At 45.3% G+C, this 70,430-nt stretch overlaps 2 protein-coding genes across 4 annotated transcripts; both read left to right on the forward strand.

Annotated features, from left to right (window-relative positions):
* Positions 1 to 21,512: 21,512 nt before the first annotated feature.
* On the forward strand, positions 21,513 to 50,298 carry LOC111141207 (voltage dependent anion channel 1). Of its 3 annotated transcripts, none has more exons than XM_022493612.1 (9): positions 21,513 to 21,572; positions 32,916 to 32,988; positions 33,515 to 33,564; positions 34,827 to 34,979; positions 35,071 to 35,123; positions 41,415 to 41,642; positions 45,611 to 45,761; positions 48,340 to 48,397; positions 49,355 to 50,298. In XM_022493612.1, the coding sequence occupies exons 2-9, from the start codon at positions 32,922 to 32,924 to the stop codon at positions 49,444 to 49,446; spliced, it is 852 nt and encodes a 283-aa protein (XP_022349320.1). In that variant the 5' UTR covers positions 21,513 to 21,572; positions 32,916 to 32,921; the 3' UTR covers positions 49,447 to 50,298. The 3 variants fall into 3 exon arrangements, with proteins under 3 accessions (XP_022349320.1, XP_022349322.1, XP_022349321.1); XM_022493614.1 differs by lacking the exon at positions 21,513 to 21,572 and adding an exon at positions 24,375 to 24,451 and having other exon boundaries at positions 45,611 to 45,702; positions 48,368 to 48,397; XM_022493613.1 differs by lacking the exon at positions 21,513 to 21,572 and adding an exon at positions 27,815 to 27,917.
* Positions 50,299 to 54,851: 4,553 nt separating this feature from the next.
* Positions 54,852 to 69,496, forward strand: LOC111141269 (chromosome unknown C5orf15 homolog). The gene is made up of 3 exons (XM_022493719.1): positions 54,852 to 55,067; positions 66,287 to 66,813; positions 67,999 to 69,496. The coding sequence occupies exons 1-3, from the start codon at positions 54,929 to 54,931 to the stop codon at positions 68,128 to 68,130; spliced, it is 798 nt and encodes a 265-aa protein (XP_022349427.1). The 5' UTR covers positions 54,852 to 54,928; the 3' UTR covers positions 68,131 to 69,496.
* The last annotated feature ends 934 nt before the right edge of the window (positions 69,497 to 70,430 follow it).

Consider the following 70,430-nt stretch of genomic DNA (forward strand, 5'->3'; position numbering starts at 1 on the left):
CTTCAGACCTTCAGATCTGTAAGATGATAAATTTGTGTTGTTTTGAATCACTACGTTTGTGGTAATTAGTTGCAGCAGCCACAGGAAATGAATAGACTGGGCTTTGGCTGTCCCCTCTGTAAACAAGTGGGGTGACTGGTCAGATGGGCCATGCACACTCTCCTTTTTCCATTGGCAGTGCAAGTCCCAGCCGAGGGCCTGGGGTTGTTTTGACTGATTTTTGGTCTTTGGGAATCTTGAACGTAGCTGTTCTTTATTCTCGGTGGAAGGAGCTGTTGCTTTGTATCTTGGGACCCGGCGCGGGGCAGTAGGGTAGGGGGTGGTGGTTGGGAGTTAGTCTGTAACCGGGGAGGCCCTAGTACAGCTCTGCAGAGCAGGTCTTGTTGGGGGTTGCTGGATCCTTGCATTGGGCCTTATCTTGAGACGAGCCCCCAAAAGGCCAAAACTGCCCTCTAGCTCCCCTGCAGAATTTGAGCCTCCCTTCCCCCGAATGGCTGGGGTTGAGGGTGCCTCTATGAGAGCTCTGAGTTCCATGGGGTCCCATTGTCTTCTGTGTTCCCAGCACCAGCACAGTGACTCACACAGAGCAGGTGCTCGAGAAACGTGTATTGAATGAATGAATGATTCAGCGACACACACAGCTCTGTGCATCGCACAGTCATTTCTCTACCTACACGCATAGCTAGACGTGACGCTTGTTACAAGCACTCACACAAACACACACTCAGGAATGCACACACAGATGCACAGAGATGTGCACACACGTGGTGCTGAGCCCCATTCCAAAGGAAGACAGGACACTGTCCCCTGGAGGGAGCTGAAATGCCCCTCGATTAGCAGGTCCTTGGAAGTTTTAATCAATCCATGGTCACTGGAGGCTTTCCTCTGGGGCTCAGAGCTCAGGAGGACCCAGACAGGAAGGATGGGGCAGATCCCCCACTGATAGAAGGTGGCTAGCCAGATGTTGGCTGCCGTTGGTGGGTACACACACCTGCGTACAGTGGGAGCTAGGGACGAAGAGGGGATGGGGGCTCTGCACAGATGTCTGAGTTTGCCTCCCTGCATGGGGAGATGAACCCCTGAAGTTTAGGTCCTGAATCACAACCCACCCAGATCCTGGAGGGGGCCCAACTTGGGGGCAGTTATCATGGACTAGAGGAAATGCAAGCTAAAAATCTCACTGATAAAGATATGGGGGAAGGAGGCAGGTAGTGAGCAGAAAAGATCCCTGGTCTGGGGTGGAATGGCTTGGTCTGAGTCTCAGTCTGTTGCTTACCAGCTGGGTGACCTTGGGCTCGTGTTTGGTGTTAACCTCATCATCTCTGAAGTGGACTAATGTCAGGGCTAGAAAGGTCAGGTGAGGGAATGAGAGCCAGGTGCTCAGCTCATTGCCAAGGAAGTAAAAAAATGGTAGTCCGAGAAAACAGAGGCACTCAACCCCTCCTAGATCGGCATAACCAGGGAGGAGGTGAGTCAGTCCCATGGTCTGGAATCCTGCTCTGAGTGGGCTGGCTCTGGGAGACGTATGGCCCATGCTAACCTGGAGAGGCTTGCTGTGTGACCTGGAGTAAATAGCTTTGCCTCTCTGAACCCCAGCTTCCTGGAGAATTGTGAAGCTCAAATGAGACTGTGCATCTGAAACTCTCAGGAGAAGTGAGGAATCCTTCCTCCATGGGGAGCATCTTTGGTCATCTGGGACATGAGAAAATGATGATACCGCTCTGCCAGGTCAACTGGCTCACCGTCCACCCTGAGTCTCTGACCCCTGTGCCCTAGCCACCTCACACAGGCTCAGAGATGTACCAAGGCTCTTGACTGGATCTGGCCACACCAGCTGGGCCTCTGTGGGTCTGCCTTCTGGTGCCCCTGTTCCCTCATCTGAACTCAGAAAATGGCCCCAGCAGAGTTTCTCCCCAAGCATGTCTCTTAGGGCCTACATACCCCGGGTGCTGAGAGTGGGGGAGCCCCAGATGCCTGGAGCATCCTGCTGTCTGCCTTACAGTGTGCTTTCTGCTGGAAATGGAGGCCTGAGGGAGGCCAGCTTCATCGGGAAGCACAAGTCCAAGGCGATGAGGCAGGGTCTGGCCATTCCCCCCTTGTAGCCCCGAGTGCTGAGTGGGCCCCCACTGTTTCACCTGTTGGGCCAGGAATTCCTACGGGGCAGGGCACGCTATACTCTATCTGGTCCTGAGCACTCAGCACGGACTTGTGGGCTGAAGGAAAGCTAGGGTGGGGGTAGGCAGGGGCTGTGAGGTTCATAGTCCCTGGGCTTGGTTTTCATTGCCATGAACCATCTCCTCACCTCTCTCTGTGCTAACAGGGCTGGTCCCTGGCCAAGTCCACGCCACCCAGGCTGGGTATGGGGTGGCTGTGGCCTTCAGCCCACTTGGGTGGCTATCTGAGCCCAGGTCATGAGCGCTGGGTCATTGGGCGGCCTTTTTTCCGAGCCTGCCACACCCTCTTTGACTCATTCTGAGACAGCATTGCCATAAGGGTTTCTGGCCTCTGAATTCACCTTGGTTGGTTTCTTCTCGGGCCGCTCAGAGCAGTTTTGTTTTTAAGTACAAACCCACAAAGCTGCTTTCCCCTTTCTCTGATCCCCCAAAACAAACAAAGGATGTTGGTCTCATTTTGGTTTGTTTTGAAGCTGAGAGGAAAGTGAGGGAAATGGGTCGCATCAGGAGCTCCGAGGGTGGCCAGGTCGGTCAGGGAATGTGAGAGTGACTGGGGAGGGCTGGCCAATGGCGAGGGTGATGTCTTACTCGCTCGAAGGGAAGGCTGGCTAGCACCCCTGGGTGGGCTCTGCTCCCATGGAGTTCCCCTATCACCAGGAATGCTGGCAGCTGGGGACTTTTCAGGGGGCCAGGAGAAGAACCCCACACTGAAGGGAGGGGGCCTGGGTCAGAGTCCCGGCTCTGAGATCCCTCACTGTGTGACAGTGAGGAAGGCCTGCCCCTCTCTGAACTTCAGCTTCTTCCCTGGTAAATTGAGGCATCAGGCCCTGTCCCACAGTGTTCCACTCTGTGTCTGTCACTTTAGCTGATGGGGAGCAGGGGAGGCACCACTGATTGGGAGATACTCATGACCTTGACTTCCAGGGTCCCCCCTGAGTAGCTAATCCGAGACCTATTGGAAAGCACTTGACATCTGCTGTGACCTCAGCCATTAGAGCTGGTCTCCCCCAGCCCAAGCTCCCCTCCTCCATCTTCCCTCTGGTCTGATAGAGGCCCTGGTCCTCTCCGGGGTCTGTGATCCATAGATGTGCCCTCACTGGGTCTGTGACCCCTCCAGTAAGGTTTGCAGTTTCCTGAAATGGAAAAGATTAGTCTAAGGGATTTTCAAACCCCCATGCAGAGAGGTCTCTTTCCTGATACTCCCCAAGGAAAGAAGTCACCTGAGCAAGATGAGCTCCATCCTGCCTGAAGCCTGTGGGTGGCCAGCGATGTTCAGAAGGAGATCCTGTGCTGGTCATGTCCATAAACCACCAAAGAAAGATGTTGGCAGTATTTCCCTTTCAGTGGGGCCCATGGCAGTGAGTTGAAAATTGAGCACATTTGTTCCAGAATAAGCTAACTAGATCCTAAATGTTTTAGGTTTCTTTATTAAAATCTATCTGTTTGGACTGTTTTAATGTTTGGTGTTTTTAATCTTTCTAGGGAAAGCTAAAGATGGGCTTTTTGGGGGAAAAAACATGTACAAAGAATTCTACATCAGATCTAAAGGGGTTCATACCCCTCCATGCTGAGCTTTTAGGAAGTTGAGGTAATTCAGGGAGAAATGACTTGCCCAGTGCCCCATTTCTCATTTGAGGTAACTGGGTTTTTTTTTTTTTTTTTTTTTAAAGATTTTGTTTATTTATTTGTCAGAGAGAGAGAGAGCAAGCACAGGCAGACAGAGTGGCAGGCAGAGGCAGAGGAAGAAGCAGGCTCCCTGCCGAGCAAGGAGCCCGATGCGGGACTCGATCCCAGGACGCTGGGATCATGACCTGAGCCGAAAAGGCAGCTGCTTAACCAACTGAGCCACCCAGGTGTCCCGGTAACTGGGTTTTTAAAAGAAATTTATTTATTTATTTATTTATTTGAGAGAGAGAGAGCATAAGCAGGAGGGGCAGAGGGAGAGGGAGAGAATCCCAAGCAGACTCCCCCATGAGTGAAGAGCCGGATGTGGGGCTTGATCTCATGACCCTGAGATCACGACTTGAACAAAAAAAAACCAAGAGTCAGATGTTCAACCAACTGTGCCACCCAAGCGCCCCAAGGGCTAATTGGATTTTTCTCCAAAGAGCATTTTGGAGAGATGTGGAACCAGTTGCTTTTAAAGTGTGTGGTGATGGTTGGAAGTCTCTGTTGGTCAAAAGGGGAGGTAACTTTCTTGTGGACCCTGAGGAAGGAGGCCTTGGACTCCTGGACCCCGAGAGGGACCTATTTTGGTGTTCCTGGAGCTCTTTTACCTAAAAGGGAGGTACCGACACCCTCCCACTTTTTTTTTTTCCTAGTAATTTCTACAGCCAATGTGGGACTCGAGTTCACAACTCCAAGATCAAGATTTGGGTGCTCTACCAACTAAACCAGCCAGGCACCCCACCCGCTGGTTTTCTTAGTCCACCCAATCACAGGTGTGTGGGAATTTGTTCTGTATATGTTGGGGTACCGTATTTGAACTCCTTGCGGTCCCACCAAAGCTCCACCAGCAACAGCTTAGAAATCTAGCAGAAACACTTCTGGGTCGACATCCCACACTCTTAAGGTGAATAAGACCTCAAGTGGCCAAAGGATAGCGTGGACACCTCTAGTTCTGAGGTCTCAGCCTCCCTCAAGGCTCTCACGTTTTGGGAATGGGGCTCTAGCCGGGCACACTTCTTTGGCCCTCTTCTAGCGCCACCTCGTGGCTTGTTCTCTCATAGCAACCGGTTCTCCAGCAGCCCCTGAAGGCTGCAGGGGGAAATCACCAGAAGGTTTGCACAACACTCCCATGGAGGGTAGAGGGACAAGAGGCATCCCAGACCAATTAAATCGTCATCTCTGGGGGCGGGGCCGGCATCCCTGTTTTTTAGAGCTCTCCAGATGATACCAAAGTCAAGCCAGGGTTAGGAATCCCAGCAAAGGTGGGTGGGGTAGGGGAAAATTCCAGAGGTTTTCTGAAGAGCGTGCTTCACTCCTTCATGTGGGCTGGCTCCAGTTCTCTGAAAATTCAGAGGCATGCAGAGGAGTGAGTTATGATCACCACAGTGGAGAATGTTGCGAATAAAGAACAGGGTCTGTGATCTGGCCTTGACATTAGTGTGTGTGGATATTTCATTGGAGTCCCCAGGTTTTCTGTGAGCATTTGCTCATTTTGTGCCTTATCTCAGGGAAAATATTCAAAAATCAACATGGACACACTTTGCATTACCTGGAGGTCTATTAACTTGACTCTGTCTCCCCAGGTTTTGGTATTCAAGGTCGATTTGGAACTTACTATCAATAAGATAACAAACAGAACTACTTTAGTACTAGTATTACTAGTCGTTGTTCAGTTGTTATGGGCTAATTAGCAAAGGGAAAAGGACTTAATTGGAGCTGAATGTGTTTAAACCAGATGAAAGCTCGGAGAATATTCCAGAACATTCTACAAATGAAGTTTTTTTTTTTAAGATTTTATTTATTTATTTGACAGAGATCTCAAGTAGGCAGAGAGGCAGGCAGAGAGAGAGGAGGAAGCAGGCTCCCTGCTGAGCAGAGAGCCCGATGCGGGGCTTGATCCCAGGACCCTGGGATCAAGACCTGAGCTGAAGGCAGAGGCTTTAACCCACTGAGCCACTCAGGCGCCCCCCCAATGAAGGTTTTAAAGTAGTGCAAACCAAGAAAAGTCTTGGGAGAATCGAGATATCTTCTCAAAAGTCCTTTTATACTTTCAGAATGATGCTGTAAGTTATTTTGAACTCATGAGCATCTGCCCCATGTTGTCCTATGCATATTCACTTTGTGAGCGGTGTTCGGGATGGAGGAGAGGAGTCACTAGCATTTGGACAAGAAATGAAGTCTCTACTCCTGACCATGGCAGGCAAAACCCTGTAGACTCTGCCTCTACCTTTCTTCCCATCTCTTTCCTCGCTACTCCATCCTCACTGGCTTCACTCTAGCCACACTCAACTTTTTTTTTTTTTTTTAAGATTTTATTGATTTATTAGAGAGAGAGAGAGAGAGATCACAAGTAGGCAGAGAGGCAGGCAGAGTGAGAGGGGGGAAGCAGGCTCCCTGCTGAGCAGAGAGCCCGATGTGGGGCTCCATGGCGGGGCTCGATCCCAGGACCCCGAGACCACGACCCGAGCCAAAGGCAGATGCTCAACCCACTGAGCCACCCAGGAGCCCCCACACTCAACTTTTTGCTGCTTTTCAAGCATGTCAGACTTGTTCCCACCTCAGGGCTTTTGCACTTACTGTTTGCTTTGCTCAGACCACTCTCGTCCCAGATATTTACATGGTGAGCTCTCTGAGTTCTTTCAGGTCTCAGCTCTGGTCTTTCCTGACCATTCTAAGTCAGTGAGGACCCTCACCTAATTCTCCCCATTTTGTGTTCTCCATCGTAATCTTCACTATATGAAATATATCATTTATGTGTTCGTTTCCTTTTTATTGTTCTGAACCCCATGCATTGTAACTTCCTGAGGGTAGAGACCATATCTAGCCTACAATGCCTCCAAACTGGCAAAACCCCCAATCACATAGATGTGATTTTTTTTTTTTAAGGTAAGCTCTGTGCCCATCATGGGGCTTGAACTCATGACCCCCAAGATCCAGAGTCCCATGCTTTACCGATTGGGCCCGCCAGGCGTCCCTGTCAAGTGGTGATTTTTTGTTTCCATTATTAACTTATTTTTTGGGATTCTAATGTAAGGAAGAGTTGTCCCTTCACCCCCATGTATTTATTTCATATTCATTTTTGTCTATATGGATTCATGGACATTTATTTTATTCTGTGGGTTATAATCCATTAATATCGTTATTTATTTTGTTGGTCAAATTGTCAGTTGGGAGCTATTTCAGGTGGGCTCCAGTGACACCTATCTCCCGCTCTTTTTTTTTTTTTAAAGGAAAGTTGTCATTTCTGGAACTATAAATCTTGTACTTTCTCTGCCTCAGCCCTGGGCCCTGCCATTTTTTCAAGGAGTCCTGACTGATCTATTGGAGCATAGTGTGTAGAAACCAAGGTCTGGGTCCTCTGGGGACTCACTGTTACTGGAGTGTCATTACTTCTAGGTCCTTTCCATGGACAGAGCTAGGAAATATTCATCCATGTAGACTCGTACACCCACATCTCAAGCTTGCTCTTTCTTTATTTTCTTTTAAGATTTTATATATTTATCTGAGACAGAGAGGGAGAGAGAAATAGCATGAGTGGTGGGGAGGGGCATAGGGAGAGGGAGAAGCACACTCCCTGCTGAGCAGGGAGCCTGAGCAGGACTCCATCCGAGGACCCTTGGATCATGACCTGAGCTGAAGGCAGATGCTTAACCAACTGAGCCACCCAGGTGCCCCTGAACTTAATTATTGATCAGCATTCACTAAGTGCTCAAATTTAAGTGACTGGCTAGGTCATTCTTTTGTTCCAACACACATTTTATTTATTTTATTTATTTATTTTTTAAGATTTTATTTATTTATTTGACAGAGAGAGAGATCACAAGTAGACGGAGAGGCAGGCAGAGAGAGAGAGAGAGAGAGGGAAGCAGGCTCCCTGCTGAGCAGAGAGCCCGATGCGGGACTCGATCCCAGGACCCTGAGATCATGACCTGAGCCGAAGGCAGCGGCTTAACCCACTGAGCCACCCAGGCGCCCCCCAACACACATTTTAAATTCCAGGTATGACATTGCCGAACCTTCTTCATGTCACTATGATTTTTGCTTCCTTTTTCCATGAAGGGAAAATTCTTAAAAAAAAAAAAGATTTTATTTATTTGAGAAAGAGACAGAGAGAGGGAAGCAGGAGCAGAGGGAGAGGAATGAGCAGACTTCCTGCTGAGCATGGAGCCTGACCCCGGGCTCCATCTCATGACTCATGAGATCAAAGGACCGGAGCTGAAACCAAGAGTCTGACATTTCACTGCCTGAGTCACCCAGGTGCCCCCCACAGATCTCTTTCGCATTTTTCCTTCTTTCACTTTATATCTCTTGGGAATCGATTTGCATTGGGCTCCTTATTTTTCTTTCCAGCCGCAAGCCACTCCATTATGTAGTCCTATACCTTATTTTATTCAACCACTCTCCTGTGCAGGGACACGTAAGTGGTTTCCAGGATTATGCAATTACATACAATTCTGCGCTGACTCGCCTTGTGAAGGCCTATTTTGTACTGTTGGAGGTGTGTCTACAGAGTAAATTCCTGGAAGTGGGATGCTCCTCCAAGACGTGAGGACAGAATCTGTTTCCTTGCCTTTTCCAATGTCTGGAGCTGCATTCCTTGGCTTTGGACCTCCTCTTCTGTCCACAAAGCCGGAAAGCAGCATTTTATTTCTGCTGCTGAGTGGCCACTGTAAACCACATGGTTCCTCCATAAAGAACCCCTCTCTGGCTCTGTTATAAGGACACCCACAATGGGGTTCAGGATCCATCTGGATAATCCAGGATAATCAATCTCAAGATCCGTAATTGAATCCCTGTGGCTGTATAAAAGGAATCTGTAAAAGGCACAGATGGCGTGGAGGGATTGAGACCTCGATATCTTTGGGGACACTGCAGCTCACTGCAGGTAATGCAGGCTTTTTTGAACTAAGCGACTTTAATCCCTACAGATTTACTTCGAGTCTTCATTTTTGTTATAAAATCTGTACAAGGCAGGGTTAAGAACTGGATGTCTTTTGGGTTCCTCACCGTTGAAAATCCTATGTCTGGCTTTAATTCTCTCTCTTTCTCTTTCTCTCTCTCTCTCTTTTTTTTTCAGCCTGCAAACAGTTGGTCCTAAAGCTGAGTTTGTCACACACAGGGTAGCTCTGTAGGGTGAGGTGTTTGTAGTCTGTCTCAGGGGTGACAAGTGATGATAATGGAAGTGGTGACTGGAGCAACTTCTTCCTTTCTTCTCCTCTTTTTTAAAAAGTTTTATGTATGGGGGCGCCTGAGTGGCTCAGTGGATTAAAGCCTCTGCCTTTGGCTCAGGTCATGGTCCCAGGGTCCTGGGATCGAGCCCCGCATCGGGCTCTCTGCTCGGCAGGGAGCTTGCTTCCTCCTCTCTCTCTCTCTACCTGCCTCTCTGCCTACTTGTGATCTCTATCTGTCAAATAAAATAAAATCTTAAAAAAAAAAAAAAGTTTTATGTATGTATGTATGTATGTATGTATGTAAGTAATCTCGACGCCCAACATGGGGCTCGAACTCAGGACCCTTAGATCAAGAGTTTCATGCTCCACCTACTGAACCAGCCAGGTGGCCCTGGAGCATTTTCTGTTGGGTCCCTTGGGATCCCTGGGAAAGAGGCCTTCTTCCAGCAAATCTGGAACTCATTCGAGATTCCAGCACAAATGAAGAGTGGAGGGGAAAACTCTTTTACCCTGAGACCCTCTGGTCTGAGCTTTTTTTTTTTTTTAAAGATTTTATTTATTTACTTGACAGACAGAGATCAAAAGTAGGCAGAGAGGCAGGCAGAGAGAGAGAGAAGGAAGCAGGCTCCCTGCCAAGCAGAGAGCCTGATGTGGGACTCAATCCCAGGACCCTGGGATCATGACCTGAGCCGAAGGCAGAGGCTTGAACCACTGAGCCACCCAGGCACCCCTGGTCTGAGCTTTCTTATGATGAGAGCTGCTAAATAGAATCTCATGCAGCAGTGAATTTCCTGTCAATAGTTCTTTTTTTTTTCCTAAGGATTTTATTTACTCGTTTGATGGAAAGAGAGATCACAGTAGGCAGAGAGAGAGGAAGAAGCAGGCTCCCCGCTGAGCAGGGAGCCCGATGAGCAGGGAGCCCGATGCAGGGCTCGATCCCAGGACCCTGAGATCATGACCTGAACCGAAGGCAGAGGCTTAACCCACTGAGTCACCCAGCTACCCCTCCTGTCAATAGTTCTGAACGGATGCTAAAGGACCAGAAGATAATGCTGGGGGATCTGGACATTATTTAGGACCTTACCGTCCTTCAGGGTAGGCACTAGCCACATGTGCTGTTTGATGCTTTATGCTTATTTTGTATGTAAATTAAAAAAAAACTTTTTATTTTAAAATAACTATAGATTTACAGGAAGCTACAAAAACAGTAGAGAGGTCTCCTGTACCCTTGCCCCAGCTTCCCTCAATGGTTGCATTTTTTTATGACTGTAGCACAATATCAAAATGAGGAAATTCACATTGGTACAATGTGTGAATTGTCTCGTCATTTTCTCACACGTGTGGATTTGTGTAACCACCGCCATAATCAAGATACAGAACCATTTCATCACCACAAAGCTCTCCTACATGCCACCCCTGTGGAGTCACCTACTACTCTCCCCTGCCACCACGCTTGGTCCCTGGTAACTGCTTCTGTTTTCCATTTCCATAATGTTATCATTTTGAGAATGTTACATTCATGGAAGCATACACATGTGCTATTTTAGGTTTAATTCCTTAAAATTAAATCAAATTTAAAATTCAGTTCCTCAGGGGCACCTGGCTGGCTCAGTGGGTTAAGCCTCTGCCTTCGGCTCAGGTCATGATCTCAGGGTCCTGGGATTGAATCCCGCATTAGGCTCTCTGCTCAGCAGGGAGCCTGCTTCCTCTTCTCTCTCTCTCTGCCTGCCTCTCTACCTACTTGTGATCTCTCTGCCAAATAAATAAATAAATAAAACTTTAAAAAAATAAAATTCAGTTCCTCAGTCATGTCAGTCACATGTCTAATGCTTAGTAGCCACAGGTAGATAGTGGCCATCAGTGGACAAGCACAGATATATGACTGTCCCATCACTGCAGAAAGTTCTATTGGAGGACACCTGGGTGGCTCAGTTGGTTGCGCATCAGCCCTCGGCTTGGGTCATGGTCCTGGGGTCCTGGGATTGAGTCCCCCCTCAGGCTCCCTGCTCAGCGGGGAGTCTGCTTCTCTCTCTCCTCCCTGCTCTTGCTCTCTCTCACTATCTCTGTCTCTCTCTCAAATAAATGGCATCTTTGAAAAGAAAAAAATAAAAGTTCTATTAGAAAGTGCTGCTTTGGGGTGCCTGGGTGGCTCAGTGGGTTAAAGCCTCTGCCTTCGGCTCAGGTCATGATCCCAGGGTCCTGGAATCGAGCCCCGCATCGGGCTCTCTGCTTGGCAGGGAGCCTGCTTCTTCCTCTCTCTCTCTGCCTGCCTCTCTGCCTACTTGTGATCTCTGTCTGTCAAATAAATAAATAAATAAAATCTTAAAAAAGAAAAAAAAAGAAAGTGCTGCTTTACAGAATAAGACCAGATCCATGGTTCACAAATACTGATTCATAGACCAAACCACGAGATAGACTCCTGAGTATATTACTTAACTACTACTGTATAATAAATGATCCCCAAACATAGTGGCTTAAAACAATCAATTTTTATGATGTCGTACACTTTCGGGAAGTCAGGGCTCAGGAGTGGTTCAGCTGTGTTGTTAGGCTCAGGGTCTCTCCTGAAGTAGCTGCAAAATGTTGACTATGGCTATGGTCATTTGAAGGCTGGGCCGGGCTGGTGGACCCGGGTCCCAGGTGGCTCCTTCAGGAGGCTGGCAAATTCGTGCCAACTTTTAGGGTGTTCACTTGTCTCCACTTGCACAGGACTAGCAGAAGAGGTTTCCTGAATTGTGGGACTTTGAGTGTGCACCCTGGGACTATCCTAGACACACAGGAACAGCTGTTGCTGGGAGGTCTCCATGGCTCCCAATGTGGGGCTCTCACAGGGCTGCTGTAGCATCCTTATGACATGGCCGTCAGCTTCTCTCAGGGAGAATAACTCCAGAGAGAGCAAGGTAGAAGCTCCAGTGTCTTTTCAGAAGTCACATGACATCACTCCTGCTGCATTTTGTCATTAGAAGCAAGTCATCCAAAACTCTGGTCTATATTCAAGGAGAGGGGAACTAGGAGCCACCTTTATGAAGGGAGGATTGGGAAAGGATTAGTGGACTCCCTATAAATCCTCCACACTGGCCTATGGGATCCTGAGGGGATAAATGGGCAGGGCCTAGGAATCCATAGTTTATTCCCTGATGACCCTGATGTGCTGTCACAGACTTGCCTGGCCTCAAGGACCCTTACCCCCAAGATGGTGGTCATCTCACCTACTTCAGTAGACACAGGAGGCAAGTGAAAGAAGAGTGACTCCAAGCCAATGGAATTGGTGAGCTGAGCATGATTCCTGAAGATTTATTCAATTATATGGATGTCCATTACTGTGGTGTACATGAACAACTGGGGAACCATTTAGAAAATTCTCCATGTAACATTGAGCCTGTTACAAATGATCATCACCAAACCATATAATAAAACCGGGGAAAGATAGGATGCAATATACGTATATATCTCGAGTGTATATCACACACTTGAAGGATGGTTGAAAGGCTGTAGCAAGACATGGAAAAGGTCTGGGAATGCATTTGTTATACAAAAAAGAACAGAGTTGCAGTTATGTAGGTGGGTGGTGAGAGGACTGGGAATACTTCAAAGAAATGCATATTACTGTTGGTTTTCTTGTCTCTTCGATAAAAGAGGGCCATTCTTTCTGCAGACCTTAGCTCAGCTGTCACCTTTTCAGAGACCTTTCAGACTTCTTGGTTAAAGCTGGTCTTCTCTGTATTATTTGGTATTTTAGTGCCTTGTTTGTGCCCATATAGCACTTGTCACATTTGCAAATGTCTCTCTCTGCAGCCTGTGGGTTCCCTTAAGAGAGGAAGGGACTGTGTCTGTGTTTGTAAGCACAGTGCCTTGGACATGCTTGTTGCCCAGGAATTGTTAATTGAGGTATGAATGAGGTGAGGTCTGAAGGAAGGAGGAGGAAGATGCTGCAGGTGCAGGAGGGAGAGTTTGTGGCTGGTTGAGGGAGGGGAGGCTTGGATCAGCCTAGAGCAGTGGGCCCTGATGTTTAAAAGTCCTAGAGATGTCTAAGAGTCTAAGACTGCATGGGCCAATGCTTGAGAATCTGATTAAATCAGTGTTTGTCAACCTTGGCATAGTTTATGTTTTGGGTTAGATACTTCTTTGTTGGGGGGGGGCTGTCCTGTGTAAGATGTTTAGCGGCCTCCCTGTCCCTTGGAGGTCAATACCACGTCCTCCCCTGTTGTGACAATTAAAAATACCAGATGTTGCCAAATGCCCCCTCGGACTGCCCACGGAGTTGGGTCAGAAAACCAGTCCAGCACCCTAGTGAGTCTGAAATTTTTGCATGCAGATGAACTGGGGATGTAAAAGAGGGACACCGAGGCCTGTCTCACATAGGAACTGCTCTCTTGAGAACGTGTTCTTCAGACCGGCTGGGCGACAGGTATGGTGTGTGCTGCCACCTGTTGGTGGATGGTTGGGAGTGCACCCATGACAATCCAGACCGTGGGGACAATGAGGCCACTTGCCTGGCAGGAGGGCCGGCAGCATGGCTGGCCATGAAGGGCTTCTCCTTAAGGATGGGCCAGGGAAACCCCAAATAAGGCCAGCCAGGGTGTGCAGCAACCAGGGGAGCCAGGGGGAACAGGACATTTTCCTATCAATTTGGTCAAGTGCTTAATGATGTGTGTGTTAAAAAACGTATTTATTTCTCTCTTCCTTTTCCTGCAGACACTATGATCCTTCCTCCTTAGAAATCCTCTGATTTGGGCTTGGTCCTCAAGGGTTTGTATCAGGACAGGGACCCTTTGACATGGGGTCATGCCCACAGCTTCTTGTTCCTCAGCCATTCCCCTTGGCCAGACTGCTGGTGATCCCAGAGGCAGCCCCCTCTCACAGGCTACCCTTGTGGAGGTAAAGGGGGGTGGGGGAGTGAGGACTGACAGGGGAGAGGGCAGGAGGTTGGCACCTCCAATGGCCAAACCCAAATTTACCATCTTCTGGTACACCTGCCCCTTCTTTGTGCCCCCAGCTCCATAGGGACAGCACCAGCCCTAGTTACACAGCCAGAAACATCACCTCCATCAGTGAGTCCTACAGGCTTTGCTTCCTCTGTGAGTCTACTTCTACTTCGTCTACCCTCCCACCTCCACTGCTGTTTTCACCATTGTCTGAGGCTCCCTCATCCCAAGCCTAGGCCAGTGCAGTGGCTTTGTTGGACTCTTCTATTCCATGCATGTCTGAAGTCAGACACCTGTGGCTGCATTGAGCTGGAAGCTTGGCCAGGGCAGGAATGTTCTAGATGGCTACACTCACATATCTGCTACCTGGGGTTGAGGATGGGGGTGGGGATGCAGCCCGGCGTCTCTCTCCTGCAGGGAACGTTAAATGTGTCTGGGGGACTGGGGATACAAAAGACAAAGAAGGGAAGTTCCCTGGCCTCTAAAGCCTAGGCTTAGAACTGGCACACTGTTCCTTCCAGGACAGTCTGTTGATAGAGGAGGACCCAAGGCCAGCCAAGTTTTTATAGGAGGGGAAGTAGACTCCACCTCTTGGTGAGAGACTCTTGATGGTTGGGAAGAACTGGCTGCCATCTTTGCAGACAACCATTCTCCATTAAAGATTCACTTACTCACTTCATTTCTGCTAAAAATCCTCCTGTCAGGCTTTCCCTGACTGTCCTGAGTAGACCCTCCTTTCATTGCTGCTACCCTTACACTGCCTTAATTTTCTACTGGACCTTTATCAGCACTTGACATTATAGTTCATACTTAGTGTTAACTTTTAGTCTTGCCCACTGCACAGTAAACCGCAAGAGAGGAAGGACTATGTTTGTTTAGTTCATTGTTAAGTCCTCAATATCTCTAAGAGCACTTGGCCCATTGTAGGAACTCAGTATATATTTGTTGAATGAATGAATGTTCCAGAGAAACTTTCTTCCATAGCACTTACCGAAGTTCATCATTACACATAGATTTGTATGGTGATTTGAGCAAAGTCTATCTTTTCCACAAAGAAATACCCACCATTATCTTACATTGCTACTTCTTAGGGCAGTGTCTGGAAAATAGGAACCCATGATGAATTTTGGCTGGGTGAATGAACTGTGAGTGGAGGGACAGGCTGCAGGGCAAAAAGTGAGGCATCTTCCTAGGGAATCATCTCAATTTATAACACACAGATGCCAAATCTTGAAGAAGAGGGCTGTAAATAAAGATGTTCTGAGGGGTCTCATTTGGTTTAACAATGGACTATTGATTTCAGCTTGGTCATGTTTTCACAGTCCTGGGATGGAGCCCCATGTCCGGCTCTGTGCTCAGTGAGGAATCTGCTTGTCCCTCTGCCTCTGCTCCTCTCTTGCTCTCTCTCTTTCCCCCTCTCTCCCTCTCTTGCTAATAAATAAATCTTTAAAAAAATTTTTTAAATGTTCTGAATTGCCATTCTAACCCCCCATTTGGAGCAGCCACACGCCGAATTTCTCACTGTGAGGCTATGTAAGGTCACAGCATTTCTCTGAGGACCACCGGGGGTACTTCTGAAAAATGCAGGTGGGGGCCCCACCCCCAAAATATTAATGGAACACCTTGAGTGGGGAGACCCCACCACCTGCTGTACCAGTCGCTCTCCAGGTAATTCTCATGTGAACCACAGTTTCAGAAACATTGCTTTCCTTTTCTGTGTTCTAAGTTTGTGTTTCTGGGGGCTAGGTTTTCCTGTAAACCACCTGTGTCTATTAAGTCTTTGGTAGGTGTATTTATTTGTTTCTCTCAGAAGGTTTTGTAAACCAGCAGTCTATTCCATAATTTCTGGAAAATAAGGCGTGTTTCCTTCCCTTTTGAGGAACCTGATGCTCAGGGTCATGGAGAGATCATATGGTCCAATCCCCTGTGGTTGGGCAGGACCATGTTTAAACCATAGCAGACAGAAAGGAAGCAAAACTGGGTTTCTCCTTCTGCAGATTTACAGGGGTGGAATTAGGAGGTTTGTATCTGGAGCTTAGAGAAAGAAGAGTAGGGTCCTTGGTACAGTTAGTTAATGGGAAGCCAGTATTTCCCCAGGGTTGAGGAGGAACTGGGGAGGGAAAGGAAGGGTGAAAGGGCTTAATCTGCTTACGTAAGAGTCATGGAAGAACTTGTTTTGTAATGCCATGGCATCAGGGCTGCTAAGTTTAGATTTGAACCTGAAACTTCTGAACCTCGAGAGGCATCTGAGGCTGCTGCTCCCTGTGCTGGCGCTGGCAGGAAGGGCTGTCTATGTCTCTGGCTCCGTGGTCTCCACCTGGGCAGCTGGAGGAGATGGTGGGCATTAGAGGAAGGAGAGACCTAACTAGTTTTAGGAAAGCTATGGCAGGGGCACACGGGTGGCTCAGTCCGTTAAGTGTCTGACTTTGGCTTAGGTCATGGTCCCGGGGTCCTGGGGTTGAGTCCCATGTCGGCTTCCCTGCTTGGTGGAGAGCCTGCTTCTCCCTCTCTCCCTCTGCTGCTCCTCCTGCTTGTGCTCTCTCTCTCTGTCAGGTAAATAAATAAAATCTTTACCAAAAAAATTTAAAAAGGAAAGCTATGGCATTTGCTAAGAAAACCCTGATGGTCAGCCCAACCCCCACAATGTTTCCTCCAGCAAAGACTACAGTAGGTCATGGGGGGGGGGTCAGGGCACAAGAGACTGGAGGGGGGGTGGTAATGGCAGGAACCCTTTGGCTCAGTAGCCAACCTGGCTGCTGATTTGTTGCCTGCCTACCTGTCAACTACCCCCATCAGCCAGAAGGTCCCACCCACCAGCCAGGACAGAAGGGGAGTCACTGTTGGTGGGGCCAGTGAAGAAGTAACTACTCTTTTGGAGCCCCTTGGAGGGCCTTGGGGAAGAAGAACCAGCAGGCACTGTGGTCTCAGCTAGGGCAGATGCTGGGTCTGAGAGAAGACCTTGGTCAGCCAGGAGAAATCAGGAGAAGCCAGTCCTCTTCCCACAGAGTGTATGTGTGTCTGGGTGTTTGTGACTGGGGGTGGGGGTTGGCTTAGGGGAAGGGCTACAAGAGAGGGAGTACAGTCCACAGAACCATTCCCCTGATACCAATTACAAGTTTCAGTGTCTCCAAGATCACCTTTACATGAAATAATGTACTAGAAGGACTTGCAGAACTCACTGAGGGCTTTTATACTCACGGTTATGGTTCTGGAATATTGCCAACTCAGGAAGTGCACTCAAGCCTGGGAGACCAGAGATTTACTGGGGCTCCATTGTCAATTTTCCACGTAGCTGACATCAGCTTCCAGTACCTCTGGAGGTCCAGCTGCTACTGTGTGACTCAAAGCCCCCACCCTAAATCACATTGTTAGCTTATCCTGTGTGGCCAGCCCTCATCCTAAACGAAGATACTCCTATCTGTCATGATCTTGCAAGGGCTCAGATATTATTTTCCAGAAGCTAAGGGCCAGTTCCAGACCTCTCTTAGAATGAGGTGAGGTTACATTCTTTATCACGCAGAGAGATTAAACAGCCCCCCCTGCCCACAGCAAGTCTTCGAGGCCATTCTTCCTAGATGATTGACAACCCATGGGCACGATTCCTAGCTGTCTGGCCAGGAGGACTGAGAACAACTGTCCCCAGAGTGTGCCACCTGCCCAGAGGGAGGAGTGAGCCACTCTAGGTGGGTCACCTGTTTTTGCGCTGTGCGCCACTCACTGTCTATTTAGATGTCTTACTGAACACCTGCGATGTGAACAGCATTCTGAGGAGATAGGAGAATCAAGAGCAAACCGACTGTGAAAGAATTTTAAAGTGAGTTCCAAGCTATTAAAGAAACAAAGGGTTGGTCTCAGAGTAAGTACAGAGTGGGGAAAAGAAACTGTTTTAGATTGCACGGCAGGAAAAGGCAGCTTTGAGGAAGTTTCATGTGTTAGTTGAGAACGAGAAAGGAAGCAGCTTCGGGAAAGACAGGGGGAAGAGCGTGCCTGGTGTAGGGCACGTGTGCCCTAGCTGCCACGTGATGCCTCCACACAGACTAGGAAAAGGCACCCGGAAGCAGAAACATAATTGCTTCCTTGGGGCTGACACAACCCCGTAAGTACCCAAGGTTTCATGAGCCCCATCTGGACGGGATCTTAGCTTCACCCATCCCCCTGGCCCCGTGCTTGTGGTGTGTGTAAGCCCCAGGACCCAACATGGCAAACTTGGACAGACAGTATCTGGAAGCAAGCCCCTTTGGAGCAGCCCTACCGGCTTGGTACTGGAAACCAGGCCATTTTAACTCCATCTGACCTTGCCTGCTTTTCAAATAATGTTTTGCTGTTAGCAAAGGCCATGGTGCAGAAATTGGGAAATTCTCCCTTAAGTCCCAGACCTTTGAGCAGTGCATGAAAGTTTCAATACCACCCAGGTGCCCCCATAAATTGATTTTTTAAGTTTGTTTGTTTATTTATATATTTATTTTTTAGTAATCTCTCTACCCAACGTGGGGCTCAAACTCACGACTCACAGTCAAGAATCACAAAGTCTCGGGGCGCCTGGGTGGCTCAGTGGGTTAAAGCCTCTGCCTTCGGCTCAGGTCATGATCCCAGGGTCCTGGGTTCGAGCCCCACATTGGGCTCTCTGCTTGGCAGGGAGCCTGCTTCCCTCTCTCTACCTGCCTCTCTGCCTACTTGTGATCTCTGTCAAATAAATAAATAAAATCTTAAAAAAAAAAAAAGAATCACAAAGTCTCAGGGTGTCTGGGTGGCTCAGTGTGTTAAAGCCTCTGCCTTTGGCTCAGGTCGTGATCCCAGGGTCCTGGGATTGAGCCCTGCATCAGGCTCTTTGCTCAGCGCCCTGACTACTTGTGATCTCTGTCTATCAAATAAATTAAAGAAAAAAAAAAAAGAATCATAAAGTCCAGTAAATTGAAACACAACTTTCATTATTAATACTGAATAAATTTCCTTCCGGTATTTCTCTCTGTGTGTCTGTATATATAATTTTTTAAAAACCATGGATATGATGTTGAAACTTCTTGGAACTGCTTTAAACCTAGGAACCTCATGGTTTTGGATACGCAAGAGAAAATTTTTTATTGTGTTTATCTTGTGATGTTCCCAGGATCTGGTCTCCGTCTCTCTTTCATTGGTTGGCTTCATTCTTAGGGCAAATCTTTATTTTAAAAGCCCCTGGAAGTCTGGATGGGGCATTGGTCCATCCCGGTAGCCGATGGAGTCAGTTCCATCAAAGCTTGAGGACTGATAGAAGGGGGAAAAGGGTCATTCCCTCCAAAGAAAAGGGGTTATACCTGATCTGGGTTTGTTAGTTCATAATTACAAGAGAGGATCTGATTGGCTGGTCTTGAGTCGGGGGCCTGCCCTGGGCCCAAAGCCCTGGTAGACAGAGTGAAGGTGGGGCTGGGGGTGGGGGTGCTAAGCCTGGCAAGTCAGGAGGCCTTATTCAGTTGTTCCCTGGGGGCTGTGGTGGGGATAAGTCAACACTAGGGTCTGAGGACTCCATGTCCCACCAGGGTTCTTCACTGTTTTCTGAGCACTTACTTGCATTTTCTTCCATTTTAAACTTGCCACAGCCCTCTTAAGTTGAAGCTGAGCGGTTAGCCCTGTTGCCCAGGGTCACACAACCAGTGAGTCAAAGGGAACTCACTCGTGATTAATCTGAAAGCAGCACCTAGGGGAGCCCCAGAAGGAACCCAGAGCAGGTGGGGCAGAGGGAACTCTTCCCACGCTCAGGGTCCTGAAAGAGGGTTTGGCAAGGAGTGGTGCAGAGGAGGGAGCCCCTCGGACATTTGGTCTGGGCATCACACCTGCGCTTCACTGGCATAGGCTGAGGAATCTGCTCCTCGCTCATGTGAGGTTTCCAGAGCCCCATGTTCCCGTAGAGCCATCTGGTTCCGTCCTGCCTCCCTGAGGTCCTGTCCTCCCAAAGTCCACTGAACTGCACTCATGGGTGACCAGTGGCTTTCCTTGCCACACTTTCTCCAGGAGTGTGGCAGGGCCTCTGTGTGCAAAGTGGGGATGAGGAAGCCCTGAGTCCCCCAGTCAGCCATGGAGCCGCTTACGGGCCTGGGGAGAGTGCGAGCATCCGTCCTCCATGCTCCAGGACCTCAAGAGGTTTAGCTGTGCTTGCTCACAATTCCAATCAGACTTCAGCTCTCTATAGAGCCCAGTACACCGTGTCACCACCCCCACCCATAACCTAGTGCCCTTCGTCCTCAACATCCCACCCCCACTGGAACCCCAGTTGCCCTTTCCCATTTAAGCTGCCATCTCTTTCCAGAAGCCTGTCCTGCGTCTGCCCACGCCCCACTTGCCTACTCCTTGAATTTGTGCCACAGCTGGTTGTGAAGAGTGTCCCGATTTCATAACCCGGCGCCTCCTCCACCCGTGCCCCAGACGCCTCAAGCCTTGGAGAACGTTTGTTGGCTGAGGCGAAAGACGCGCGGAATCTTCATTAAGTTACGAAGGGATTCATTCTGGGAACACTCAGTGGTAATTCTTGGTGAAGGAGACCACCCGCTCAGGCCTAGCAGGGAGCCGCCACACTCCACCCGAGCTCGGCGGGAGGCAGGCCCCTGCTGGACGCTGATTTCCTCCCCGGAGGGGCCCTCGGCTGGCCAGAACCTGCATGACGTCTGCGCGCTGTGAGACTCAGCAGGAGACATTCTGGCGAAACGCAATTTACTCTTTTCACTTCTCAAAATGCTCGGAAAATGGCTACTAGCAGTTTCGTTCCAGGGAAAAAGTGTCTGCTAAACTGGAGTGCGAACTCGGCGCACAGGGGAGTTTTCTCAGCGCTTCGCCCTCGGCCGCCCTAGGTCTCGGAGAGCCTGGGGTCAGAGGCGCGGCAACAATCCTCCGGAGCCGGGAGCCGGGAGCCGGGAGCCGGGAGCGGCGGAACGACAGCTGTGGCCGCTCCTCCGTATCCCCGCCGCCTCGGGCGCCCAGGTCCCCAGCCGGGCCTGGAACTGCCCCCCAGGAACCCGATTTAACACCGCTTGCGGGCTTTTGCCAGGGTAGGGGTCCCGGGGGTCACGGAGGCCACCCGGGCTAGACGCTGGTCCAGCATCGCCGCATCATTTCCCGGGGGAGAGCGATTGTCTCCCAGCCCCAAGGTCGGGATGTGGGCCCAGGATCCCACACATCTCCTTTTGGCACAGGTCCCCCCCTCCCGGCCACCGCTTAGCGAACCGGAAGACCCTCCTCCCTCCACGCAGGCTTCAACCCCGCGGAGTTCCAGCCGAGACCCGCCCGCATGGGCGGCCGGGACGCGTGTCCCCGCGCACGCACACATCTTGCGCACGTCAGCCCTCACGCCGCCTCATTCCCGTGCCCGGGCGCACGCAGCTCTCACGCGTGCCCGCATACCCCGTGCGCACACGCATCCGTGGCGGGCACTGAGGGCGCAGCACGGTAAACGCGCGAGCCCGCAGGGGCTGGGGACCCGGGCCCAGGCCTGGGCGGTGTCCGGGGCGGGCTCAGGGGCGGAGCTCGCCGGTCGGGGCGCGTAGGGTCGGGGCGGGTCCGCGCCGCCGCTGTCCGCGCCGTCCCGCCCTCGGCCCGCTCGCTTCGTTGCTCTCACTGCAGCCCCCGCGGTAGCAGCCGCTGAGCCCGCCGCCGCCGCGGTTGAGGTAGGCCCCTCGGAGAGCGACCCGCGCTTTGCGGGCGCCGGGGGTCGCGGGCCTGGCCCCGGGGAGCTGACGCGGAGGCGGCGGGGGGAGGAGCGGGTGTGGGCGAGGGGCCGAGGGCCAGGCCCCAGGGAAGGAGCCGGGGCGCCCGGCGTGGGCCTGGCCGGTCCACGGCGGTCACAGCAGGCCGCGCGGGCCGGAGGCAAGCGGGCCGGGGAGGGGGAGCGGGAGGCCGGACGTCCAGGGACGCCTTCGGCTGGGACTGGAGCCTGCGGGGACCTGCGGGAACCTGCGGGCGGAAGGGCATGGGCCGCCGCGGGAAGGCCCGGCCGGCTCCAAGTCTAGGTGACCTTTCCCGGCGGCGCCCTCTGGCCCTGGATCCCGCCAGCGCGGGTCGGGAGGGGGACCGCCTTCCACCCACGCTCGCCGGGCTCGGCGCACGGACCTGTGCGGGCCATGCTGTCGCCGCGGGAATGAGTTCCTGTGACGACCGTGGCCCTTCGCTCCGTGTCCGGCGTGTCTGGTCCACGCCCAGAGAAGCTGGCGTCCGGCACTTGTCCGCGGGTGCCAGCTCCTTACCGAGCGGAACCGGAGGGTGAGAGTCGACTTAGGCCGCTGGGGCCTGGGCAGTAGGCTAGGCCTCAGGAGAGGACACCCCGTGGGGAGCGGTTGTGGCCTCCTTGGCCTTAGGAGGGATTCCTGGTTCGTTTGCTCATTCATTCACTGAGTGCGGTGGTGCTTTCACGAACTGGTTAAGAGCCCTTGCATTTCAGAGCTGCAGTCCTAGTGACTGGTCCAAGGTCACGCGGCTGGGACGATACCAAGCCTGGGTTTTCTCATCTGTGGCATAGGAGCAATTATAGCTCTCCTTCGTTGGGTCTTTGGGAAGAATGAAATGAGTTGCTTAGCGCAGAGCCTTAGATAAAAACCTTGACAGCCTTGAGGCTTTTAGGGAGGATTTATCCTATACTCTGCAGACCATTTTAACTCCACGTGGTGTTCTGGAAAGGGTTCAATAAACATAGCCAGCCCCTGTTATTTTAAACATTATTACTAAGCATTTATGTGCCAGGCATTGAGTAACTTTCAGGATAATTCATGAAAAATCCTGTAAGTTTATAGACAGACAAGGTCAGGCTGAAGCAGGAAGTTGCATGTGGGTGCAGATCTGAGGGAAGCCTAGCCCTTGACCAGCCCCAATTCTGTGGAGAGATAGAGAATGGACCCCTCCTTTGCCTAATACTCGGTTGGCAAGGCCAGGGCAAACTGCCCAGGACTAGCCTTGTTTCTCCACCCCGGCTCTGGACCGAGTTCTACAGGGTTCGGCTTAAGCCCTATGCAGCTTTGTTTTCAGTGCCTGGGGTGGTGCCACTTGGCGCACAGTAGACTTGAGAAGAGTCGATGGGGGTAGATGCACTCTTGAGAGGCAGCTCACCCTTCCTGATAGGAGGATAGCTTTTAGCATTGCAGCACATGGCTTATAGTAGGTGCTCATTAAGTATTTCTGAAATTATTGAACGGGCATATGTCGTGGCTGCAGGCCCCGACCATAGTCTCTTGATCTTGGACAACCTTTCTAAGGGACATGCACATCTCGTTCACTTCTAGAAAATAGCCTTGCTTAGCAGGGTCACACGTGTTTCAAGAGCTGCAGTGGAATGTACAGTCCTAGAGTGCTGAGAGGTGAAACTGTTTCCTAATTTGAAATAACTGTTTTAAACATGTTACCTTCATTCTGTGACTTTTCATGTCCTGTGGGAAACCTGTAGAACTGGTGTTTCTGGGCCTGCAGGGGAGGGTGACCCAGGTGAATGGGATTCTCCTCTAAGGTTTTGGGCCTGGTTGCTTTGCCCCCTTTCTTTCTTTCTTTTTTTTTAAATTGTTTTTTTTTAAGGTTTTATTTATTTGACAGAGCGAGAGATCACAAGTAGGCAGAGAGGCAGGCGGGGGGTGGGGGGGAAGCAGGTTCCCTGCTGAGCAGAGAGCCTGATATGGAGCTCGATCCCAGGACCCTGAGATCATGACCTGAGCTGAAGGCAGAGGCTTAACCCACTGAGTCACCCAGGCACCCCGCTTTGCCCCCTTTCTGATGGTGGGTGGGTTGGTAACTTCTGCTGGAGTTGTCCAGAGTAAAATGCTCAACCCTGCTCTCAGTTGGTTACTTAGTTTTATTTCTGTATTCTGTACTATAAGCAGGAGCTATCTGTAGACAAACACAGTGGCTTCAGGGGACCATATAGTAAGGAGTTGCCTGTGGGCTGCTGGTCCTGATGGGCGCTAGGCAGATGTGGGCAGTACCCTTCAAGCTGGTGGTAAGGAGGGACATTGACCCCCCATGTTTACCTGTAAGATGCTCCCAAGACACTGCAGTTCACTCTGTCCTTGGTGGAATTTCTCATGGCCTGACGTCTTTGTTGGTGGTGACTGAGAGAAGCCTGTGTGTGGTTGAGAGCCAGCCCAAGCCTGAAGGTAGCCCCTCAGGACGCTCAGAGGGTCTGTGGCCTTGGAGTTCCTCCAGACTCCTCTGGTAGCCACTGAGGAAATGTGACCAGTGGGATCCTCTGCTGGGCCTGGGCACCTTCCTCCTTTTGACTGCCTGCCCTCAGGGGGTGTGGGTATTGGGTATCCATGCCCTTTACCCAGAACTGTGCTGGAGAGAGGCTTGGAGAGCAGATTGCGTTCACAGCTTGGCTCTGACATGAGCCATGAGCCATTTGATCTAGTACAGGACAGGTCGCTGTCTTATTCCTCAGTTTCTCCACTGTGTCATCATCATCATCAAAACAGTCGTTCTTACTAGAGAGCCTGCTCAGCACCCTCCTAGGGGCTTCACATATGTTCTGTGACATTGAATCCACCATCCTACAAGCCTTGGGAGAGAGGTACCATTGCTTCCTTTTCGTGGGTCAGGAGGCTTGAGCACAGAGTTGGGACCAGGGCTGGCAGATTCACGCTGAGGTTGCCACACCAAAGGGCACTGTGATGAGCTAATAGATGTGAAAGGTAGACTCTGCTGTCCAGCAGGGGAGTGTTCTTTCACACTGATCCGAGTGAACCTGTGTATGGCTGGATGTAGGCTAGCTCGCTGTCAGCGGATTGCAGTCCGTGGAGTCACCCCTCTTTGTTGCAAAGACGATGACCCTGGGCGAATTAGGAGAAAGGTTAGTTTTTCCTGGAATGAGGTAGGAGGCATTCTAGGACTTACGTGGAGAATATTCAGCTAAATAGTACCTCATTGTCGTCAGGGAGGACTTTGGACCCTGTGGTTGAGGGTGACCTTTTGATAACTTGCATAGCACCTGTAATTATACTAGGAAATCTATAAAATGCAAACCTATAACAAAACACTATCTGTGGTTGTTGCATACCTCTCAGGTACCATTTACTGTAGTAAGTGTTTTATGTTAATAATCTAATTCATTTCTCACAGCGATGCTGAGACAGGTACTCCTTCCCCATACTAGAGCTGAAGAAAAGTGAGACTTGTCTTGCCCAGGTTACGTATTTAGAGAGTTGTGGAGTGATATTGGAACTCAGGGCTGCTTGACTCCCAAATCTACCTGCCCAAGCACTATTTTTTTTTTTTTAAGATCTTATTTATTTATTTGACAGTGAGAGAGATCACAAGTAGGCAGAGAGGCAGAGAGAGAAAGGGAAGAAGGCTCCCTGCTGAGCAGAGAGCCCGATGTGGGGCTCGATCCCAGGTCTCTGAGATCATGACCCGAGCTGAAGGCAGAGGCTTAACCCACTGAGCCACCCAAGCGCCCCAGCACTGTCTATTTTAACCCCACTAGGTCAAGCCAGGTAGCAAGGCTCCAGGGAACTTGAGGAGTCTGAGGCCAGGCAGGAGCCCTGGGTGCACCTGGGACTCAGACTTGGCATGTTGCCTGCCAGCTCAGGCCTTTCTTCCCTTGATGGGTGGAGAGGCAAGCAGGGTGTCCCCAAGTCAGTTACATTGTCTTGAAGCTTCTTATGGAAGGCTTTGCTGGGGTGGCCTACCTCCCAGAGTGTTTTAAAATAGAAGCAACTGCCTAGGAAGCTGGGCTGCCCAGTGTGAGACTGTCGTGGAGTGGGAGGGAAGGACAGCTGCACTGGGAACACAGACTTGCTACCCAGAGCGCAGGACGTTGGCTTTGCCAGCCCCCTGTAGACCTAACCAGAGGCTGCCTTTATCGTGAGAAAGTGTGTGTGAGATGGGGGTGTGTGGGGAGGCTTCTGATGGTGTTGGCCCAATATATTGGCTTTCAGAGCTGGGCTGGCCTCCTACTGGGGAACTTGCTTTTCCTGGTCCCCAGACTTAGGGGGAGGTGCTTTTATTGGAATCCCTGGCTGGTCTGATGCTCCTCCTGTAAGCTGGCCCAGTTCTGCTCAGACAAACCACCTCTAATGCTGTTAAGAGAAACAGCAGAGCCAAAGGCTTTCCTGCAGTTTTCCTTTTCTGAGGGAAATTCAGGATGGTGATGGTGATGGAGGTGATTGCTGTGTTGGTCAGGGTCCTTGCAGGGATCAGGTGCAAACTTATGTGCAGTAATCAAAGAAAGCATAATGAAGGGATCATTTGCAAAGGTGTGAGGAGGGTGTGGAACACCTGACAAGTGATGTGTGTCCCTCCTACCCCCTACTCTGGGTCCTTTGGAACCTGGACGGGGCCCCTTGGCAGGAGCTGTGGCCTTGGAAAGTAATCCGAGCCCACCTGAGGCCAGTAGGGAGGGAGCTTGGGGAATGAATACCCCAGCCTCTCTCTCCCATCTTCTTCTGGTGCCTCCTGTTGGCAAAAACCAACCATCCTGTGATAGCAGTCCATAATGATCAGCTCTTGAGGCATAGAACAGGATGGAGGTGGAAAGTGGATCTGGAGGAGCAAACAAAGACTATCCAGAATGGGGACACCTGGGGGGCTCAGTCGGTTAAGTGCATCTGCTTTCAGCTCGGGTCATGATCCTGGGGTCTTGGGATGGAGTCCTGCATCGGCCTTCTTGCTCAGGAGGGTCTGCTTCTCCCTCTGCCTGCTGTTCTCCCTGCTTGTGCACACGCTCTCTCTCTCTCTGACAAATGAATAAATAAAATATAAAAAAAAAAGAATATGCAGAATAATGGATTATGATTAGCACTGCTGTTTATGGAGCACTCACTGTGTGCCAGACATTCCTACATGTCCTGCCTGCCTACCTTACTTCATCTTTGCAGTAATTCTGGTAGAAAGGCACTGTTGTTAGCCCCATTTACAGATGAGCAAAATGAGACCCTGGGAATATAAGTTTATCAAAGTCTTGTCCAAAGTTACACAGCTGGTAGAGGCTGGTGCTGGTAGAAGCCCCGCCAGTCTCATAGCTCTTTCTAGCAGTCACTGGACCTTGCTGCCTGGGCACCCGGATGGGCTGGGAAATGCCATGGCAGGGTGGCTCCTGCTGTTTAGGTTCTAGCCCTCTTGTACCCTTGCTCTCGATGATGGTGTCTCTCAACACATTAACCTTGCCCAGAAGACTTTCCTGACTGAGCTGAATGCTACCCTGTTCCCTGTGTCAGCCGCTGCAGTGGTTGTCCCCTCTCCGAGGGTACCTGGATCCTTCTGCCTCTGCCGACGAAAGTGCTGTGCTGCCTGTTAAGTTAGGCTAGGAAGGGCGGAGAGGGAGGGAAGAAGGCTTTGGAACAGGTAGCTCAGGCCATTCTCAGGTACGCTAAAGTTAGGGAATTCTGTCTTCTGCCTCCTGATAAGGGTGGCCTGAGCCCCAGGTGGTCACCTGGGAGTAGAATGTGCCCCTGATAGGCCTTGCCTGTTAACCCTGCCATCTCAGTGTAGTTTGAGTCTGTTCTTGGAACCGGGATAGATAACTTTCCACATGGCTTTTCCTTTTGGCACCTGCACTGCAATTGCCTTTTAGAATGTGGTTTCTTGTAGCATCGTGAAGCCAGCATAGCTCAATTTCACACACATTGGTTGGAGTTTTTAGTTTCCTGTTCTTAAAAAAATTACCAATATATACCAACAACTTAAATAATGAAGTGGAACAAACATTGAAAATCCCATTTTAACTCCACTCCTTCCTTAAGCCCCTTTTCCTTTCTAAGCAGCTCCCAGGCAGCCGCAACCTACAGATGGGCTTACAGCTTTTCCATCATATGCAAATGTATGAACATATGAACACGTATGTGAAAGGGTTTTCCTCTAGTAACATGGAATTACACATTGTGACTAATTTTTTTTCATTTAACTACAGCTGGCCCTTGAGCAGCATGGGGTCAGGGGTGCTTACCCCCCATGCAGTCGAAAATCCTTGTACGACTTTTGACTCCCTCCAGATTTAGCTACTAATAGCTAATAGCTACTGTTGACCAGAAGCCTTACAGGTAATATATAGTCAATTAACACATATTTTGTATGTTATATATATTATATTACAGTAGACTAAGCTAGAGAAAAAATATTAAGAAAACTGTAAGGAAGAAAAAATACACTTACAGTACTAGACTGTATTTGTTGAAAAAAATCCACATAAAAGTAGATTTGTTCAAATCTGTGTTGTGCAAGGGTCAGCTGTGTATAAAACATAGCTTTCTTTGCCACCAAGCATAAACCCATCTCATTCTTTTTGATTACCACGTGATACTCCTTAGTTTGCAAGCCCTCTGATTTTATTCATTCGTTTCCCTGTTGGCCATTTACATTGCTTTTGGCTTGTGTGTTGTCAATCATGCTGCCGTGAGCACTCTCATGCACCCGTCTTTGGGTGCCTTGGGTGGGTTCCTCATGGTTGAATTGCCACTAGGTTAACGTATGCCCACTTAGGCACTGGCCAGCCCCTGTCTCCAAAGGGACTGTCCTGTACAGAGTACTTAACACTTGGCGTGAGCAGGACTCACCATTTTCCATACCAGCAGTGGATGTTCCCATATACGTTTTTGCCAGTTTGTTGAGTGAACCTCTCAAACACAGATATGTCATTCACTTTAAAGTGGCTCCCTGAGGCCATTAGAATAAAGTCCACACCTTGTTCTGAGGTCAGAAGTGGCAGTGATCCCTTCTGAGGGCACTGGGTCTCCTCAGCCCGAGTGGAGCTCCCCTTAGGCCACGGTGGGGGTGGAGGGTGCTGGATGTGGGTCTCTCCACCCCCTCTCCCTGGTCGCCTTGCACCTTCCCTGTAGAGGGAGAGCCTGCTGCCTGGCTACATTGTCATTTACTTAGACCCTCTTGTCGGTTACTAAGTTTCTATTTTTTTTTCCTCCTACTATAAAAATACTTTCTTGCTCCTTGCACATTTACGCATTAAACAGGCATTTATATTGAATATCTGCTACGTGCCAGGGCTTGTCATCTTTGACACATAGCTTTTTACATATTTTGGATAAATTTAGGCATGACAGGCTCTGGGATGCTTTGAGTTCAAGGTATGATTTGGGGGTAGGTGTGCACTGTGGGAGTGTTGGGGGTGCTAGGAACAGAGCAGCGTCACTGCCAGGCAACTGATGAGTCAAGGAAGCCGAGTCCCCCCAAGGCAGAGGTTATGTAAGTGTTATGCAGGCCATGCTGGACGATATACTATCTCTACCCTTCCAGCTTCCAGTATGGGCTGGATTTTCATTCCTCAGCTGGAGTGGAGCTTACATAATCCGTTCAAGGTCAGCCAGGGTATGGTTGGGTAGGTAGCCTAGCAGGCAGTGGAGGGTCACCAGGGGCTCCTGTCTCCTGCTGTGACTTACTAGTCTTTCTCAAAGTCATCAGTGACTGGGGATGGGTCTGTTCAGCCCAATCCTGTCCATCCCTTGTGTTCCACATATCCTCGGGAACCAGGCTCCCAGGCTCCCAGGCAGACAGCTGGGTTCCTGCTTTCCCTAGGCAGCTTTCTGGCATCTGGCCAGGGCTTGCTGCCTTCCTATGTCAGAGTGCCCCACTTCGTGCTCAGTCCCCAGAGCCTGGGCTTCTGAAGGCACATGGGGTGGATGCTGCAGAGACAGATGGTGAGCGATTTGGAACTAATCTGGGTGGAGGTAGGGGCTGGGGCCAGGGTTCAGCTTCGAGTCAGCACAGGCGGGAGGTTACTGAGAAAGCAGGATGCCAAGCTCTCTTCCCTCTGGTCCTGGCCTGAGAAAACATGAATGGGAATTGTAATTTCTACACCAAAATTGTTTTTGCAGTGGGTACTGAGGACTGTGTAAAAATGGGCATATCCTGGGTGCTGTTGGCAGTTGTAAGAAAGCGGAATCTTGGCCCTTGCCTCAGTCCTCCAATAAATGCAGAAGGAGACTGGGTGGGGAGAGCAGAAGATGGCACCAAAAGCACAGGGAAGCTGCATTTCACAGCACTTGGGGGCTTTCTGTAAGGGGAGTCATCCTCTTGCCTTTTTTGGTGGGTGTGTGCTCAGGTCCAGGAGTGGGTTTGGCTCCCACTCAGCTGGGGGTTGCTCTGCATCTTCCCTGCCAGGGGCTGAGCAGGAGCCACATGGAGAGCCTGGCCTGATCCACGCTCCCTCTGTGCCCCCAACTCCTTTGTCTTTAGAGGGTAATCTCTTTAATGGCCACAGCCATGTACTTTAGGGTGATATTTGCTGGCAGTGGAGTGGGGTTTTTTTGACAGGTGGCTTTACTTGTTCGGTTTTGGGAATTAGTGACGAGCGAGATTATTTTGGGAGCATTAAATGATGAGTGATCTGCCTTTTCCCTGAGGGGCAGACAAGTCCAAATATGAAAGCTGTTCCTGTCTGGTGAGGTGGGTCCTAGAGCCAGCAGAGGGTACTTGGGAAGGCCCTGGCGCCTGAGATACAGCGTGGTCTTAGCTCATCTGGAGATATTGTCACTGTACTGTTCCTCCCCTTACCCGGGGCTGAGTTTGTGGCCCAGTGGGGGGAAGGCAGCTCTGAAGAGGGGTGCTCAGTCCACTGATTCCTGTTAGCATTGTTTGGGGTGGAGAATGCTGTGGGCCCTTAGCTGAGATGTTGTGCAGATTTCCTTGGGGCTGCATAACTTCAGCCTTGGACACAGGGTTGTTTCATTCCTTCTCCTTGGAGGAAACCAGGGCAATCTGTGGCCAGAACATATGCCGTATGCTGGCGTTATTCTGTTCTGGAGGACCTGGTGGATGGTTTCCTGCTCTGTCTCAGGGGTGGATGTGTCTGTGAGGTTTGTTTTGGGTGGAAGGGGAACAGGTCAGGAGACAGGAGTCCCCAGACTTGAAACAGCCAATGGGGACAGCCTAAAATGGATCTTCCCCCATGTTCTTTGTGCCTGACCCTAATGTGGACTGAGCTATCCATGGTTCTAGCTTGATCATGTGCAAGAAATAACAAGAGCAACAAAAATAGGATAGCATAAACAGCTCACTGGGCTGCTCCACTCCGCTCTGCTCTGACACAAAAGTGAGGTGAAGCAGAATTAGTAAAACCTCTGAAAAATGTAAAATAGGACTTGGACCACAGTTTTATAATTGTGGTAGTTTGTAGTTGTTTATTTTCTAGTGCACTCATTGCTTCTTGCAGTGTCTTGGAAATTAAGGCTTAGGTCAGCAGTGCGGCTTCATTTGGGTTACTGTCCCCCTGGGGTCACTTGAACCACTTTCATTGGGTTCCCACTTACCGGGAACATGCCATGCAGGTGTTTGTTTGTGTGAATACATACATATGTGATTTCACGTGGGGTATATGCAGATTCAGTTTGGCAATTTAGGCATACTGTATTTTAAAAATTAATGGAACCATCTGTGGGTTTATTGGATTTCCACTAATTGAGGCTAATGATTCTGGAAATGGAGAAGATGCATGTGATGGTTGCTGTCTCGTGGCTTCTCTCCGCCTCTGTGTGTGCTGCCCTGGGTTAGGATTTTAATGCTGTGGAAGTACTGCGTCATAGCAAAGCCTCCCAGGGACACAGTGTGATCTTTAGGGCAAGGACTATTTGAACTACTCACCTTCCTTGAACACTGAGATGTTTAATAAATGCTTGTTGACTGACTTAGGATATACAACAATTTCAAGTAGTACTTTGATAGTTTATTTTATTTTATTTTATTTTTTAAAGATTTATTTATTTATTTGATAGACACACACACACACACACACACACACACACACACACACACACACAGAGTGAGAGAGGGAACACAAGCTGAGAAATGGGAGAGGGAGAAGCAGGCTTCCCGAGGAGCAGGGAGCCTGATGCGGGGCTCAATCCCAGGACCCTGGGATCATGACCTGAGCCAAAGGCAGACACTTAACGACTGAGCCACCCAGGTGCCCTGCTAGTTGGTTTTAAAGATTTATTCATTTATTTTATAAAGAGAAAGAGCATAGGAGAGTGGGGGAGAGGGGAGGGGCTGAGGGAGAGGGAGAGAAGCAGACTCCTTGCTGAGCATAGAGCTCCATCTCAGGACCCTGAGATCATGGCCTGAGCTGAGATCAGGAGTTGGGTGCTCAACTGAGCCACCAAGTGCCCCTGATGGTTTTCTTTCTCCCTTCCTCCTTCCCTTCCCTCCTTTCTTTTTTAAATATTTTATTTATTTATTTGAGAGAGAGGGAGAGAAAGCATGAGCAGGGGAAGGGGCAGAGGGAGAAGCAGGCTCCCTGCTCAGCAAAAGGGCCTGATGTGGGACTTGATCCCAGGACCCTGAGACCATGACCTGAGCGGAAGGCAGAGGCTTAACCCTCTGAGCCACCCAGGCACCCTTGATAGTTGATTTTAAAAATAAAGTCCCATTGCAGCTCAATAAATATTTGCATTTATTTTTCAGGCTTGTGTGTAGTTTTGTTTCCTTCCACGTGGAGAGTTGCCTAATTGTTAGGTTTTGCTTTATTCTGTGTGAAGAATATGATACTCAAAAAGTGGGTTTCTCTGAAGTGCAGTTTTTTGAAAAGTTACATTCATTTTGGCACATAGTAGGTACTCTGTATTTTGTTGAATGAATGAAATCAGAACCATTTGGAAAATAAGCTGGCCTGAAAAAGCTCTGATTTCTCTTCATCACATTTAATGTCATAGTAGCCGACATTTTGTAAGAAGATACATTTTATTGGCAAGAGTCCTGCAGTTCACCAAAGTAACTGGCTCATAGGAATGTGTCATTGACAATTCATTCAGCAAATATTTACTGACTCCTGTTATACTCTGGGCTTATGCTCATCCTGGGGATGCCAAGAAGAGATCTAAAGGCAGGCTGATCTGCTATCAACAAAAACTTGTTAGGTATCTCAACCTCTGGATACAAGGAGAAGCTTGAGATATAAGGCTTCTCTGTGCACATCTGGAACTCTGTGCTGATGATTTTTATTGGTGGTTAATTATAGCTAATAATTTTTATTGATGGAAAACTAATTTCCCTAATTACTGAATTATTTCTTCTGGTGATTCTTTTTCTTGTAGCAGAAGATGGCCGTGCCTCCCACGTATGCTGATCTTGGCAAATCTGCCAGGGATGTCTTCACTAAGGGTTATGGTGAGTGTTTCAGTTCACAGGCTGGATTGGCATGTTTGGGATTTCACCCATCACATTTTGAGAGACTCGGGTCAGTCGGCTCTTACAACTTTCATGTTAGGGAAAATAAGACAAGCTTTTGATGGCTGGTGAAGTAGTTTTGGTTTGTGCAGCTGGTAGGGGCAGGCTCATGAATTACTACAGGCAAGCAGACGTTCTGAGTTCCTCTCCCATGGGTGGGAGCAGCTCTGTGTATGCCGTTGCAGTGGAGTGTGATTTCTAAATGTGGCCTGTCCTTTGGCATTGCTCATGCTGTCATGCACCTTTTCCTCACATTCTGCTGGGAGTGCAGGTCGGGCTCTGCGGGGTGCTGTGCCTTTTCTTTCTGCCACTGTTTGGTGCCTCCTGAGCTCCACACGTAGGCAGGCAGCAGCGGAGACAGGCTCCCTACACACTCATGGCATTTTGGAGCAGCAGGAGGGAGGCAGAGATGCTACTCTCAAGTTAGTTATTTAACCTATTAACAGTTACCATCTCCTTTCTTTAGGATTTGGCTTAATAAAACTTGACTTGAAAACAAAATCTGAGAATGGACTGGTAAGTTGTCTGACCGACACGGAGTATGGGTGTTTATTGTAGATCAGTAAGTAACTGCCATGTCCTGGGTGGCAGAGCCAAATGAAAGGCCCTTTTTGGTTGTGGTGGGTTGTGGTTGTCACATTCATTGCAACCTCTATGGGATGGTTGATCCAGGGGAACCCTGCTGACAGATCCCCAATTTAACAGCTTTGTATACTTAATTGACAGGCCTCAGTTTTGTTTTTCCTTGTTTCTTATATTAAAACTGACTTGTTTTCAGGATGCATTGGTGGCTTAGTTGGTCAAGTGTCTGATTTCAGCTCAGGTCATGATCTCAAGGTCCTGGGATCAAGCCCTGCATCACCTGCTTCTTCTTCCTCTGCCCCTCCCCCAATTGTGCATGCTCTCTCTCTCTCTTTCTCAAGTAAATAAATAAAAATCTTTAATAAAAAATTTTTACTGGTTTTCAATGCCACATAATTAGTTAAAAAAAAAACCTTAGTAGTTCCCTTTTTTTTTTTTTTAAGATTTTATTTATTTATTTGACAGAGAGAGATCACAAGTAGGCAGAGAGGCAGCCAGAGAGAGAGGGGGAAGCAGGCTCCCCGCCAAGCAGAGAGCCCAATGTGGGACTTGATCTTAGGACCCTGAGATGATGACCCGAGCTGAAGGCAGAGGCCCAACCCACTGAGCCACCCAGGCACCCCTCCCTTTATTTATTTATTTATTTTTTAAGATTTATTTATTTTAGAGAAAGAGTGCGTACACAAGCTGGGGAAGGGTAGAGGGAGAGGAAGAGAATCTCAGAGAATCTCAAGTGGACTCCTGCTGAGAGTAGTGGGGTTGGATCTCATAACCCTGAGATCATGACCTGAGCTGAAACCGAGTGTTGGATGCTTAACTGACTGAGCCACCCAGGTGCCCGTTAGCAGTCCCTTATAGATTGTGCTTGTGGCAGTTGTTGGAAGGAGGAAGTTTTGGGGCTATCTACTGCAGTGTCATCTTTAGCTCAGTGCTTTTTCTATTTGGATGGAAGGGGGATTGCCTTCCTGTCTAGACTAAAGCATTACCAGGGAGGAAGGAAGTTGTCTCCTGGTGAAGAATTCCCCCAAAAGAGTCCTTTAATCAACAGACTTCTTTCACCCCATCTGCATTTAAATATTGAATTATAGGAGTAGCTTTAGCCCCCGCCCCACACATCCTTACATAAGGGGAAGTATGTTCTGTTTATGGTGGCATCGTGCTGGTGTACAGGCTGTGACTCTCTCTCTCCTTTAAAGGAATTTACAAGCTCAGGTTCAGCCAACACTGAGACCACCAAAGTGACGGGCAGTCTGGAAACCAAGTACAGATGGACCGAATATGGTCTGACGTTTACAGAGAAATGGAACACTGACAACACGCTAGGCACAGAGATCACTGTGGAAGATCAGGTAATGGTCACCCGGGAAAAGACATAGTTTTACTCATTGACATCTGTTGCCCTGCCTTTTGACTAAACCTGGCAAATTTTTTTCCGTTCAGCTTGCACGTGGACTGAAGCTGACCTTTGATTCATCCTTCTCACCAAACACAGGGTAAGAATCTCATGTGGGTTTTTTTGTTTGTTTTTTAAAGCAAGGACATTTAGCCATGTGTTACAGTAAGATTCTGGGCTGCCCGTTGTGGTTCTCCTGGCTTCATTTGTGGCGGGCTGTAGGACTTGTGGTCCAATAATGCTTTTTCACGTGAGTGAGGCTGCTGCTAATACAAATGGCCAAGGCTGCAGGGCAGTGGTGAGGTTTGGAAGCGGGGACTAAGCGATCACGGTTGCCACCCCAATTTGTAGGCTGGGAGGGTCCTCTCCCCAGCACCAAGAGAGTGTGGCTTCTAACTGCAGGGAGGCTCCTGAGGCTGCTCTTTGTGCCCCATGCCCCCTAGCCTCAATCCAATTAGACTTGACAGTTATTGGGCTCATTAGGAGGCAAGATGGTCTGTTGGTTGCCTCAGGTCCTTGGCTAGAAGGGGTACCCTTTTTTAAAATTTTTAACCACTCAGAGCAGTAGATGTCTTAAACTTGGAGAAGGTTGTTTTACATACTGCTGACAGGTGCAAGGGTATATACTGAATTTCATTTGTTAGTTTTTAAAAATTGTAGTAAAATATACATTAAAATTTAGCATCTCAGCAATCTTTAAGCGTACATATAGTGGCATTATGGATTTCATCTTTTGCCATTCCATATTATTTCTTTTCTTCCCTTCTGATGAATGTGTTTTAGAGGAAGGGTCTACTGAGCTCAGAGCCTGTACTGCATGTGGGTAACTGCAAGGGACTGGGCAGGCAGGGCTTCTGTCTCTGGAGGTTAGAGTCTTATTGTAACTTTGTTCTGAATGACATGAAGACCATTGGGCAGGAGCTTCATTTGCTCTTGTTCTCATCCTGTTGTAGTTTCTCCCGCAGGAGCATTGCTTTCTTGCTTGCCTGCTTCCCTCCAGGCACCCTGCCGTGACGGGAGAGGTTACCCAGAGAGATGCTCTGATATCATGGGAGGCAGGGGAATGTGCTCACATGCTTGAATTTGCTGCTTAGGACTTTGTCTGCTGCGCTGAGATGGCACACTTAGGAATTTGTAAGGGATTTCCCTCCCATTACATTTGGGAGGTTTGCAGAGAAGTCTCCAGGTCCTGCAGTAATACACATAAGAGGAACATTTTTTTTAAATGTAACTTTGTATTTTGAAGTAATTTTGTACTTAACATACACAAAAATGTTGCACAAGTAGTGTGTAGAGTTCCCTTATTTCCTGGACCTGGCTTCTCCTGATGTTAACGTCTTACATGACTACAATATGATGATCAGAACCAGGAAATTTATATGGTTTTCGTAGAGTTAACTAGTCAGTTGTCCTATTGATGTCTTATTTCAGGTCCATGATCTAGTTCAGGGTACTAGATCACATTTAGTCATCAAATCTCTTTTGTCTCCTCTAATCTGAGACATAGTCTTTCTTCGTTTTTCATGACCTTGACAGTGTTAAAGAGGATTGCCCAATTATTTTGTAGAATCCTTCGATTTGGATTTGTCTGATGTTTCTTCATGGTGAAACTCAGTTACCCATTTTCACAGCCACAGAAGTGATGTTGTGCTGTATCTTTCTTGGTGCGTGATGTCAGGGCATAGATGTCAGTATGCTTGTTACTAGTGACATTAACTTTGATCACTTGATTAAAGTGGTGTTTGTGAGGTTTCTCTATGAAGCTCTTTTTCTCTTTGTAAATAAGTATCTTGGGAGATACTTTGAGACTATGTAGATAATCTGTTTCTTATCCTTTGACTAAGAAACCTAGTATCCATTGGTGATTCTTGCCTGCAACAATTATGTTTGGCAGATGGTGATTTTCTCTTCCCATCATTCCTTCTGCATTTATTAATTGGGATTCTACTGTAAGGGAGAGCTTGCTCTTCTCCTTCATTTACTTATTTAATCAATTATTTATATCAGTATGGATCCAATGACATTTATTTTATTCTGTGGGTTATAATCCATTACCATAATATATTTTATACTCATTTGTTTTAGATATGGCTATTGGGCCTCCTTCCAAGTTGACATCCTGTGTTTTATTATCCCTTATCATTTCTTTCGAGCTCTACTTCAGAAGATGTACCAGGCTCATCTTCTGCTTGTTCTCTAGTCCTGCTATCATGCATTTCTCCAAGGAGCTTCAGTTCATTTTATTGAAGAATGGCATTTAGAAACCAAGGTTGTGTCCATATTGCTCCTGGGTATTTAAGACAACTTTTGATGGCCTGATGGAGATTGGAAATGAAGGCTGGCTTTCCAAAGCTACTAAGGGGGATAACCTGGGAAAGCATCCTGGCTTCTGTCTGGAGCTGAGCATAGAGCACATTTTGGATGAGGCTGCAGATTCATCTACGGACCAGCACCCACGCTGGGTACCCCACCACAGAAAAAAGCCAGTTTGTTAACCAGAAATCAGAGTCATGCCTCACTCAGGCAGTTGTCAAGTTAGCACCAGGAAGTAGCTTAAAAGGAAAAATCCCAGTAATATTTGAAAGAGGGAAAACTCCAAAGGCGTGGAGTGTTACATGAGAGCAGGAACCTGGAGAGGAACCTGAGTCACTGCCCCAGCACTGCCCATTCTGTGGGGACTTTGTGCTCCTGGCCAGAATTCTTTGAGACAGAGTAGGGGAGGCACTGTGTGAACGGTCTGGCGTGGCTGGTAAACACGGCTGTTTCCACTGGCAGCATACTATGGTCAGCAGCAGCTTTTTTTTTTTTTTTTTCCTTTTTCCTTTTTAAAAAGATTTTATTTATTTCTTTGGTAGAGATCACAAGTAGGCAGAGAGGCAGAAGCAGGTTCCCCGCTGAGTGGAGAGCCCGATGTGGGGCTCGATCCCGGGACCCTGGGATCATGACCTGAGCTGAAGGCAGAGGCTTTAACCCACTGAGCCACCCAGGTGCCCAGCAGCAGCTTTTTACTGGTGGTTATACAATGGCTGGTTTTTACCATTCTTGGTCTCCTTCTCTTTCTAAATGTCAGCCTCTGAGCAGATTTCTTTCATCAATCACCCAGCTAGCATGGTGCCAATTCGATAAGCCAAAACCTAGGCTTCTTTCCCCAAAGAGCAGGACGTCCAGAATAGGTTTATTTTGAATTTTTCTTGTGGAGAGAGAATTTGTTTGGTTGTTACTCCTTTCTTTCAAAGCTTGAGAAAATGTACCAAAGCCACATGAACAAAAGTTGCAAGCATCATTGTCAATTGTGAATGGTTTGCTTTTTTTTCAGCCACAATGTCTGAAATTCTGTCATTGGCAACTTGGAATGTTTAACCTTAATTTTTTTAAAAGACTATTTATTTATTTGACAGAGAGAAAGACAGTGAGAGAGGGAACACAGGCAGGGGGAGTGGGAGAGGGAGAAGCAGGCTTCCCACTGAGCAGGGACCCTGATGCAGGGCTCAGATCATGACCTGAGCTGAAGGCATCTGCTTAACAACTGAGCCATCCAGGTGCCCCTTAAATTTTTTAATATAGAAAATTTCAAACATACAAAAGCAGAGAAAAAAAAAAGCAGAATAGTATGTTAAGCCCTATCACCCAGCTGTAATAATTACCAACCCATAAACCAATTATGTTTTATTTATACATTCATAATCTCTCCCTCAGACTTTTTGACATAAATCAGTTATCACATAATTTCATCTGTAAGTATTTTAGTATGTATATTTAAGTGATAAGATTCTTTTTTTAAAGTTTTTATTTTAATTCCAATTAGTGAATGTATAGTCTTACATTAGTTTCAGGTGTACAATATCGTGATTCAGGAATTCCATACATTACCTGGTGCTCATCACGTCAAGTGCCCTCCCATCCCCTTTCCCCCTCCCCTCTGATAACCATCAGTTTGTTCCCTAGAGTTAGATATGGAACGCTTCATGCATTTGTATGTCATCTTTGTGCAGGGGCCATGCTCATCTTCTCTGTATCATTTCAATCTTAATATATGTGCCACTGAAGCAAGCATGATATTCCTTTTTTTAAAAAGTATAACTACAGGGCGCCTGGGTGGCTCAGTGGGTTAAAGCCTCTGCCTTTGGCTCAGGTCATGATCCCAGGATCCTGGGATCAAGCCCTGCATCACGCTGTCTGCTCAGCAGAGAGCCTGCTTCCCTTCCTCTCTCTCTGCCTGCCTCTCTGTGAAATTGTGATCTCTGTCTGTCAAATAAATAAATAAAATCTTTAAAAAAAAAGTATAACTACAGTATGATTGCATTGTAAAAAATTAATCATAATTCCTTGATTTTTAAATCTCTAGCCTGATCAGATTTACATGATTTCATTTTTTTTTAGACTCAAAAATTGTCCATGCAAAATTGCAAATATTGCTTCCTGTGGCTCCTTAAATCTCTTTAAGTTTTAGATTCTCCTCCTCCCTCTCCCCTGCAATTTATTCATTGAAACTAGATCATTTGTCCCGTAAGATTACGTATAGACTAAATTTTGCTGTTTGCATCTCTGTGGTGCCATTTAACTTGTCCTCTGTCCCCCATGTTTACTGTGAATGGGTAAGTCTAGAGGCTTTGTTACATTTAGATTCCTGGTGGGGGTGGTAAAATACAAGTGGTGCTCTATGCCTCCATGACTTGGATGTAGAAGGCGTGGTTTGTTCTTTGTATGTTAAAGTTGATGCTATTCACAATTCATTCATTAGGGGTTACAAATTGGTGATAATTCTACTTTAATCATTCATTCTTCATGTAGTAGCTAGAATATTTCAATAAAAAGAAACTTCTCATAAACTGTTGGTTATCTTGAGATAGAGTTAGGGTAGGAATGGTGGAAAATGTTTGCTTCCTTTTTAATTTATTGTTTTGAAGTAACACTTTGGTTTTCTAGTCTCTGACGATGACTCCTGTGTGTGTTTTAAGTGTCATTATGAATGAGTGCATAGGTTTATACATACTTGTTATGTTTCAATCCATTGCTGGTGTTATTCTTAAAGATGAGCTCATTGTTACATGTTTGAAGCCGTTAGGAGTCTCTTCAGGCTAGCTCTGAAGGCATTGTGCGCCAATCCCAGTAGTCTTTGGTAGCTTTGATAAATACTTCAAGCTCACCCTGTCCTGATCTGTAGTCTGCTGTTTCTCCAAGGGACACTGGTGCCTTTTAGGAGAGACTGGTATTTAGAGTCCAGAGTCTGGGTGCTGGGAATGAAGTTTTAATCTCAGTGTGAATGAGATTGGGGTGGGCAAGGCTGTGTAGATCCCGATCTCTGCAGAGAATGCAGCTTGCTGTGGGAGGGTGTCCATTTTGTAGTTGAATAACAGAAAATAGTCTAAATTTTATTTGATAGGTGTGGTCTTGTCTCCCATGTTGATAAAGGCAGGATAATATATTTGCAGGTGACACGAGTCCACCTACCTTTCCTGAGTAGTAGGCACAGGAGGCACCAATCTGGTCATATATGCAGATCTGGGATTAGCAGACAAGACCCACAGGCTTGTCCTGTCTTGCAGGGCTTCCTAGCCCCCATGACTGCAGGGCCCCAGGTTGCAGGTCAGTATCCAGGTCTCTGAAATATACTCATTAGGATTTCTTGAATACTGAATTAGAAGCTATCTGTTATATTTACTTAGAAGGGATCTATCTAGTATTTGTTACTTTCTTTACTTACTAAGTGAGCCACAAAGTAAGAAAGCAACCGTCTCCTTAAAAGGGGCTGTTTAGATAGCTGCCTTCATGACAGATACACCGTGTCTTTTTCCTAGTCTTAGAGAATAGCAAAGAAACATCTGTTTCATAATTACATGGTGGCATTTTCCCTAATAAATGCCTGTGTAGACCATTACATTAAGCATAGGGAGAGTTTAGTAAAAGAAAATTACTTAGCGCTTTTCCAGCCTCTGTTGTCACTTCATTATTGAGGCATTTCTTTTCTTTTCTTTCTTTTTTTTTTTTTTTTAGGATTTTATTTATTTGTCAGAGAGAGAGAGAGTGTGTGCACAGGCAGACAGAATGGCAGGCAGAGGCAGAGGGAGAAGCAGGCTCCCTGCTGAGCAAGGAGCCCAATGTGGGACTCGATCCCAGGATGCCGGGATCATGACCTGAGCCCAAGGCAGCCGTTTAACCAACTGAGCCACCCAGGCGTCCCTATTGGGGCATTTCTGCACACTGGATTCTGGTTAGAGAGCTAGTGTTCTGCCGATGTGCCCTAGAGGCTGTGTAAAGAACTGGGCCCTCACTTGGCCTCCTATCCCCGTATGTAAACTGGGATTTAAAACAATGCTTTTTTTGTACTTGTGGGTATGGTTGTTGCAAGGCGAGTTAGCTTGTGATCTTAATACAATTTCTTTTCTTTCAGGAAAAAAAATGCAAAAATCAAGACAGGGTATAAGCGGGAGCACATCAACCTGGGCTGCGATGTGGATTTCGACATTGCCGGTCCTTCAGTCCGGGGCGCTGTGGTGCTGGGCTATGAGGGCTGGCTGGCTGGCTACCAGATGAATTTCGAGACTGCGAAGTCTCGAGTGACCCAGAGCAACTTCGCGGTTGGCTACAAGACTGACGAATTCCAGCTCCACACTAACGTGTAAGTGTATGTGATTGTGGTGTGTGAGTGTGTGCAGAGGGAGATGGCTTTTCAAGCTCAATTTTTAATCACTTTAGAGTGTGTTGAAATCAGATGAGCCAAATGGCCTGCTGATATTTTTCTGTTTCCCACCTGCCCATTTCCTGAAGTGGCTTAGGTTCTTTGTGTTCTAGAGACTGTCACTGTTGTCACTGGTACACACAGAATGACTGCTCAGTTACAGCAGTGGCATGATGTCCGTCCGGAGGAGAGTCCCTTCCCTGCTAGTGTCCTTTTGTGGACATTTAAGCACCTTTCATTTTAGTAACAAAATGGCAGGGAGAGGTGCCACTGTCTTTTTCTCTGTGTGATGCCTGAGGTCAGGTTGCTGTGGTAAATGAAATGCAGATTTGAGAGACAGGTTAGGGAATGGTGATCTCGGTTGCATAGTGTCTTTTCCACATGGCATAGCATGCACAAGTTTATTACCTACTAGACAGTACATGAAGGGGAGAGAAAAGTGCAGATTAGGTTAGAGAGCCCCTTGTAATCAACCTTGGGAGTTAAAGTGGAGTGCTGCTGATTTAGGTGAATGGAAATGCACATTTCAGCCCCAAATCCCCTAGGCATGAGAAACTAACCTATGGCACAACTGGGGGACAACTTTACCAATTTTCTTTCTTCCCACTAGAGGTCACTAAAGAAGTGACTTCTTAAAGATCTAATAACATTTCCATTTGCAAACTTTTTTGAAGAATTTTTACCCAGTAGTTCCCCCTTTTCTGCCCTTTCACTTTCCACGATGTCGGTTGACAGTTCCACAGTCAGCCACAGTCTGGAAGTAGATGATCTCCTTCTGATGTATTGTCAGAAGGTCAGTAGTGGCCTGGTGCTGTGTCACATGTCTGTGTCATTCACCTCACTTTCATCCCATCGTGTAGGCATTTGTCATTTCACATCATCCCAAGAAGGTTGTATACTGGGCTGCCTGGGTGGCTCAAATGGTTAAGCATCCGACTTCTGATTTCGGGTCATGATCTCAGGGTCGTGAGATTGAGCCCCATGTCGGTATGGAGCCTGCTTAAGATTCTCTCTCTCTTTGCTTCTGCCCCTCCCGCCTCCCAAAAAACAAAACAATATGAAGGTGTATACAATATAATATTTTGAAAGGCCACATTCATATAACTTCTATTACAATAGTTGTTGTATTGTATTGTTATTGTATTGTTACAATAGTTGTATTTTTTTTTTAAAGATTTTATTTATTTATTTGACAGACAGAGATTACAAGTAGACAGAGAAGCAGGCAGAGAGAGGAAGGGAAGCAGGATCCCTGCTGAGCAGAGAGCCCGATGCGGGGCTCGATCCCAGGACCCCGGGATCATGACCTGAGCTGAAGGCAGAGGCTTTAACCTACTGAGCCACCCAGGCACCCCACAATAGTTGTATTTTATTAAAATAATAAATTAGAAGTTATTGTTGCTAATTCCTTACCATGTCTAATTTATATTTTAAATTTAAATTTGTCTCAGAGATGTATGTATAGGAGAAAATATAGTATATACAGGGGTTCGCTACTGTCTGTGGTTTCAGGCATCCGCTGGGGGTCTTGGAACATACATTCTGCAGATAAGGGAACACTATTCTAATTAATATAATTGACATAAGAGAATATAATATAACAGATATTAATATAATTTTTGAATTTTTTAAAACTAGGAAATCACAGGAAAACCATAGTGAAGGACAGTCCAGGGTTTCCTGGGCTGGGAGTGGGAGTGTGGGACTACTAAGGGGTGGAATGAGATTTGGGGGTGATGGAATTGTTCAGTATCCTAATTATAGTGGTGGTCACACAAATATTGCACATGTGTTAAAATCCATAGAAGTGTACACCAAAAAAAGTAAAGAAAAAAAATGTAAATTCAAAAAAAGGTAGCATACAAAAGTGTCACAGGAAAAATAGTGCAAGTAATAGAAGGGTTTTTTAAAGTTAGAGTTTTGACTGAAATGGAAAGTTTTTCTTGGTTTGGAATTGGAAATTGGTACCAGTTCTAGGAAGAACAATGGCTATTAGCTGTTTCCCCCACATACCTGAGCCTCATGTACCTGATTTTAAAATAAGTGGACATGGTTTATTTTTAGCTGGTGTGGGAACAGCTGACACAGCTAATCCGGGTTGCCCTGGTGCGTGTGGAGGCCCCGATGTGTAATAGAGATTCTTTGTGCTTTATATAGTTGAATTTGAACAATGACTTCCCTCTGTTTATGGTTTTGAGAGCTTGCAGTACAGGAAGGCAGTGTTGCCGGTTTTAGAATATATTTTTAAAAAACTGACAGTTTTTTTTGGACAAACATGTGAACCCAAGAAAAACTTCCAATTTCAGTTATACTAAAATCACTCAGAAATCTATTATCTAGGACAAGCTGCTATTTTGTAACATCCTCGGATTTTCTGAAGAATTTAGGATTCCATGTGGATCAGGGGTTGCCTGGGCTAAACCTGTACTTACTGGAAGCACAATGTCTGTATGATTGAATTTCAGGGAAACCTTCAGCATTTAGAATGTATTTATGAGCATCTACTTCAGGGAGAGTGTAGTGGTGAGGAGCAGAGTTAGCAGTGAATCAGCAAGAATTTGTCCTTGGATTAGTAAGTTCTAAGGTCTTTGCTGAATTCCACAGCACATAGGCTGTGCCTTACCAGTTTCCGGTGACATTTCTACTTGAAACACCCAAAGTGATGAGGCGGAACTTTTTCATGTTAAGAATGTGAAGAAGTGGAGGGGGCTGTTTCCAGAAGTTGGAGTCAGTATGGTGTGTTTGGAAGAGAGGAAGGAGTTTGTCCCAGTTGGGTTTCATTCTGTTTTTGAAAGAGACATTTTGTAATGCACCAAGTAGCTCCTTTTCATTGCATCAGAACTGCAAATACCGGCAGTTTGGGCCAAGAGTTTTGCACAGGTGGACAAGTTGGAATTGCAGGTGAAACTCTTTTGTCATCACTGTACCCCCCAAGAGGCCAGGTCGCTTTTGACTGTGTCTTTGCAGCAAGCAGTGGCTGTAGCTGGGGTGCTAAGGGCTATAACTGCCTTCTGAAAAATATGAGTGGCCCAGCCTTTCTTACCATTTCTGACTGAGTTCTCTTCTCATTTGCTTCTCTTTCCTTACTATTGTTATGATAGACACATTTATAAAAGTAATAACATTAGCAGTAGCAACAGCAAAAAAAAAAAACCAATCCCCCCGGGGCCCAAGAATCCCAGGGTCTTAGTTGCTGCATTTATTCATTCATTCATTCATTCATTTATAGAAAGTATGAACAGAGGGAGGGGCAGAGGGAGAGAATCCCGAGCAGACTCCCTACTGAGCAGGGGAGCCCGACTCGGGGCTCCATCCCATGACCCTGACATCACGCCCTGAATTGAAATCAAGAGTTGGACGCTCAACTGACTGAGCCACTCAGGTGCCCCGTTGCTGCTTTTATTTTTTTATTTTTAAATTTTTTTAAGGTTTTATTTATTTATTTGACAGAGAGAGACAGTGAGAGAGGGAATACAAGCAGGAGAATCGGGAGAGGGAGAAGCAGGCTTCCTGTGGAGCAGGGAACCTGATGTGGGGCTCCATCCCAGGAGGCTGGGATCATGACCTGAGCCGAAGGCAGATACCCAACGACTGAGCCACCCAAGCGCCCCACTGCTTTTACTTTAAAGAATATTTTGGAAGCCAGCTTCAAGTTCCATGCAGCCTGAGATTCCTGCCTTTGGGTGTTTCTGGTGATGGTTCAGATAGCCTTTCCCTTCCTCTGAACCCTCCCAACTCCAGTGTCTGTTCCATTCCTATCAGACTTTTCCCTAATTGGGTGGGTACCTGTTTTGTGATCACTTTGGTTCATTTACAGCACCCCTGTCCTCTGTTAGACTTGGACAGCTGTGCCCAATTGCAGCCTGCCTTTGGGGGTGGATTAGCATCTATGCTGTGCTTGTTTGCAGAAACGATGGGACAGAGTTTGGTGGCTCCATTTATCAGAAGGTGAACAAGAAGTTAGAGACCGCTGTCAATCTGGCCTGGACAGCAGGAAATAGTAACACTCGCTTTGGAATAGCAGCCAAATATCAGATCGACCCTGACGCCTGCTTCTCGGTGAGTACCTGTGGAATCATGCATTGCCCAGGCGCCACATGATGGTGGGGTTGGAGTCCTTCTGGATTGCTGGGGTTGCATGCTTGGGCTGGAGATTTTCTCACTGGGAGAGAGTTTGAAATGAAAAAAGTGCTAATAGTAATCGTGCTGACCGTGGGTGCCAGGCACTGTGTGTGACCCATTATATGTAGGTTACTGTATTTAATTCTTACACAACCCATTTGAGGTAAGTGCCTTTACAAAAAAATAATCATCCCAACCCTCTGTGCACAAATGGGGAAATTCAGAGAGGTCAGTGGCCAATGGGGCAGATATTTGGTACGTGCTGGGGCCTGGACTTGATGATTTGCTGGGGAGCCTCCTCTTCTAATCATCCCTTGTTCCTGCACACTGTAAAGGGGTTTACTTTGAATCTGAAGGTTTTCTTTTCTTTCTTTCTTTTTTTTTTTTTTGTTTTTAAGATTTTATTTATTTATTTATTTATTTATTTATTTGATGAGAGAGAGAGAGAGAGAGAGAGATCACAAGTAGGCAGAGAGCTAGGCAGAGAGAGATGGGAAGCAGACTCCCTGCTGAGCAGAGAGCCCCATGCGGGGCTTGATCCCAGGACCCTGAGATCATGACCTGAGCTGAAGGCAGAGGCTTAACCCACTGAACCACCCAGGCGCCCCATGAATCTGAAGGTTTTAAATGTTCATTTTTCTTCTCATTTCTCATTCTCTTGCCTCCTGTATTGGATATTAACTCCTGTATTGGATATTAAGAAACCAGGCCCTGGCATTTAGCAGTTGACTTGTAATCATGCAGACTCAGTGGCTTTGCTCATGGACCCTTGAGTTGCACGATTTTTGCATTAAATCCTGTTGAACTCATCTCTGTTGTCACAGGGCACTACTAGCTGCATCCCTTTTGGGGTGGAATGAGGAAATCTCATGTTGCAGGATGGTCTTTATGTAATTTACAAATAGGCCATTTGAAGTCTGAAATGGCAACGAATCTGGCTCCTTTCCAAGCACTTAGAAACAAAGGAAAAGGGGCCTTAATAATTAGATGGGATAAGCAAAAAGGAAGAGCCAGATAGGGCACTGTCTGCTGGAAGATCTTCCTTCCCACTACTTTGTTCTTTCTCATGAGAGTTGTCAGGTCAGAAAACAGCATTCAAGCAGGAAAACATGCACGTTGGCAGCCTCAGCTTTTTCCAGGACTTGGTGTTCTCATGGTTTGAGATCGCTCTGCTCCTGACCTCTTCATATTTCACAAGAAAGAGGCCAGAGAGAGGCCCAGATTTCCCTAAAACTCAGGCAGAAGAACAAGGGCAAAATCATTATTGACCCAACTGCTTTATTCAACTTAATTATTTTTTTAAAGATTTTATTTATTTGAGAGAGAGTGAGCACAAACAGGAGAGGAGAAGCAAACCCCCACTGATCAGGGAGCCCGACGCTGGACTCAGTGCTGGGACTCTTGGACCATGACTTGAGCTGAAGGCAGACCCTTAACTGACTGAGGTACCCAGGTGCCCCTGAACTTAATTATTAATCAGCATTCACTAAGTGCTGAAATTTAAGTGACTGGCTAAGTCATTCTTTTACTCTAATGTTCATTTAATTTATTTTTTTTATTTTAAAGATTTTATTAATTTATTTGACAGAGATCACAAGTAGGTAGAGAGGGAGGCAGAGAGAGAGGGGGGAAGCAGGCTCCCTGTGGAGCAGAGAGCCCGATGAGGGGCTCAATCCCAGGACCCTGGGATCATGACCTGAACCAAAGGCAGAGGCTTTAACCCACTGAGCTGCCCAGGCGCCCCTCTAATGTTCATTTTAAATTCAGGCATGGCATTACCAAACCTTCTTCATGTCACTATGATTTTTGCTTCCTTTTTTCATGAAGGGAAAACTTTTTTTTTTTTTTTTAATATTTTATATATTTGAGAAAGAGAGTGAGAGAAAGTGAGGAGCGTGCATGAGCAGGGGCAGAGGTAGAGGGAGAAGCAGGCTCCCAGCTGAGCAGGGAGCCCAATGCCAGGCTTGATCCCAGGACCCTGGGATCATGACCTGAGCTGAAGGCAGGCACTTAACCAACTGAGCCACCTAGTTGCCCCCATGAAGGGAAAATTCTAACAGTGTTATGCCTTAAAAAAAAAAAAGAGCCTCAATATTCCATCTGACATTTGCTGTTTTCCCTTATCCTAACAAACAGATTTTGAAAAAGTCTTCCATATAAGAAAGGTTTATATTTCTCTGCCACAAATGAAAGTCTTTACCTGTTATAACTTAAATATAGATCTTTTTACAGTATAAATGAAATTGGGCATTTATACCTTAAGAAATCAAATTTAAATAATAATTTCCTTTTAATTGACAGTTGTGTTGACTCTTTGAGTTTCTTTTCTGAGACTTAGCTCTCAGATTTGATATATTTCATGTTAAATTTAATGAATCCCATAAACAAAGTGGTCAGGAAAAAGAATTTGATCCTGAATTCCAGGGTTGGTTGATTACAGAGCTCTTACTCACTTTGGAGATGGAAACAAGAAGTACTTGAGAATTTCACTCTGTCTTATCTTTCCCTTGACTAGGCTAAAGTGAACAACTCCAGCCTGATAGGTTTAGGATACACTCAGACCCTAAAGCCAGGTATGTATGTGTTGCTTGTATAAATTCGTGAAATCAGTTCTTAAAGAAAAATTGGGGTGGTGGTTTGCTGCTTTATGTTACTACTCTTATAATACCTGTGTTATACATTATAGATGAGTATATATAAAGTTTTATAATGAAGTGTTTATAAAAGGACATAGAGTCATTATAAAACATTTGGAGACTAGTAGTAAGTAGGAGAGAAAAAGGCCAGGGCTAACATACATTACACTTTTGGTTATTTTTTCTCCTCTGTTTTTCTAGTGTGTTTATAATGCTCGATACTTATTTCCAGCAGGTTCTTAAAACGAGCCCATAGATCATCCTCACTGTATAACTGTTGTGCAGGTTTCTTCTGCACAGTTAGCTAGACCAGTCCATGGTGTCTTAGAGCTACAGAGATGGTACCATCTTGGGGTTAGTTTGGCCAAATTGGGTCTTTGAGCTCTAGAAATCTAAGAGTACATGATGGCAGATCAAGCTATTGTAGGGAAAACATCAGTTAGTTGTATGCATGTGTCTGTGTTTGTGTGCACGCTGAGTGTGTGACCGTGGAGTCTGATTCATGGTTAGGTTTCATTCCAAGGCATTTTTGCTGAAGAAGTTTGCTGCCTGGTGCCAGTGGTAGAGAGATTATTGTAGCAGGGGGTGGTGAGAGGACAAAGAAAAGTAGACTCCCTAAAGTGGATTTGGGTAGGCTGTGGAATAATAATTAGTGTTTTATAAGCTCATTCCAGGCTACCAATTAATTAGTCCAGTGGTGATCAGTAAGAGGCATTGATGGGTCATGTGGTTTTGCTTTGCTGATCACACACAGTTGAAGCAGGTTCTGAATTCACTGGGGTTTCGCCAGTGTGCTTTGAGATGCCTAGCATATTAACCATTCTTCTGTGTGTTGACCTTTCTTATCTGTTCTCTCCTCCCTCTTCCCTTTCCCTGGGACTCTTCCCCCTGCAGGTATCAAACTGACGCTATCAGCTCTGCTGGATGGCAAGAATGTCAATGCTGGCGGCCACAAGCTTGGTCTAGGACTGGAATTTCAGGCATAAATGAATACTGTACAATCGTTTAATTTTAAACTATTTTGAGCATAGCTACCTTCAGAATTTAGTGTACCTTTTAATGTTGTATGTCTGGGATGCAAGTATTGCTAAATATCATGTTAGACCTCCAGGTTAAAGATGATTCAGCTTTAAGGTGTTACCCTTTCAGAGGTACAGAAGAAACCCAGTTCCAAGAAAAGTCCTTTGAGCTGTAGACTTGGAGGAGCTTGGGGCCCCCTCTATAGAGTTCAGGTTTCTTTTTTATCTAGAAATGGCTGCAAATGGAAGCTGATAATTTGTAGGCACTTTGTTCATTGGTATTGAGTACATGAATGAAATTATGACTTCTTGAGAATTGAACTGGGTTTCCTGTCTGAAGGAAGGAGAGACTCATGGGTGGTAATGCACACACTCATCTGAAAGAGACTTTTTTAGACAGATTTTCCTGACCGGTTTCCACTCCAGTCCATCACCTCTTTTACACCAAAAGTAGTCTGCAGGTGTGGTAGCTGTTTCTTTTGTGCCATTTTGGGGGTGGAAAAGTTGGATGTGATGAAGCCAATAATTCAGGACTTAATTCCCTCTCATGTTGTGGTTTTCTGCCCTTGCACCAGAGTATGAAATAGCTTCTAAGAGTCCTAGCTCTGAGCTGGGAAGAGTCTCTGTGACTGTAATTGCATTGTGACAACACTCAGAATCGAAATTGGACTTGTTATATTCTCGCCACTCAGTTTATTTTTTAGCCGTTTAATGGGTACATTTTAGAGTCTTCCATTTTGTGTGGAATTAGATCCTCCCCTTCAAATGCTGTAATTAACATCACTTAAAGTAAAACTTGAATAAAATATTGAAACCTCATTCTTCTGTTGTCTTTATTAATAAAAGTATAAGTAAACAGGGCATTTGTTTGGCATTTGTGTTTGTACTGTGTGTGTGTGTGTGTGTGTGTGAGAGAGAGAGAGAGAGAGAGAGAGATTTTTAGTTTTCTATTGTTGCATAACAAATTAGCCAAATAGTTGCTTAAAACAACACTCATTTATTTCCCAGGCCTGTAGTTCAGAAGTCTAGCATGGTGTGACTGGGTTCTCTGTTAAGATTCTCATGATGTGGAAATTAGGATGTCTGTCGGACTGTGTTCTATTCTGGAGCTTGGGGTCCTCTTCCAGGCTGACATGGTTATAAGAGAATTCAACTCCTTTTGGTTGTAGGATAATGGTCCTCATGTCCTTGCTGGCCATCAAGTGGGGTTCCTCTCAGCAAATAGAGGCCAGTGCATTCCTTGCCATATGGTCCCCTCCCATCTTCAAAGCTGGAATGGAAGAATTCCCTTACTGTCAAATCCCTCTCACACTTGAAATCTCTAGGAGGAGCACCAGCCACACCTTACCCCTTTTAAAAATTTTATATATATATATATATATATATATAAGATTTACTTATTTGAGAGAGAGTGCATGTGGGGGGAGGAGAATCTCAGTGTGGAGCCCAGTACAGGGGTGGATCGCATGACCCTGAGATCATGACCCCAGCCACAATCGAGAGTTGGACACTTAACTGAGTGTCCAACTGAGCCAGCCAGGCGCCCCTATTTTTTGTTTATTGAGGTAAAATTGACAGAACATATTAGTTTCAGGTGTACAGCATGATTCAATATTTGTATATATTGCAAAATAATCACTACATCTAGTTACATCTGTCACCACACAGTTATAATTTTTTCCCCTTGTGATAAGAACTTCTAAGATCTACTCTCTTAGCAACTCTCAAATACACAATCTAGTATTACTAACTATAGTCACCATGCTGTATGTGGCATTCCCCAGGACTTAAACTCATTTTTTTCTAAAAAGATTTTATTTATTCATGAGAGACAGAGAGACAGAGGGAGGAACGGCTGAGTAGGGAGCCTGACATGGGACTTGATCACAGGACCCCAAGATCATGACCTGAGCTGAAGGCAGATGCTTAACTGACTGAGCCACTCAGGTGCCCTTTAACTCATTTTGTAACTGCTCCAACCCTTCTAAAGTCTCACCTGATTAGGTGAGGCCCTCTGAGGAAAATCTGCCCTTCTTAAAATCTAATGTGCCCTTTAATAACCTAATCACAGTAATGATATCCCATCATATTCACAGGTCCCTCCCACACTCAAGGGCAGGAGATCATACAAAGGCATGGATCATTGGGGTTTGTTCTAGAATTCTGTAATGTCTTATTTATTTATTTGTTTAAAAAGATTATCTTTTTTAAAAGATCTTATTTTTTTTTTTTAAGATTTTATTTATTTATTTGGCAGGGACAGACAGAGAGAGAGGGAACACAGCAGGGGGAGTGGGAGAAGGAGAAGTAGGCTTCCTGGCAAGCAGGGACCCCAATGTGGGGCTTGATCCCAGGACCCTGGGATCATGACCTGAGCCGAAGCCAGACACTTAACCAACTGAGCCACCCAGGTGCCCCATGTATTATTTATTTTTTAAAAAGATTTTATTTATTTGACAGACGAGTGAGCACAAGCAGAGGGAGCAGCAGAGGAAGAGGGAGAAGCAGGCTCCCCACCAGGGAAGGAACCCAACTCAGGGTTCGATCCCAGGACCCTGGGATCATGAGCTGAGCCAAAGGCAGATGCTTAACTGTCTGAGTCACCCAGGCGCCCTAGAATTCTGCAATTTAGATTTTAAAAAATGACAATGTGTAAATTTAAAACATTTACAAAGTAGAAGAGTAAACTATGTACATATTATCCATCTTCAGTAAATGTGAACTTATTTTCTATTCAAATATATATATGTATATGTATGTATGTGTGTGTGTGTGTGTGTGTGTGTGTGTGTGTGCATATGTGTAATGGATGTTTGGAAGTGACAATGCCAAACAAGATTTACTTAAGCATTTTGTGTCTCCCAAAACTTGTTGGCCTCAGTATTTGTCATACTGTCTTCATCGGTCGGGTTCATGAGGCTCTGTATCTATTTCAAAGTGAACTTGTGAATTTCTCCAGAGATTTTGGCACAAAATGGTTGTTGGGTATATCCAGTCAGAAGCCAGTTACAGTACTGGTATTTTGAAATGTACGAAGGGGGGCGCCTGGGTGGCTCAGTGGGTTGGGCCGCTGCCTTCGGCTCAGGTCGTGATCTCAGGGTCGTGGGATCGAGTCCCGCATCGGGTTCTCTGCTCAGTGGGGAGCCTGCTTCCCTTCCTCTCTCTCTGCCTGCCTCTCTGCCTACTTGTGATCTCTGTCTGTCAAATAAATAAATAAAATCTTTAAAAAAAAAAAAAAAAAAAAAAAGAAATGTACGAAGGGCCCTGTGAGTATTGAGAGTATATTTCCCTCCCCACTTACATAAATATCTGCCTGTTGTATGCAGTATGTCAGAATATTGTGCAAAATCCCCCGAGTTCATGGTATTTCATCAGTAGGAGAACCTAAACATTCTGGTGTGGGGACAAAAGGAAGAAAGTGGACAAAGAAGAGAAGATTGAAGGTGAGTTTATTAGGGAAAAGGGCTAATGTCTAAAGCTCCCAACAAGCAGAAGCTGGAATTGAGAGTCTTATTCGCTAAACTGAGTGGTGGTTTGTGTACTCAGGGAAGGGAGAGCTCCAAGGGAATTTGGGAAGACTTTGTATCCTGGCTACCGTGAAGGGTTTGGAATAAGGGCGCCATTCAGTCTGTCTAGGCTTGTGGTGGGCTTAGAGAAACGAACATGAATGACCTCTTAGTTTTCTTACCAACACAGAGTTTGTGTGTTTCTGAGCTGTCACTGGGGCCAGATAAATGTTAAGGGAAATCAGATTCAAGAGAAGAGGGGCCCCTCCTTAGAGGGGCAGTTCAGCTGTGTCTCTGGAGGATTCTTCTGTGGGAATCATGGAGAGCAGAGTGGTGAAGCTATGGGTACAGCAAATGTCTTGCTTCATGCCACAATGATTTTCCTGCAGATCAATCCAGTGGAACTTCTATGATTTTAAGCCTACAGACATTTATTTAAGAAACATTTGCAGACACTCTGTTTATGACAACTTTTTATTACTAATGGCATTTAGTAAAATCCATTTTTAGAAAAAAAATTTGCAGAACACACAGGCCAAAGCATGTGTCAAGGCTGTGAGGGAATGCTAATCTGCATTTTCATATATTGGGGGTTTTAAGTCACAAAATTTAAAAAGTAACAGAAGCTTATTGTAGGAAATGTGGAGGCTGTTTGCACCCTACTTTCTGGCCTGCTTTTCGTGCTTTTTCTCCATTACGCCTTTACCATTGTATAGTGTGTATTTTGCACTATTGTCTTCCTCACAAACTGTACAAAGCGTATGTGGTTTGTTAATTGCTGTATACTGAAATACGAGAAGGTGCTAAATATCTGTTGAAGTAATAAATAATTAGGAGAAAGATAAAAAGTAAAACATTTACCTATAATTCCACCACCTGGATACAGCTGCTGTGAACAGTTGGGTTTCATTTGCCTTTGGGAGAGGAAGGGCAGCTACTTCCCTTTCAACGTTTTTTTAAAAAAGATTTTAATTTATTTGAGAGAAATAGAGTGAGCAGGAGAGGCAGAGGGAGAGAGAATCCGAAGCAGAGTGCCCCCTGAGCATGGAGGTGGAGGTAGGGCTTGATCTCACCGCCTTGAGATGGTGATCTGAGCCAAAATCAAGAGCTGGCCGCTTAAGTCAGTCAGAGAAAGACAATTACCTATGATTTCACTCCTATGTGGAATTTAAGAAACAAAACAGGGGAGTACGGGGGAAGGGAGGGGAAAATAAAACGAAATGAAATGAGGGAGAGAGACAAACCCTGAGATTCTTAATCATAGGAAACAATCTGAGGGTTGTTGGAGGGAAGGGGGAGCGTGGGAGGAGGGGGGGATGGGTAACTGGCTGATGAGCATTAAGGATGGCACCTAATGAAATGAGCACTGGGTGTTATATAACACTGATGAATCACCGAACTCAACCTCTGAAACTGATAATACACTATATGTTAATTAATTGAGTTAAAAAAAAAAAAGTTGGTTGCTTAACCCACTGAGCCACCCAGGTGCCCCTTTCTTCTAACAATGTTTTAGGGGCACCTGGCTGTTCAGTCCATAAAGCATGTCACACTTGATCTCAAGGTTGTAAGTTCGGGCCCCACTTTGGGTATAGAGATTACTGAAAAATAGTCTTAAAAACAAACAAACAAACAAACAAACCAATGTTTTAAAATACTTCCCTGAACTATAGAGTATCCCATCACATGGCAGGCAGGGAGGGCCGCGCTCTGACCCTCTCTACGTCTAACACTTTACAGCCTCATGCAGCCAGGGGCTTGCGTGGGGCGGACCGGCTGCAACAGCTCCATACATTTCCTCCTTGGCGGGTTTCCTGAGAGCCGCGCTGGGTTGCGACGTCATCACGTTGGGACGTAGATGCCTCAGGCCGTGGTGCCTTACGCAGGGTCTGATGTCATGACGTAGAGCCTAGCAACCGCGCAGGCTCCTGGCCGAATCCGTTATGGCCGCTGCTGCCTTGAGGAGGATGAGGGGAGCTGTGCAAAGGAAACTGCGGCCTTCGCCCGGCCTTCAGGTCCCCGGAGTATTGGCGTGGCCGCTGGTCCCGGCGCTCCTGCTTGCGTCCGCCACCATGTCCAGTGGTAAAGGGGGCGCGGCGGCAGGGCGGGCGCGGGAAGACGCGGAGGGCCAGCACGGGCGGGGAGTCAGGCCCGGCGGGGGAAATGACGCTTCGGAGTGTCCGGAGCAGCTGGCACTGTGTAGACAGGGCAGGGTCTCTAGGGGCGAGGACGGAGGGTAGGGTGTCTGAGGAGGTAGGGTGTCTGAGGAGGTGGGGTCTCTGAGAAGCCGAGAAATGGGGATGAGAGATGCGGGGATCCAGGAGCGGGGAGCAGAGTATGTAGATGGGCGTGGAGGGAGAAGTGGTGGTGGTATCTAGAGAGTCTTGAAGAATGGGTTGCTACAGGGTATGGCGGTGGTGGGGTCTCCGAAATTGCTCGCAGTCGTGAGGGGACAGAGGGGACAGATGCTGAGGAGATGACCGCGGTTAGGAGGTGTGGTGTCTAGAGAGGGTCCTAACGCCGGGGGGCGGGGGGGAGGCACGCAGGGGTCCAGCAGGGCCAGGGGAGTGTGGGCGGTTTCCAGAACGGTGAGGTAAGTGGTAAAGACCAGGGTGGGCCGGGGCACTGACCAGACTGAGCTGATGGAATAATTTTGGAGAGCAAAAGTGAAGGGGAGAAAGCTGTCTTAGGATACTGGTGCATCTCTGAGATCTGGGAGGTTCTGGTGCTTGGTAAAGAGCCAGAATACTGAGGCTTTGGGCTCCTGAGGGGCTTGGGAGGAGGAGAGGAGGAAGGCGACAAGGGAGATTCTTGGTAAACATGGTTCCTTGTGTCCTGGGTTAGCTGGAAAAGACTGCTTCATTTAAATAGAGTCGTAGGATTTTATTTAATTTAAAAATTTTTATTAAAATTCTTTTTATTATTTATTTAGGTATGATTAGCATATAACATGCTAGATTCAGGTGTACAACATAAATTTGGTATTCGTGTACACCAGGAACTGATCACTTCAATAAATGTAGTTACAACATATCACATTTTGTAACAGTTACAAAATTTTTTTCCTTGTAATAAGAGCTTTTAAGATTTACTCTCTTTGCAGCTTTCAAATATGCATTATTACTCTATTACTGACCATAGTCACCATGCTATTTATTACATCCTCATGACTTATTTTGTAATTGGGAGTTTCTTCCTTTTGGTGCTCCTCTACCATTTCACCAACCTCCAGTTCCCTCTTTTCTGGCAACCACCAGTCTCTTCTCTATGAGTTTGGCTTGTTGGCTTGTTTGTTGTTGTTTTGATCCCCCCCCCCCCCCCGCCCCACCGTATAGAGGTGAAATCATATGGTATTTGTCTTTCTCTGACTTATTTCAATTAGCATAGTGCTTCAAGGTCCATCCATGTTGTCACAAATGCTGTATTTCATTTTTTGTGAGTGTGTGGCTGAGTATTATTCCATTGTATATACACACCACATATTTACCTGTTCGTCCATCCATAGGCATTTAGGTTGTTTCGCTATCTTGGCTGTTGTAAATAATGCTACATGATTAAGTATTTCTTTTCTTAGATATGTTACATTGTGAATGAAGATATTGAAGGCTTTATCAGGAAATAAAGAAGTGTGTAACTTAGGGCCCGAGACTTAGGGGGACAAATCTATTAATAAGAATTTATAATGATTAAGCAGTATTTTGTTTAGTATTCCCTTTTTTCTTTAGGCAGGCATAGCCCTGCTCTTCTTCTTAAATCTTTTTTGAATTTTCAGATGAAAAACTGTGAATGGGATAGTGTTTTCTTATTTGCCAACAGGGGCTGTCTAGCCATACAGTCGTCTACTACAGTGCTGTGGTTACTTCCTTAGGTTTCCCCAGCAGCAGTGAGGGCAGGGCAGCCACCATCCCAGAAGCATTTTAAGTTTGTGGGGCAGGACTGAGATTCATTTTCCCAAGTCCCTTTCATCAAGAGTAGAATATAACGAGGATTTCTTTGGTTGATGCAGATAATTCCTTTTCCCAAAGTACTTACGTAGTATGATTGTTTTGGTTATTTAATCATTTAAGACAAAACCTGACATTTAAGCATTTATATTTCTTACTGGAATGATTAAGACATACAGTTTGAGGGATATATAGCTAGTAACTGTAGTTCATAAACAGCTTTTCCCCTGGTTGAAAATTTTGTAGGGAGGGTTAAGCAAGGGGGGAGTGTGGAGTATTAAGGTGTCTTCTTGTTTCTATTTATTAGAGCGCCATAAATATTGCTCCAACTAAACTGGGACATTTTAGATAATCTTTCTTTCTTTTTTTTTTTTTAATTAAATCTTTCTGTCAATTTAAAATTCTTATTCTCTACTAAAAATAATTTGAATGTAAACTAACATATGCTCCTAAGAAGGAAGCAGCTACATTGTAGTGCAGCATGCCATTTGTTAAAATTTGGTAAGAGAAGTGTTTTTTGTAAGCTTACCTTATGATAGAGCAATTTCAAGTAATTTTAAGACTCTTTTGTTTAATTTTTTTTTTATTTTAAAGATTTTTAAATTTATTTTGAGAGAACACAAGCAGGGGGAGGAGCAGAGGGAGAGGGAGAAGCAGACTCCCTGCCGAGCAGGGAGCCCAGTTCGTGGCTCAGTCTCAGCTACCCTGGGATCATGACCCAAGCCAAAGGCAGACACCTAACAGACTGAACCACCCAGGCACCCCAACGTAATTACTCTTTTAATAAAAAAAATAACAGCCAAATAAGATGTGTTGAGTTCCAAACTTCAACTAAGCATAGAAAGTTAGGAAGTTACTGCATTAGATTTATTTAAACTTGTTTCATATTAGGTTTTTTTTTTTAAGATTTTATTTAATTTATTTATTTATTTGACAGATAGAGATCACAAGTAGGCAGAGAGGCAGGCAGAGAGAGAGAGAGAGAGAGAGAGAGGAAGAGGAAGGGAAGCAGGCTCCCTGCTGAGCAGAGAGCCCAATGCGGGGCTCTATCCTAGGACCCTGGGATCATGACCTGAGCCGAAGGCAGAGGCTTTAACCCACTGAGCCACCTACTGGGCATTGGTGGTTCAGTGGTAGAATTCTCACCTGCCCACTGAGCCACCTAGGCGCCCCTCATATTAGGTTTCTTAAAATTGCAGTACTTGGTTGTATTCTTGGCAATCTGTAAGGATTTTAAAGTTTTATATTTTTATTTTGACAAAATCTAAAAAAATTAATATAAGCATTGTTTTGGATCACTGGATGATCATCTTCTGATTAAGTCTTACCACGTCATTTCAAAAGTGCCTACTTTCTGTGTATGCCATCAGATTGCTCCCAAATGATCACTTAAATTTAATGTGTAATATGTTTAATTTTTGAGGCACTGTTGCCTCAGTGCCCATTCTGAATGAATTCTCAGGGTACTCTGCATTCTTGTTTAAGAATTATTGTTGTAATCTATTTTAAGACAGTTTTTTAAAGGGACCCATAAAAAAAAAAGAATTTAATGTAGAAAGGAGGAAGCAGGCTCCCTGCTGAGCAGAGAGTCCGATGCGGGGCTCAGTCCTAGGACCCTGAGATCATGACCTGAGCTGAAGGCAGAGGGAAGCTTAACCCACTGAGCCACCCAGGCGCCCCTGAATAATACTTATTAATTTTGCTCCTACTTGGTGCTAGGTATTGGAGTTATAATAACAAATGGAGTGATATTGGAGATACCCTTAGAAGAATGAGTGGGGTTTTGCCTGCCTGAAAACTATGGGAAAGGCTTTTTACAGAGTGTGATAGGTGCAAAGATGCTACTTGGGAAGTAGTGTAGGGTTTGTGGTGAGAATTGGGTCAAGAGCGTATTCAGTAAACAGGTATTGCTATCTGTTAAGTAGGCAACAGGGATAGAGTAGTTTGGGAGTTTAGTAAGAGATGAGGTTGAGGTAATGGGTGCCAGATCATTAGGATCTTGTAGGCTATTACAAAGACTTAGAGTTTTACATTTGAGAGAAATGGGGAGCTCCCAGAGGGTTTTAAGCATAATTGAACTTAAGTTTTTACAGGATGACTCTGGCTGCTATGTCAAAAGCAGACAGTAGGAGTTAAAGTAGAAGCAGGCAGAGGGTTTAGAAGGCCTTACTCTTTTTGGAGTGGGAAGTAAAAGTATGTTTCCTTAAACTTTTTATTTTGAAATACTTGTAGATTCACTTGCAATTGTAAGAAATAATATAGATTCTGTATACCCTTTACCCATTTCCCCATCTTAAGAAACTGTAGTACCATGTCACATCCACAGTATTAACATGGATACAGTCAAGATATAAGAGCATTTTCATCAACCTCTTGTGTTGTTTTTTTATAGTCACGCCTACTTCCTTCCTATCCCCACTCCATCCTGAAATCCTGACAATCACTAATCTGTTCTTTATTTCTTTAATTTTATCATTTGAAGAATGTGATATAAATGGAATCATATAGTATGTAGCTTTTTGGAATTGGCTTTTTAAAAATTTTTATTTTTTTACCTAGCGTAATTCTTTGGAGATTCATCAAGTTGTTTCATGTGTCAGTAGTTTGTTCTTTTTTATTGCTGAGTAATACTCTGATATTATATAGACACACTGCACTTGTTTAACCATTCATCCTTTGAAGGACATCTGGGTTGCTTCCAGTTTTTGGCTTTTATGATTAAAGCTGCTGCAGACTTTCATGTATGGATTTTCTGTGTGATTGTAAGTTTTCATTTCTTTGGGAAAAATGCCCAGGAGTACAGTAGCTGGGTCATATGGTAGTTATGTATTTAGTTTTTTAAGGAACTGCCAAACTGTTTTCTGGCATAGTTGTCCTATTTTATGTTACCACCAGCAGCATTTAAGTGATCTAGCTTCTCTGCATCTTTGCCAATATTTGGTATTGTCATTACTTTTTATTTTAGTCATTCTGATAGGTATACAGTGATATCTTTATTGTGGTTTTAATTTGCATTTCCCTAGTGGCTAATATCTTTTCCTGTGCTTATTTGCGATCTGTATATTCTCGTCAGTGAAATGTGCCTCTATGTCTGTTGCCTGTGTTCTAATTGGATGGTTAGGTTTTTCATTTTTGAGTTTTCAGATTTTTTTTTTCTTTAATTTGACAGAGAGAGAGATCATAAGTAGGCAGAGAGGCAGGCAGAGGCGGGGGGGGGGGGAAGCAGGCTCCCTGCCAAGCAGAGAGCCCAATGCAGGGCTCGATCCCAGGACCCCAAGGTAATGACTCGAACCGAAAGCAGAGGCCCAACCCACTGAGCCACCCAGGTGCCCCGAGTTTTCGGGTTTTTTTTAATGTATTCTGGATACTAGTCCTTTTTTGCATTGGGTCTCACAAATATTTCTCCTTTATATAACTTATCTTTTTATCCTCACAGGAAAGTCTTTCATGGAGCAAAAGTTTTTCATTTTGATAAATCAAATTTATGGATTTTTTTTTTCTTTTTGTGTACTGTGTTTTTGGTGTCAGGTCTACAAATTTGTGCCTAGTCCTAGATTCTTTTTTTTTTTAAGATTTTATTTATTTATTTGACAGAGAGAGATCACAAGTAGACAGAGAGGCAGGCAGAGAGAGAGAGAGAGAGAGAGAGAGAGAGGGAAGCAGACTCCCTGCTGAGCAGAGAGCCCGATGCGGGACTCGATCCCAGAACCCTGAGATCATGACCTGAGCCGAAGGCAGCAGCTTAACCCACTGAGCCACCCAGGCGCCCTAGTCCTAGATTCTAAAGATTTTTTTCCCTTTGTCTTTTTCTAAAAGCTTTATGATTTTACATTTATTTTTCTTTTTTAAAGATTTATTTGAGAGAGCAAGCATGTGTGTGCACTTCAGAGCAAGGGGAGGAGCCCAGGGGAAGGGAAAGAAAGAGGGAGAGAATTTCAAGCAGAATCTGTGTTGAGTTTGGAGCCTGAGGTGGCCTTGATCTCATGACCTCAGCTGAAACCAAGAGTTGGATGCTTAACTGACTGAGCCCCTAGGTATCCCTACATTTTACATTGAAATTTGTGATCCAAGGGTGCCTGGGTGGCTCAGATGGTTGAACATCTGCCTTTGGCTCAGGTCGTGATCTCCAGGTCCGGGGATCCAGTCCTGCGTTGGATTAACAGCTCAGCAGCAGGGGATAGGGGGTGTCTGCTTCTCCTTCTCCCCCTGCTTGTGGTCTCTCTCTCTCAAATGAATAAATAAAATCTTTAAAAAAATGTGTGACCCATTTATATTTTTATTGTATTTATTTATTATTGTTATTTTTTAAAGTAATCTTTACACCCAGTGTGGGGCTTGGACTCATGACCCGAGGATCAAGAGTCACATGCTCCTCTGACTGAGGCAGCCAGGTGCTCCTGTGATCCATTTTTAGTTCATTTTTGTATAAGGTGTGAGACTTAGGTCAAGGTTTATTTAACTTGTTAATATGGTAGATTGCATTGATTGATTTTTGAATACTGAATTAGTTTTGCACCCTGGAATAACCTTTGTTCATGGAATATTATTCTTTTTATATATTACTGATTTCTATTTGCTAATATTTTGTTAAGGATTTTTGCAGCTATGTTCATGAAAAATATTAATGTGTAGTTTTCTTTTTCTGTAGTGGTTTTGGTTTTGGTATCAAGATAATATTGGCTTCATAAAATAAATTGCACAGTGTTTCCTCATATTCTCTGGGAGAGATTCTGTAGAGTTGGTGATAGTTCTTTAAACATTTAATTCTCTATAAAACCATTTGGGACTGGAGATTAATTCTTTGGGAGTTTTAAAATTAAAGATTCAATTGTGTTAATAGTTATGGGGCTATTCACATGATGTATTTCATACTGGGTGAGTTGTGGGAGTTTGTGTTTTTAAGACTTGGGTCTTAACTTTCTCTTTTGGTTGGCTTTTTATGACCTTGCTCTGGCAGGGGAGGAGGGGTTTGCTGCACAGTACTGTCAGGTAGATGTAGAACTCTAGGGTCTCCACTTGATCTCTGTTGACACCCAAAGGGTGATGGTCTTCTTGTTACTTCTGGACCACAGTGGGAGTTCTGTCTCCCCTTATCTAGTGGTGGGGGTGGCCTAGTTACTACTGGATGATGATTAAAGTCTTGACTGTATACTAGGACTCTTCTGACACCATTACACTGTGGAGGGGAAGAGGCACCTTATTACAGCCAGCAGAAGGTGGCTTCTGCAGTAGGCTTTCTAACTTGGCCTTTGCTGGTATGGATGGGAGCAGAGCTACAGTGTGTGTGTGTGTGTGTGTAAATGTTTGCCTGGAGTAGAGCAGTCATTGTCTAAAAGCTTTCTTGCTAGGCTGCCACTCTCCTAATTTTTTTGGTTAGAGAGAACAGGCTTTTTTTTTTTTTTTTTTTTTTTTTTTTTTTGCAGTGAGACAGGAGAGGGCATGTTTTTGTACATACTCGTTGATGTTTCCATGTTGGTTTCTTCAGCTACAGGTCTAGAATACGTGAGGGAAAAAGAAAATCCAGGGAAGTCACAACTAGGTTATTCCTCAGGTCCTGAATTCTCTAACCACTCTGCCTTATTCTTTCCACCTTTCAGAGTCTTATGTTATTTTGTATATAATATCCAGGGTTAGTTGTTTTCAGTGGAGGAATAGGGAAAAGTTTGTCTATTCCCATTCTTCTGGAAGCCTAAGTAAGAATTCATTTTGAATATGTTAATTTGAAAGTCAGACATCCAAGAGGAGATGTCAAGTAGCGGTTGGATTTATAAGTCTAGAGTTCTGGTAGTTCATGTAAATTTTCTTCTCATGGCTTCCTTTTTCTCAGAGCAGTTAGGAAGTAATGCCATCCGTTGAAAATGAGGACAACAGAGAAGGTGTTTTTGAGAACAGAGGAGCTTGTGAATGGAGTGGTCTCCTAAGGGAGTGGGAGGCTAAATGGACTAGAAATATACAGTATAATTGCCAGCAACATTACATGTACACCTGAATCTTTGGCATTGGATTTAAAATGAAATAAAAATGGTGACATGATTGTGTATTTATTTCCAGCCGTGTTTAGCTGCTTGGTGTAGATGGGGAGTAGTCAGAGAGTTTGATTGAACTTGGGATGTAGCCTTGCCAAGTGAATGGGACAGCGTGAGCAAGGGGGAAGGGGATTGGTGGTGTACATAGGGGAGGGTTCATGGCTGACTACAAAATTGAATCTTGGTAAAGAGAAAGGACCAGGGTATTGGGCAAGGATGGGATGGTGGTCATGGGGGACTGAAAAGATGGTGGGATCAGAGAATTGTAGGTCCTTTTGGACTATGAAGGCAAGGGAATGAATTAGGATAGGTGGTCATGTCAGCAAGTAGGTTGCGTGCAGTTGAGATTATGGAAGAGTTGTGATGATAGTGACCATGGTTTGATAAGTTAAGGTTTGATAAGTCTGATAAGATAAGGGGAAGGTCTGGCTTATCAGAAGAGAGGTCAAGGATTTTGAATTCAAGACAGGAGCACTTGGGTAGAATGAACTGATTTTAGCCAGGAGCTAAAATCATTGAGAATAGGAACCTTTGATGGACAAAGGTTATTGGGTTATAGCTGATGATGGGAGAATCAAGGCTGGTGCATTTAAGGGGGGGGGATGTGAAAATGGTTTGGAAGGGCCCTTCTGCCCCCCACTCCCGCCCACCCCAGAATACTTTCCCCTCTTCCAAAGCCAGTGGTGCGAGGATGTGGGTGAATAAACAAATGTTAATTAAAAGGACTTAAGGGAAATTGTATCTTTAAGGGAGAGCAGTTTTCAGTTATAAAAAGAAAGTAAGGGATAAAAGAAGGGATTTGCTGATAGCTCACTGAATTCCAGAGTGCACAGTGGATCTGTTTCTGGACATGGAAAGGGGTGGGAGGTGGGGATAATTACAGTCATTTGCACTCCTATCAGCTTGTGTCCTTTAAATATACATGATTGTTCTATTTTAAAGTATATGTGCTGCTGAAATGAGCACTATATATGATTATTCTAAAAGTCACATATAGAAAAACAATTTTTTAAAAAGTGAAGGTTAGTTAGTTGGCTCCCAGCTTTAAAAAAAATTAGCTTTTGAGGTGCCTGGGTGGCTCAGTGACTGCCTTTGGCTCAGGTCATGATACTGGAGTCCCGGGATCAAGTCCCGGAGTCTGCCTTTCCCATTGACCTTTCTCCACTCATGCTCTCTCTCTCTCTCATTCTCTCTGTCTCTCAAATAAATAAATAAAATCTTTTAAAAAATTAGCTTTTAAATCATATTTTCCCTAACTTCGACAGGAAAGTTAAATATACCAGAGAAATAGTAATTTGTAAATGCAAATATAAGAAGTCTTTTAAAATTCTTGTTTTCTGACTACTGTACTCAATTGTAGGCCCTCTTTCTTTGTTTTCTTCTAATGGAAAGTTTCAAGGAGCCAACTGTTGAAAATACTTTAAGGCAGTTTTACTAATTTACTAAATTTTTTTAACCAATTTACTAATTATTTTTTCTAAGAGATTCCAGTCAGTCTCATTGAAACTAGCCATTTTTTCTATACAAAAGAGTTGTCAACTATGGTACACAAACCAGAGTGTATTCATGTATTCAAGTATTACATGTTTGAACAAAGAGTGGTCTGTTAGGTTGTTGATTTACATGCATGCACATGTTTGTGAAAGCCCAGGAATGATTTGGTTTAATCTTATCCCTATAAAATATTTTACTTTAATTTGATAGGCTTTAAAATAGTATCTTTGTGTTTTTAGATCTCATGCGACAGTTCATCTTTAAAAAAAAAAAGATTTATATACTTAGAGAGAGAGAGAGAGAGAGAGCATGAATTGGGGAAGGGCAGAAGGAGAAGGAGAGTCTTAAGTAGACTCTGCTAAATGTGGAGCCCAACACAGGCTTGACCTCACGATGCTGAGATCATGAGCCAAAATCTCAGCTGAGATGCTGAGCCAAAATCAAGTTAGATTCTTGACTGACTACACTACCCAGGTGCCCCAGACATTTTTTTTTTTTTTACAAGTATAATGGGTATTCTTGAAGCTTTTCAACAGATACTACATTAGATTGTATATTAGAAACACTGTTAAATTTCAGCAGGGATTCTTCTGAACTTTTGGTGTATAGAGGTACTTCCGTAAATAATTTAAACTACTTTAGTAAACCATACTGAGTGGGTGGGAGCATAGGGAAATAAGAGCTTGTACGTATTTGGTGTCATTCCCATTCTGGATTGCCTTACCCAATCTTTAAAATAGTCTAGTTCAGGGTGCCTGGGTGGCTTAGTGGGTTAAAGCCTCTGCCTTTCCACTCAGGTCATGATCTCAGGGTGCTGGGATCAAGCCCTGCATCGGGCTCTCTGCTCAGCAGAGAGCCTGCTTCCTCCTCTCTCTGCCTGCCTCTCTGCCTACTTGTGATCTCTGTCTGTCAAATAAATAAATAAAATCTTAAAAAAAATAAAATAGTCTAGTTCACACTTAGTTTTCAAGTTTCTAATCCAATTTCCATTTCTTCCCCTTGAGTTTTCACTTTCTTCTTCCTAAGAGTACCTAAAAGAAAGAAAGGAAGGAAGGAAGAAAGGAAGTTGGTCTTCAGGTTCTAGTATCCCTTAGAAATGCTGATTACAGCTTGCTTATAGCTCCTCTTAAATTTGTTGTATTGTATTGAAAATATTTAGGTTCACATTTTTTAGAAAGATTTTATTTATTTATTTGAGAGAGAGAGAGAGAGAGAGAAAGAAAGCACAAGCAGGGCGAGCGTCAGAGGTAGTGGGAGAAGCAGACTCCCTGCTAAGCAGAGAGCCAGACTCAGGGCTTTATCCCCGGACTCTGGGATCATGACCTCAGCCAAAAGGCAGATGCCTGACTGATTGAGCCACCTAGGCACCCGATAGGTTCACATTCTGTATCTAGTTTGTGACCTGCTTGAGCCAGGATCGGCCACCAGTCTTTCTGTTCTGGAGATGGGGGGCAGTCTGCGCAAGGGTTATTGAAGTCCAGCCCCTTTTTGAAATGAAAACAGAGGGGATGGATAAGAAAGAGCTTTGTGTGAATTTTACCATTGTGACCCAAAGTTACCCCATCTGTTCTTTCCTTTTTCTTTTGATGACAGGCTGTGTAATGTAGTAGGTCTTTTACAGTGCTAAACTTGTTACTTTCTGGCTAAAGAGTTATTACCTAATGAATATTTGACTAAGAAGACATGTAACTGATTGCTGGCCATTGAGACTTATTAACAAATTCTCAAGGGAAAGGAATTTGGCAAAGAGAAATGCTTAGTGAAAAATTTAGGTAAATATGCTTGTAGCCTGGTGGAGATGAAGTTGGAGCTTTCAGTTTAATATTCTTTATTCTAGCTCAACCACAAACTGATTTGCCGGGCCACACTGTACCTCAGCAAGATGTTTCTGCTCCAAATATGAGTGCTTTAACACATGAAAACCAAACCAACCTTTCTGTCTTCCAAATCAGCACCACTCTCCGACCCACAGCTAGTACAGAGAAAGGTGGAGGGGCATCTGTAGCCCCTCATCCCTCACCTACTACTTCTCTGTCTCAAGAGGAAACAGATAACAATGAAGATCCCAGCATAGAGGAGGAGGATCTTCTCACACTCAATAGTTCTCCGTCCACTGCCAAAGACACTCTGGACAATGGAGACTATGGAGAACCAGACTATGACTGGACCACCAGCCCCAGGGATGAGGAGTCGAGTGAGGCTCTGGAAGAAAACAGGAACTACATGGAAATTGAACAGTCAGTGAGATCTTTTAAGACCCCATCCTCAAATATTGAAGAGGAAGATAGCCATTTCTTTTTTCATCTTATTATTTTTGCTTTTTGTATTGCTGTTGTTTACATTACATATCACAACAAAAGGAAGGTATGTTTGGGGTTTTCATCCCCTCTAATTGCCCTTTATTATCTCAGTCCTATTTCTTATTAATGTTTTGATAATTCAGATTTTTTTTCTTTTTCAGTCAAGTTTAAATTGATGGTAAAATTTCAAGATGTCTGATCAGTTTATAAACTTGTGGTATATTTTAGCAAATTACAGACAGATTGCTTTACCTTGTGTGCTTCTAAAAAAAGAAGTAGAATTGTTTTTTAATGAGCAAAACCAAAGCCTAGTGGTTTTTGAAAAAGAGATATTACATCTTAAGTTACCATTTTTACTTCAGTAGGAATATTTATGGAGAAAGTTTTTTTTTTTTTTAAGATTTTATTTATTTATTTGACAGAGACACAGTGAGAGAGGGAACACAAGCAGGGCGAGTGCAAGAGGGAGAAGCAGGCTTCCTGCCAAACAGGAAGCCTGACATGGGGCTCGATCCCAGGACCCTGGGATCATGACCTGAGTCGAAGGCAGATGCTTAATGACTGAGTCCCCCAGGTGCTCCAGAAAGATTGTTAATTTAATACTTCTAATTAAGTAAGCATTGAACTTAATAGTATTTAATAATTTTTTTTCCCCTGGCTATAAAATCATTACATATTTATTTTGAGTGCCAGTGATACTCTATCCCAGTGTTGAAACATTGGGCCCTATCTGTTCTAAACATCTAAGGGACTTTTAAATAGGCAGGCTCCTGGGCTCCACTGTGGTTTTCTAATTCATTTCTATAGATAGAATCCAGAATCAGTCTTCAGCAAGCACTCTGTACATTAAAATTTGAGTAGCTCTGTTTTTGTTTACAAGAGGGAAAATAAAGCCCTTTTTTTTTTTTTTAAGATTTTTTATTTATTTATTTGACAGACAAGTAGGCAGAGAGGCAGACAGAGACAGAGAGGAGGAAGCAGGCTCCCTGCTGAGCAGAGAGCCCCATGTGGGGCTTGATCCCAGGACCCTGGGATCATGACCTGAGCCGAAGGCAGAAGGCTTTAACCCACTGAGCCACCCAGGCGCCCCTACAAGAGGGAAAATAAAGCCCTTTTGTTATTGTTTTTTTACTTTTTGAATTTGGGAACCTAGGCTTGTATAAAACCTTTTTATACTTGTTATACTTTTAGCATATCCTCTATTTTCTTTTTGGCATATCTAATTTATTTTATTTTATTTTTTTTCCAGATTTTCCTTCTGGTTCAAAGCAGAAAATGGCGTGATAGTCTTTGTTCCAAAACAGTGGAATATCATCGTCTAGACCAGAATGTTAATGAGGCCATGCCTTCTCTGAAGATTACCAATGATTATATTTTTTAAAGCACTGTGATTTGAGTTGGCTTATTATGTAATTTTATTTGCTTGACTTTTTTATATAATATTGTGCAGATGTTTTGCCATAGGCAATTGGTACTTAAATGAGAGATGGGGGTCTCTCTTTATTTTGCCTTGGTGCTTTGGAAATGAAATGTCACAAACAAGGAGCATATAATTTTTTATCTACACTTTTGGAGGTAAATTTAATCAGGTGTCCAGAATGTGGAGCTAAGCGTTCTCTGTTAGTTTTGTTTTGGATTTCTTTATTGTGCTTCTTCTGGAAGTATTAGTAATGCTAGTTTAAAAGATCCTAGCCTTCAACTAAATCCTAACATTATCTGGAACTGCTGGCTCAGATTCTCTTTCTGCCATCCAAGTACTATTTTTTTTAGCACACATTTTGTGCTCCCAAACTGTAATCTACAAGGATGTGTGTAATAGTGCTTGGCATATAAGTATCATTTTTTCTTTCAGGAAAATTGATTTGCATATTTTTGGATAATTTAAACATAATTTAAGATAATGATATTGCTCAATCCGACCGCAATTTTAGGCAACACATTAATAAATGTCTCTAGAAATTCTGGCAATAGAGAGACTCTGCGGTTTGCAGTGGACATAGATAAAATGTTCCAGAGATACTATATTTGGCTTGAATTACTGAATTAAATTTAGAGGTAGAAATTGTGGCAAAATATTAAATACACATACAATTGCTTTTAGTTAGCAATTGATTGTAGCACGGGTTCCTCCAAGCTTTCAAGTAAGGAGTAGAGTTTGGAATTGTATCAGATTTGTTCACTTTGTTTATTACTTTATAGTAAGTTTGAATAAATCTTAGGGGCCATTATCACTTAAATAACATTGTGTCTAGGCCTTTCAATTTAAAATTATACCTGAATGAAGTTGTTTGTATACCTAAAGGATATATGTGTACACTGACTTTTTCTCCCCCGTACTTGTTTTATTTTCTTCTGTTTTGTTTTTCACAGCAACTGGAAATTATTTGCTGTATTTCATTTTAGCCTGCCTTTATATAATAAAGAGTTGATCAGTATGTAAATATGTGATTTGAACCATGGTTGACTTACAAATGTCACTGCAACTTTTTAGAAAACATAACCCTTACTATATGTTGAACACTTGTTCAGAAAGCCCAGGCGAGCCAGTGGGCATGTGCTTTGTGTGAAGATGGAAGAAGTAGGGCAGTCCACCATTTCTTTCAGGTGGACAATTTACTGTCCTGATAAGGAAGGGGAGCAGAGTGGAAATACACCTGAACTGTTTTATTGCAGTAATTTTTCATATCTGAAATTGTATTATTTAATATTTTGAATAAGATTTTAAAAATAAATGGCAAAGATATAAATCTATGATATTACAAATGTGTTTCATTTTAATGATGGCATGGAGTCCTTCCTTTGGGTGGTGACAGGGGTCATGCTTTGTTTGGGAGGAAGCTAAACTCACCAGCTTGTTTTTGTTCCTTTTAGCAGTAGTACTCTGCCTCTTGGAATCCTCTTAGATTTCAAATTCTAGTTTAGGTCCAGTTTTCTGCTAGGTACTGAAGTTTATTGAAAACTGGCAAAGTAGGATTGCAAAGAAAAGTAAAGCAGCTAAATCAGTGTATAGTTTCTGGTGTTCTGGCCTCCTTGTTGTCTCCCTGTTGAAGGTTCCCGTCAGGAAGCTCATACCCACTTAGTGGATCTAGGGTTCTTGGGCTTTTCCTGATGGCACAGTCTTTGCATTCCATGCCCCAGTGCTGCAGTCAAGTAGTCTTTGACTTTGAGCATCACATCATCCACTGAGTAAACGTGCTGCCACTGGGATGCCTGACGGCTCAGTTGGCAGAGCATCCGACTCTTGATTTTGGGGTTGTGAGTTTGAGCCCTGTGTTGGATGTGGAGATTACTTAAAAAACATAAATCTTACTTTTTTTTCCAAAGATTTTATTTGACAGAGAGAGAGATCGCAAGCAGGCAGAGAGGCAGGCAGAGAGGAGGAAGCAGGTTCCCCGCTGAGCAGAGAGCCGGATGAGGGACTCGGTCCCAGGACCTGAGATCATGACCTGAGCCGAAGGCAGAGGCCCTAGCCCACTGAGCCAACCAGGTGCCCCATAAATCTTATTTTTAAAAAAGATTTTATTTAGGGGTGCCTGGGTGGCTCAGTGGGTTAAGCCTCTGCCTTCAGCTCAGGTCATGATCTCAGGGTCCTGGGATCGAGTCCCGCATTGGGCTCTCTGCTCAGCGGGGAGCCTGCTTCCCTCCTCTCTCTGCCTGCCTTTCTACCTACTTTTGATCTCT

This window comes from Enhydra lutris, unplaced genomic scaffold, assembly GCF_002288905.1.
Source record: "Enhydra lutris kenyoni isolate GAN:26980312 unplaced genomic scaffold, ASM228890v2 scaffoldscaffold5, whole genome shotgun sequence".
Taxonomy (NCBI): Eukaryota; Metazoa; Chordata; class Mammalia; order Carnivora; family Mustelidae; genus Enhydra; species Enhydra lutris.

What these genes read in the sequence shown, in the direction of transcription:
- LOC111141207 (XM_022493612.1), top strand. Translation starts at nt 32,922, where the DNA reads ATGGCCGTGCCTCCCACGTATGCTGATCTTGGCAAATCTGCCAGGGAT. An exon ending in TGTCTTCACTAAGGGTTATG is followed by an intron (nt 32,989 to 33,514) that starts GTGAGTGTTTCA and finishes TCCTTTCTTTAG; the next exon opens with GATTTGGCTTAATAAAACTT. An exon ending in CAAAATCTGAGAATGGACTG is followed by an intron (nt 33,565 to 34,826) that starts GTAAGTTGTCTG and finishes TCTCCTTTAAAG; the next exon opens with GAATTTACAAGCTCAGGTTC.
- LOC111141269 (XM_022493719.1), top strand. Translation starts at nt 54,929, where the DNA reads ATGGCCGCTGCTGCCTTGAGGAGGATGAGGGGAGCTGTGCAAAGGAAA. An exon ending in GTCCGCCACCATGTCCAGTG is followed by an intron (nt 55,068 to 66,286) that starts GTAAAGGGGGCG and finishes TCTTTATTCTAG; the next exon opens with CTCAACCACAAACTGATTTG. An exon ending in CATATCACAACAAAAGGAAG is followed by an intron (nt 66,814 to 67,998) that starts GTATGTTTGGGG and finishes TTTTTTTTCCAG; the next exon opens with ATTTTCCTTCTGGTTCAAAG.